General features: G+C 49.2%; 5 protein-coding genes across 6 annotated transcripts in view; 2 read left to right on the forward strand and 3 right to left on the reverse strand.

Annotated features, from left to right (window-relative positions):
* The window catches only part of RPL18 (ribosomal protein L18), a 6819-nt gene extending 4228 nt beyond the window's left edge, over positions 1 to 2591 (forward strand). The window contains exons 4-7 of the mRNA XM_044447946.1: positions 43 to 141; positions 509 to 632; positions 743 to 812; positions 2439 to 2591. Of these exons, the coding sequence (XP_044303881.1) occupies positions 43 to 141; positions 509 to 632; positions 743 to 812; positions 2439 to 2514 (369 nt within the window). The 3' untranslated portion in view covers positions 2515 to 2591. The remainder of the gene's footprint in view (positions 1 to 42; positions 142 to 508; positions 633 to 742; positions 813 to 2438) is intronic.
* On the reverse strand, positions 2591 to 8825 carry LOC123032220. 2 transcript variants are annotated; one of them, XM_044447945.1, is made up of 5 exons: positions 8791 to 8825; positions 8022 to 8151; positions 6416 to 6666; positions 5517 to 6020; positions 2591 to 4325 (listed from the first exon to the last, which is right to left on the reverse strand). In XM_044447945.1, exons 1-5 carry the CDS (start codon positions 8815 to 8817, stop codon positions 3861 to 3863), a joined length of 1377 nt encoding a protein of 458 aa, XP_044303880.1. In that variant the 5' UTR covers positions 8818 to 8825; the 3' UTR covers positions 2591 to 3860. The 2 variants fall into 2 exon arrangements, with proteins under 2 accessions (XP_044303880.1, XP_044303879.1); XM_044447944.1 differs by having other exon boundaries at positions 6416 to 6669.
* Positions 8826 to 27080: 18255 nt separating this feature from the next.
* On the forward strand, positions 27081 to 35066 carry SULT2B1 (sulfotransferase family 2B member 1). The gene is made up of 6 exons (XM_044447959.1): positions 27081 to 27216; positions 28734 to 28942; positions 30089 to 30215; positions 30494 to 30588; positions 31917 to 32097; positions 34951 to 35066. The coding sequence occupies exons 1-6, from the start codon at positions 27081 to 27083 to the stop codon at positions 35064 to 35066; spliced, it is 864 nt and encodes a 287-aa protein (XP_044303894.1).
* A 4551-nt stretch (positions 35067 to 39617) lies between these two features.
* CA11 (carbonic anhydrase 11) lies at positions 39618 to 51070 on the reverse strand. The gene is made up of 9 exons (XM_044447923.1): positions 50964 to 51070; positions 50084 to 50158; positions 46400 to 46542; positions 44580 to 44765; positions 42866 to 42961; positions 42705 to 42777; positions 42089 to 42243; positions 41571 to 41736; positions 39618 to 40636 (listed from the first exon to the last, which is right to left on the reverse strand). Exons 1-9 carry the CDS (start codon positions 51025 to 51027, stop codon positions 40602 to 40604), a joined length of 993 nt encoding a protein of 330 aa, XP_044303858.1. The 5' UTR covers positions 51028 to 51070; the 3' UTR covers positions 39618 to 40601.
* Positions 51071 to 63398: 12328 nt separating this feature from the next.
* The window catches only part of NTN5 (netrin 5), a 9533-nt gene continuing 3851 nt past the window's right edge, over positions 63399 to 69080 (reverse strand). Inside the window, exons 4-6 of the mRNA XM_044447698.1 lie at positions 66667 to 66720; positions 64225 to 64305; positions 63399 to 63727 (exon numbers count right to left, since the gene is read on the reverse strand). Of these exons, the coding sequence (XP_044303633.1) occupies positions 63399 to 63727; positions 64225 to 64305; positions 66667 to 66720 (464 nt within the window). The remainder of the gene's footprint in view (positions 63728 to 64224; positions 64306 to 66666; positions 66721 to 69080) is intronic.

Raw genomic sequence — 69080 nt, forward strand, 5'->3', positions numbered from 1 at the left:
TGTGTGTCAGTGTAAGTACAGTAACTGTTTCTTCCTCCCCAGATCCGGAAGATGAAACTACCAGGCCGGGAGAACAAAACCGCTGTTGTGGTGGGGACAGTGACAGATGACGTCCGCATCCAGGATATCCCCAAGCTGAAGGTAGCCTGGCCAGTGGCTATGCTGCCACTCGCGTGGGAAAGGGCACGGGACTTGGTGTACGGGGGTTAACATTGGACAGTTTGGGCCTTGTGGACTGATTGGATAAATGTAGTAGTATGTCGTTGGCAGTTCACTTCATGACTTGGCCTGTCACCTGATTTCTAGAAAAATCCTGAAGTGTAAAAGTTAAGTCAATGCATGTCGTCTGCATAAATGGAGCAGTGTAAAATGTAAGAAATAAGATAGCTATTCTAAAAGGTCCGTCCCTGGTTATAACTGGGTGAAAATATTGATGAAGCTGTAAGCCTGGGTCTGCAGTCTGATTTGGAGGCTCTCATGTTACAACTGGTTTCCTTTTTCCTCCAAGGTTTGTGCCCTCAGAGTGACCCAGGGTGCCCGTAGCCGCATCCTGAAAGCTGGAGGCCAGATCATGACTTTTGACCAGTTAGCCATGTCTGCCCCCAAGGGCCAAGGAACCGTGTTGCTTTCTGGTGAGTGAGGAGGGCATATTTCACTTTGACGCCTTGAGAAGCTGTTCTCTGGAGCCTGCTTCACCTCACAAGGTGTGATTAAAGCATCTCTTCTGACCTGCCCTGTTTAGGACCCAGGAAAGCCCGTCAGGTTTATCGGCATTTTGGCAAGGCCCCTGGCACCCCGCACAGCCACACTAAGTGAGTACCCTCTTGGGATTACTCTTTCTGCACTTACTTGGATTTGCCTAAAGCAGTGCAATGTTTCAGCATCTTGCAACATTTTAGAAAATATGCCTCGTCTTGAGCTATATTTGCACTCTTGCTTCCTTTTACATCGTAGCTTCAGCATTATCCACTTTGCCTTCCATGAAGCCTCTCCATCTCTCTTTTCTTTCCCCCTTTCCAACTTAGGAGTGCTTCCAAACAAGTCTCCTAGTGCTCTCAGTTGAAAGTAGTATATTTCAAATTACAAACAAATACAGTTGTAATTTGTAAGTGTTTCTGCTATTCTCTCTTTTTTTTCTTAATGGGTTATTTCTGCTAAGGAAAAAAGAGAGAAGCAACAGCTGGTGAACATGGGAGGGCTACAAATGGATGCCCCTCATTCTATGAATGAGGCCATGCAATTGCACAAGAAAAGCCTCATGTGGAAGCATCCTTTTTTGTTGTACTGTGTGAAGAAATTGAATTCAGCAGTGAAATCATTGTAGTCATGAACTATACCTATGTCTTTTTCCCTGTCCTCTAATCAAAGACAGAAGCAGCAGCATAGACCAAATTTGAGTTGGATCAATTCCATTAAGGAAGCCACAGCCTTGAGTTTATAAGAGCCAAGCAGGGCTGTCAGGACAGGCTATTTGGGAGGGCAGTCAGAGAAGTCACCATAGGTCAGAGATGATTTGACGGCTTGTAACAACAACAAACTTCAGCTGGATTTGAGTTCAGTCCATGATGCTTTAGTAGTTTTCAGAATCTATTGGATGCTTGCTGGGAAATTGGAAAGAGGAAGGAGTAAAATCCTGTTAAATTCTTGTCACTCCAGGAGTCAATATTGTATTAGAATTAGAGTTTAAATACAGTGGTACCTTGGTTCACAAGCTTAATTCGTTCCATGATTCTGGTCACAAACCAAATTGGTGGTGAACCGAGTCAAATTTTCCCATAAGATTCAGTGCAAATAAGATTACGCTGTTCTGAACCATATGTAATTTTTTTAACCACAGAAATATGAAACACAGTACAGTATGAAGAGAGAGAACACTAACCTTCCTTGAGGCGACTTCTGGTGTGGGGGACGGGAAGGTGGGTGGGGAGGAGGTTTTTGTTTGGAGGGAGAGTCTGTGACCGTGATCTTGACTAGAGGAAGCTGTGACCATGTGTCAGCGTGGGGAAGATGGCTGCGTTCGTGTTCATGTGAGCGTGAATGTGGCCATCTTCCCCGCATGAACACGATTGCGGCCATCTTCCCTGCTTGAACATGCTCTGACATGTGGTCGCGGTCCGGGGAAGATGGCCTTGATCGTGTTCGTCACCCGATGTGGGTTCATCACCTGCGAACAGAAGCAAAATTTTGCCAAACAGAAGCGTTTGTGAACCGAGGTATTACTATATTAGGGTTAGAGGATAGGGTCCCTAGGTATGCAAGGGAACACTGTTCAGTTGTGGGACAGGATGTGAGAAGGAGAGAGACTAGGAATTCAAGAATCCCTGAACTCTTCCAAATTCTGTGGCCGCTGTGTAGAGTTCTTCTCCCCATAAGTTTCTTTGCTAAATAGTAGGCCCCTGTTTGTGCCACTAACCTTTCTTCCATTTTCTGCTTTCCAGGCCATACGTCCGATCCAAGGGTCGCAAGTTTGAACGGGCCCGAGGTCGCCGTGCCAGTCGAGGCTATAAAAACTAGATTGATTCTTAGTGAAAATCAAGATGTACCATTTACCACACATTAAAGCTGCCATGCTGGATGTCAGCTAACACCCAGATACTGTATTGTTTGCTAAACAGGAGGCACGAGTACACACACTCAGTCTGATTTGTGTCTTTGCACAGTCTTTACTGAACATACCTTGGCAAGATTCCTCAGTGAATAAAGGGGTGGGATGGAATAGTGAAATTATTGCTGCGACTAGTCTGGTGATAGAAATATTTTGGAAATGGAGTACATTTCACAGCTCAGAGAGAGTGCCTGCGAAGAGGGCCATCTTAATGGGAAGCAGTTGCGGGGGCTTCGTAGGTGTCCTTGGGCGCTTATGCCAGTAACAAAGTGGACAAACATGGAATAGTGTCTTAAACCTGAAGGAACCATGAGTGAAAACAAAGGGAAGGCTGTTGCTCTCAGTTGGAAAAGAGGAACTAGCAAAGCTGATAAAGCTGACAGATGCTTGCCAATTTTCCTTTTTTTGCCTATAGGAATCTTCCCATCATTTGAAAAGGTTAAATCACAGCCATTCCATTTGTAGTTTGAGAGCTCCATGGAGCACACAGCTAGGAATAGATAAGGTGGGCATGTCGTGAGCAGAGCCAGCTGGAGCTAGACGGAGCCCGGGAGGCCCCTTCTGACTCGCTCCGTTTCTATGTTTCTCTGCTACCCTGGTTGCTGGCTGCCAGGAATTGCACACAAGCAAGTGCATTAGATGTTGTGTAGGTGAGTGCAGTGAAGAGGCAGGTGGAGGAAAGATGGCGCTCTCTTTCCTTCATGGCACCCAGTAGAGGAACAGGTGGCTGTCAGAAGAGGGAACCCCTCTCCATGCACTCTGCAGGCTAGTAATGGGGTGGTGGGGGGGGCTGTGTTATTTAGAAGACTGTTCATGTCCAACAGATGCTGTATGGTTGCCTGGTTGGAGTGGCTTGCTTAAGAAAGGAGGGACTGGTGAGAAGAACCAGGCCTTCTAAGATCCCCGGGAGACAAGTGAGAACACAGGCTTGCTAGTACTTCTAGATTTGCCCTCATTTAGGCAAGCAATTTAGGGAAACCCTTTAAGATCAAAGTAGTACTAAATCCTGGAATTGAATGGCAGTGTCTGCCAGAAAACCCACATCCTCAGGAATGGCTGTCAGCTTGTTATGTGTGGTAGACAAGAAGCAGATGCAGAAACATTCTGAATATGTATTGATTTCAAATTGGGAACTCCAAAGCACCAAATAGGTCTTGGGGGTAGAGTCGCACGGGGGCAGCAGTAGCTGCATTTGGCAGCACTCATGTAAGAGGTAAACGAAGCGAAGCCCACTGGGGATGCAGGAGGCCAAGCGCTACACTAGCCCCATGGGTTCATGCAGCAGACAAGCCAGGTAGCAGGCAATGGTCCATGCCCTGGCCACTTGGCCTTCCATGTTCTGTGGATGGATGATGCGCAGGAAGCGGAAGCTGAAAGCCTTGTCCGTCAGGCTGCGGAAGCTCAGCACCTGCCTCTTGGATGCCTCCTGCCTCGCCATCAGCTGCACGGGTCCGGCCTGCAGGAACGGGGGCAGGGTGGGCAGCTCCTCGCCAGTTCCCGCACCAAAGGTTAAGAAGCCGCTGGGAGCCGCCAGCGCGTAGCCGGGAATGGAATAGCGGGCTCTGGTGCCCCAGGGAGTTTCTCCTTTGCCCCGTGTCCGTCCCTGGGCTTCGAGGAAAAGCTCTGCACAGTCCAAAGCTAATAGTGGCACATCATGAAGTATGAGGGACCGCTGTGGCTTGAAGCTGTCTACGTAGCGCCGGCTGCAGGCGACTGGAATCTGCAGTGGGGGGGAAGCATTACTTTGCTTACTTGCTTTCCATAGGTATTAGGTTACAGTTTCAGAGATGTGATCTAGGTTTAGGTGGTTGCTGACTTCAACCTGCCAGCAGAATGGCAGCCTGCCACCACAGCTGGGGCTTATGGGAGCTGTAGTGGAATACATCTGAAGGGTACCAGGTTGGGGAAGACTGCTGTAAGGGGGGAAGTGGTACAGCCCCTTCACTTTGCTTCTGTTTTGGTTGAATTCAACCTGGTACAGAATGGTTTGGAAAACCTTATGTGGACACAGTGGTCCATTTTCAGACAGGGCTGTGTTAAAGGCCTACTGGAAATCAGTAGCTGAGTTTGTTGTAGTTAATTTATCATAAATGTTTTGGACTTCAGCTCACAAAAACTCTTGCCATTGTGTCCAGGAATGCCGGGCATCTTGGACATCTGCTTTCTGCCCACCTCTTTAGCATAAAGAACATTCTTTGCATTTGTGTTATTGTGTAGAATAGCATTTTCCTCACAAATGCAAGAAAATCCATGTTGGGAGGGACTGCAGCTCAAACTTCAGTCCTGCAAGAAATTTGTGCAGTGGATCTGTATATCTGCTTCCACCAAGGATAATCAAATCCCCTTTCTGACCACAAGAAGTTGAGTGAGTTCTGGGCAGTGCTGGGGTTGTGCAGGAAGCAGTCCCAAACCATTCACTGCTCTTGTCAGCTGTCTTTGCCAATGAGTTGCATTAAAGAAATTGAATGAATGGAGTCTGATCTCTCCCCCTTGTGTTTTAAACGGTTCCATTATTGATCCTTCCTCCCACTCATTTTCTGACCCCAGCTTTTTTGGACAGGGGATGTGCAAGCAGTCTACTTTGGCATCCTTCAAGAACCACAGAAGAAAAGGTGGTATGGTACCAAATGCAAGAAAAAAGATACTTCTTTTTTCTTGTGTTTGCTGACCTCCCATCTTCAGGGTAAAACTTAGTGGCCCATTAAAGCCTTACAGCTTCCTCAGGGGTGGCTGTTTAAGCAGTCATTCAAAGCATAACCAAAACTTGCCTTCCACACTCTCATTACTTTTGAAGTGGTGTTGAAGGTAATCTTGTTTACTGTTGCTTCTTCCATGCTCATTTAACGTCTAGCATAAAATGAAGCTAGACTCTTGTCTTGACGGAGAGAAAATGGGGACCCCAGTTACTCACCTGCCTCATCCTTTGTTCCATGATCTCCATCCAGCTGAGCCAGTAGCGGGATGCCGTGGATTCGGAGATGTGGAACCGGAAGGCCACATCTTGTAGAAGCAGCCCCAGGCGCAAGCGGACAAGCACCAAGAACAGCTGGTTCTCGGGGCTGAGAGCGCTGTGAGGGCTGTTCTCGGGGCTCCCCTTGCCATCGAGAAGGAAGTCCAGAAAGGCCGCAAGGCGGGAGTATTCATCGAAGCCCGTGTAGAACCGCAGCCACTTGCTGTGTCCCTTGATGCTCTCGAGAGAGAAGGCCCTGTGCTGGGCTTGAGCGTCTTGCTGTCCCTGCAGCTGCCTGCTCAGAGAGAGGACAGCAGCACCGCTGGCGTCCCGCTCCCTGCATAAGCGTTGCCTGGTGTGCTCCAGCTGGTCCCGCTCACAGCGCAGGTTCCGATTCTCCGCCTCAAGCTGTGAAATGCGTTCTCCGAGGTCCGAGAGGAGAGTCCAGCTCTCACCCGTGCTCTCCTGTGGCAGTGAGGGAGAAAGCTGCAGTTGTGTGGTCATTCCGATCACAATTCCCCCCGATCACAGCCAGTGCCAGCTCCAGGCTTCTGAGGGCCACTGAGCCCTCACAGCTTGCCTTCCTGTGGCCGGTGGCATCAGCCGCTGTCACTCCTCATCCTCTTCTGCAGTGCTGCTGCTTGCTTGCTTGCTTGCACCACAGGCAGAAAGCCAGGGCCAGGGAGGTGGTGGCATCCACCACAGGCCCCCGTCTCCCCACGGCCATTACCTGGCCAAAGCAAGAAGCAGGTGAACCAGCAGGTCGCAATGGTGAAGAGGAGGACTTTCTCAGTGAGCCCCCTGCTGTCATGTGCCCAGCCCTGCCGACCCTGATGCCACTCCGGATGTTCAACCCTTACCCGCAGTTCCTGACATTCTTTCTGGCTGGCTTCCACCACTCCCCGCAGGCTGAAAAGGAGCTCGCTTTGGTGGTGCACTGTGCCCCTTAACTCCCTGACAAGCCTCTTCAGTGCTTCTGCCTCCTCGGGGATGCAATAATCACTGTGGTCGTGCAGTGCCAGCTCGGAGCCGTGCAGGTGACGGGGTGATTGCCTGGTCTCCTCCATCTGCTCAGCTGCACGGACCAGGTTGCCAAGACTGGAGGCCATTTCTGCTGTGGAGAGATGGAGTTTGGGGTATTTCACCCTGCCTCTCAGTGGCCTGCCTCTCAAATGCCAGTTCTACAGTGCTTAACATGGCTCCTTTCAGTGCATTCTGGGAAATGTAGCGCAATGAAATAGCCATGGAAGCTGCAGTTCCCAGGGTTCTTCGTCAGTAGCTGCAACAGGCTTACACCCGTGCGAAACCATGTTAAAAGACCCACTTCCCCCAGCCTGGTGTTGCCAGGCTTTTATAAACCATTCAGTCAGCAGATAGCTCTCATATTAGTTTTATGTTGTTGTCACACATTTTATTGTGTGATGGGGGTTTTTTGTGGAGGGGTGGTGGTGAACCTGTGTAAATTTAACCCTGTTTAAACTGCTCTGGGAACCTGCTGGTTAAAGACCAGGATAAGATTAATTGGTTGGATAGCCTCTTCTGGAGCTAGTAATTCTGAAATAGGAGTGACTGACATAATTTTGTCCTATTTGTCAGGCAACCCACCCCCACCAACCTCCATTCCCTGCTTCACCAGTCGCAACCTCCCATAGCAGGTTGGTGACAACTACTGCACCTAACCCAAATGAAAACGGAGATGGGGGCACTGCTCTGCAGCTGCTTTGAATGGAGACCCCTGTTAGCCCCAGCTAATTTGGCTAATTATCAGGAATACTGAGAGCTCTAGTCCAAAACATCTGGAGGACACTAAGCTTGGGAAGGCTGCTTTGGAGCATACCATCTTAAAAAAACTCACCAAGAAGCTCAAGAGGCTTGAGTAAAACAGTCGAGATCAGGGCTTGAGCAACAAGCATCCAATCCAGTTAAAAGGCAGAGCTTCCCTCTTTGGTGTCCTTGCTTGGACAGAAGGGGGGCAACTGGCTGAAGGCCTTCAGTCCTCCAGTTCAGTCTTTCCCAAACTAGTGCACTCCAGATGCTTTAGACTGCAACTCCCAAGACAGCTGTTTGCTAGGACTGATGGTATCTTTGTTCAAAGATAGGCTGGACGTGCACATGGTGGGCATGTCGTGAGCGGAGCCGGCTGGTGCCGGAGGTCAGACTGGATGGCCCGGGAGGCCCCTTCTGACTCGCTCTGTTTCTATGTCTCTATGACTGACGGTAGTTGCGGTCCAAAAGATCTGGTGGGTGACAGGGTGGGGGAGGCTGCTTTAGCTGGTGTCATCCCTTCCCCTTCTGGTGCATCTGTTCACACCTGGTGATAGGTTATGCCACAATTACTATGTGCTGCCTTGGGGGAAGACGGATGGATGCAAAAAATGAAGGACGAGTTTCCCAGAGTTTCACCCTCTCTGGTGGATCAGTACTGGTGACATGCTAGGGAACCCAGTCCTTATGGATGCAGGATACCATGGTGCTCCTGTGCTGGTTGCTGGCAGCGCCGCTTTCCCTTCCTCTTTCTAGCCCGACAGGATCTTGTGGCCACTTCCATCTCTGGTCCGTAGTGGGCAGCAAAGACACACGCTGACTTCTGGGATTCCTGTTTTGCGAGGAGTCAGGGTTAGGAGACACCACTATCAGGTTAAAACATAAAATACACATCACAATAATTCCTGTTCTGGTTCGGGGGCTCAGTCCAAATATGAGGATTCACAGTGAGCTCAGCTTAAACGGAGATGTCTCCAAAAAATTAAAAACTTTTTAAAGTGTGTAGATAGGTGGCTAGATAGATTTCAGGTAATTGATTGTAATTATTCCTATCATCATGTTCCATTTTTTTCCTACAAGGAACCCAAGATGGCGTCTTCTTCCCCATTTTATTCTCACAACAACCTTGTGAGGTAGGTCAGGCTGAGAGTCAAGACTGGCCCAAAGTCATCCAGTGAGCTTCATGTCCAGGTAGAACTCAGATCTCTTGAGTCCTTGTCTAATGCTGCAAGCACTACATCTTATTAGTTATGCTAGCTGGGGGATTATGGGGATTGCAGTCCCACGCATCTGGAGAGAATAGGTTGGGGAAGCACGGTACATGGGTTCCTTGCAAGGCAAGCAAAACATGCGGCAAAAATACTTCGAGCTTGTTGCAAGGGCAGTAGCCAAAAAGGAAGGTGAAGATGCCCTACGCGAGGCCTGCCCCAATCCGAAAGCACCGCAGTGGGGACTGGGGCAGTCCCAGTACCTGGCGGGAATCACGGTCGTTCTCCATCGCTCTCCATGCAGCCTCGTTTCCCATCCAAAATGGCGGCCGCAGTGAATCTGCCCTATCTGCTCCTCCAATACGGCTACAGGAGGACGAACGGCAACCGTGGCTCCCTCAACCAAGATGGCGGCGCCAGGCTCAGACGCAATGAAGTACAAGGGCGCTCAGCCAGCACTTGGGTCCTGGCTGCTGAGTAGAACGGGCATTGTTCAATAACAATTTAGTATGGGGAAGGGAAAACACAAAGGCTAAAGTAGGCATTTCCACAATCCCCCGAAGAATGCAGTTTTGATTCTTCACCCACTGTGCTTTGCGGGTGCTTTTCAGGGCATCGTCATCCTCCAGGGGTTCTTCAGTGTTTTACAATCTGTTCTACAGGGATTTTTTTGGCGGGGGGGAGGGGAAGGTTAGATCCAAGGGGCTTTTCTACATAATGCCTTTAACCACTTTGCACAGGTTTCTGCTTCCAAATTCTTTGCGATATTACGATCAGCTACTTTACACCTGTTACTTTGGGAGGAGGTAAGGGGGTGCTCTACCTTTATGTTCCATTGTACAAGCACAAGGTGTTGTGTAGAAGAGCAAAAACACTTGTGCCTCTCATTCCAGTTTATTCTGACATTTTCAGATAATGCTATGCTTTAGGCTTTTCTGCGTACACTAGTGATTTCTTGTGGACATTATTGTGATTTTCCAGCTTCATTTCTGTAGTTTTCAGAGCATTTGCCTGGTTTTATTTTATTTAGAACAGGGAAAACGGTGCTCCTGCCTATCTGTACTATAGCAGAGCTCCACCTAGAGGCTGAATAGAGGAAAAGCAAGAAAGGAAAAGCATTTTGTGTAGAGCCGGGCTCTCAATGCTGCAACAAAACCAAAGTGAGATACAGTGATCAAGGCCCTCATGTAGAAAAGCTCTTTTCTTAATCTAAGCAGAAACCGAAGAAGAAGCGTCAAAAATATTTGAAAAGTGAGGGAGAAATCTGGAGACGATGGTGACATTATGTTAAACACCCATAAGCTACTATGTGTGAAGAATTACAGGTGTGCTGTAAACCCCACCTATAGAGAAGCTAAGGAAAGTGGCATATTTGGAAATGGTGGAAATGAAATGCTCCTGTGCCACAGCACCACCTAGTGGTTGTTTCATAGAACATACTGAAAGGCAAAGAAGCTAAAATCCTTGGGGGAAAAATCATACAAAGTTGCTGATCTGATCCCGCAAAGAATCCAGTGGTGGGTTAAAAGCCTCATCCATGGACAGTTTATGCCAAATGGCTTTTAGGTTGGACCCCTGCGAATTGCCAAAAAAGAGGAAATGCATGACCAAAAAGAGAACAAGGGAGGGTGCTATTTGCATAATCTTTGCATATGCTTATATGTATGTGTGCATGTCTAGGCAGGGCTCCTCAGACAGGCACCCCGCCTACCTCCACCACCCTTCCCTCAACCACCAGTTGTTTGTGGCTTCCAAGTTAAGCTAAAACATGCTAATATTTTCGGTCTGTCCCTTTTGCCTCAGCCCACACACCACTCAAGTGCAGCCTCTGAAAACTTCTCTGAAACGAAGTTTGGCCCTCAGACTGAAGGAGGTTCTGCACTACCTAAATGGAGGATAACATTAAAAAAGATGGCGGTTCAGCGGTGAAAGCTCTTTGAACAGAGGACTGCCCTTTGTAAAAGAGGCCCCATAGCCATCCTAGGAGGGCTTCCCACACATCACCAAAGGAGAGAACAGAGGAGGACCCACATTTTCATATAAAAGTGCATATGCTAATCTCCTTGTGTGTAGCTGCACATTTAGATGCGGTGACTGTAATTTACACAGAAACGCAACACTCCTCACCATAAGCTGGGAGCCTGACCAGGCGGGCAGAGGCTGCTGTCCAGGAGCAAACCGCAGGGCAGAGAAACCAAGCCCGTGCTGCTATCTAGCCTTCTTATGGTTCTTTAAATGGGTCACGGCCTGGGCAGAGCCGGGCAGAGCCCTGGAGAGCATCAAGGGCAGGCAGAGCTGGGCGCCTGCCAAGGCCCACGGCAGCTGCCCAGCACTGACAGGTGCCCCATCGGCGGCTGCCCCTCTTCCCCACTGCGCCCTGGTGGTTCTTCTGCCTTGTGCTGGCCTGGGCAACCATGCAGGTGAGATGGAGGAGCAGTGGATGCCCCGGCTGCTTGCGCCCCAGCTCCCTGCCTGTCTTGCGAGGAAGCAAGCGGAGCAACGAGAAAGAAGAAGAGAAGCCATTGCAAGGGGTGACCACAGGGGCGGGCGGGCAGGCAGGCCCCCTGAGGGTGACGCCCCGCTGAGGGAGTCTTGTCCTCCAAAGCCTGGAGCCAGTGCTGTTAATAGCCTTTCAGATAGAGAGCGCACTCTGTAAAGTAGGGCATGCAAGCCCCCGGGAGACCCACCTGCTGGCTGGTCTCATCCACCTCCACGCTGGAGCTCCTCAGGCCTCCAAACGTACAGGCACTTCCACAGAGAGAGCCAGGAAAGAGCTGCTTGCTGGCAAAGTACGTTGAATACAGGGAATTACTAGGAAGGATTTCTATCTTTCCACCTTGGGCCTCTGTTCTATGCATTATCTTTTTCTAAGGGAATCTTTTCACATCCTCTCTGCTCTCCATGAGAGGTAAGTTTGGTTTGCTACATTTCTACATGGTGTTAAAGGTACTAGAGCAAGGCTAGGAAAAGGTGGGCTATCCCATATATGTAGAAAAGGAATAGGCAAACCCTCCAGATGTTTTGGACTACAGCTCCCATAGTACCTATCCATTGACCATCCTGGCTGGAGCTGATGGAAGCTGTAATCCAAAACCCCTGGAGGACACTGGTTTGTGACCACTGGTATAGGACACTCAACCTGCCCACCCCGCTATGAGCATTTAGTGAATGTCACATGCGTTCTTTGCAGAAAAATGTGAAAAGCTACATCCATTTGCCAGAGATTTACCAGAAATCTTCCTTCCAGAAAGAATACTTTGCTCCAGAGAAAACACCTGGAAAGGGAAAACATACACGGGATTTTACTATTGGGTAGGAGAACCAGAGCCGTTGCAAGGCTGTGCCATGTAGCCTTCGAGGGAGAACATGGTGGTAAGGAGGAAAGAAGTGTGGTCTGAAGAGACAAAGGCACCCACCATGTTGAAGCTAAGCAGGTCTGGGGCTGGCCTGAGCTTGGAGGGGAGACCACTGGCAATGACATGGAGCTACCTTGAGTTCCATAATGGAAGAAAGACGGGATATAAATATAATAAACAAACCTCAAGGGCATTGGCATTGAAAAAACCAAGCGGCTGCATTTCTATGCAAAGCTCCAATGTATCTATTGTGAGAACAGTGATGATTCACACCACCAGTTGCACTGATGTCAACACCTGGAGAGAGAAAATAAAACCTTGGTCTCAGTTGAGTCCGAAGTGAATAGAATTAAACTCCGCTTCTGCATTCTTATTCAGCAGTTTCATCCTGGTAGCTCCTTTTAAACATTCTTTGTTGAAGAATGGCAACTTTCAACTCTGCAGCAGGGTGTCCTTGGAGGCTCTCCCACTGCTTTCGGAATGTTGCCATTTCAGAGGCTGGATATGTGTCCATTTCTTATTCTTTTGCCGAAAGACTGGCCTGTTTGTCCTGTGCAGAGGCGGGTAAAGGTGAGACCTCTTGTTCTATGAGAGGACCAGGAATTCGGCGGCACTCTCTGGCACATGCGCACGACATACCCTGATGTTCTGGCTTCTTTGTCTGCCGCTGGCTTTCTCTCTCTGGGGACGGGGTCTGAGCATGAAATCCTAGATGCATCTTTCAAAAACGGAGGAGCTGCAGAAGAATGATGCCAAAAGCGTGTGTGCATTATGATCTGAATTAAAGGTGAGCATTTTAGAGTAAACCCTTTTTTAAAAGCCCTGTTCTTACGATACTAATTTTAGGAATATTCCAAGTATAGCCATTCAAATGTGCTAGAATGAATATTATGGATAATGGGGTAATCCAGAGTGATGCAGGACAGAAAGCAGAGCTCTGTCAGCACTGCAGCCAGCAGTGCAAAAAGTCACATTTCAGATCAGAATCTGACACTGACTCCTCCAAGTTAGTGTTTTTGCCAGCCTCACACCAACCCACACCACTGAGCACCCTTGCCCCTCATTCTCAGACCGCTAGGCCTCCCGTGATTCTTTTTGTTATTCCTGTTTTGCCTGCATTTATGTAAATCCAGCCTTCTCCAACCTGGTGGCTTTCAGCTGTTGCAGACTACAACTTCCACCATCCCAACCCTCGGTGACTTTGATGACGGACGGGATTTGTCATCTGAAATGCCTGGAAGCTACCATATAGTGGAAGAGCAGGCTGAAAGCCATGCCACACTGCAAAATAAGAACGGCTTTATCTCGATCTATATCTGCGCCTTTACTCTGCATTTGCTTTTCGTTCCCCCGCTGCCTCCGTGCAGACGTTGCCTTCCAGAAGGATGGCTTGCTCAGGTCACTCTCCGTCTTTGTCTGACTTTGTTGCTGGTGTTAATGTTATTTGCACTGCACGGCATTCTTCTCCAAGAGGTGCCTCTCCCAGTGGCTGGTTTGGGGGATCACAGGGAAGAGAAGACCGAAGGCTGCATGGAGGAAAATGGCACTGGCTCTGCACCAGTGCGTTGTGCAGTTTCCCTATTCGTATGTGGGTTGCCATGTCATCTGAGCCAGAGGGGGTGCACCGTGGCGGGTAGCTTCCAAGCCACCTGGGACCCAACGACAAGACATGGGCCCCGGGGTGGTTTTGAAGCCACTTCTGCCACGCACCTCACCAGGTTTGGATGACACGGCAGGGCACACGATCCACGTGTGAGCAGGGGAATCACACAACATGCATCCCTCGGCTCCTTTTCCCCACAATCATCTAAAGTCAGCTGTCGCCTTCGGCCACATTAGACATGTTGTGACAACATTGCACTTTAGATTTTGCTTTTCGTTTTTACAAAACATAGCCGGCTCAGAGGACCTGATTTTCAGGCGGACTCCAGTAGAGCTGGAAAGGATTAAAAAGTGCTTTCCCCACGCAGCACCACGCTCACAATGGAAAACGGGCTTCCATGCCTCCCGTTGTTGCAAAAAGCTTTATTTTGCATCGTGTCTCTTTTGTCCTGTAGGCTGCGACCCAAAACACTCTTCCTGGGACAGTATTCAGCACACGGATGCCTTTAAGATATGATGGATGACAACCCCCACATCCCCAGTGTGACTATGTTGAGTGGGGATGATGGAGGTTGCAGTCTAACCAATCCCCATGGGGACACCAGGATTGGGGAATGCTGTACTAAGGAATCAATTACTTCTGACTGCATTCAGGATGCATGTAACTGCTCTGTCAGTCTAGCAGTTACTCTAGGAGGTTTCTGTAATTTTAGGCTTTTTCAGACTGTGGGCTTCCTAAAAACAGATACATAAAGAGATGTGGTGGGTAGTACTGCCAGTCGGCACTCTAGTCAAAGGTAGATCTCCAGATATTGTGGATTTCAGGTCTCAGGACTCCTGACCACTGGCCATGCTAGAAAACGCTTCTGGGAACTGAAGTCCAAAACATCTGGGGATCTATGTTCTGCTCGCCCATGATCCAGGCAACTCTCTCTACTCCGAAAGAGACGAAGCTGTTGCTCCAGATCCTTCAGCCTGCATTTGCCACTGCTTTTGGAGTGGTCCTTCCAGTGTGTTCAGAGCTACCGGTGAAAGGCGTGGCAACTCAGTTTTAAGATTGGATGCTAACATGGTCCAGGGTGAAATGCGGCTGTAATGTTGGCTGGGAGGCATTTCCAGTGGTTGCTTAGCGGTAAAATACAGCTGCAGAACTTGTGTAAACACAGCATTTTATAAGAGAGCAGCAAATGGGCCTTCAATAAAATGCTGAGTGTTTTTGCTTGGTGCTCCGCCAGCCGCAGTTGTCAACAGGGCTCCTAAGCAGAGGGATTCTTCTAGAGTCTGGATGTTGTAACCATCATGGCTAAACAGCATTAGATGTGCAATTTAGATTTGGACTAGAAGCATCACAGACTGAAAGCAGTAAACTGTCATGGTTTGCACCAATGGGGTCTTGGGAAATCTAATGCCAAAGGCATGGCTCTCTCAGCCTTTTGCAACACAAGCAGCAAAGCATTTTGTCATAGCTTCTTAAGTCTGGGGTTGGAAGCCTCACACAGTCCAGATGTTTTGCTCTGCAACCCTCATAATCCCTGGTCATTGGGCATCCCGGCTGGGGCTTGTGGGAGTTAGGGACAGAAGAAGAGTCCTGCTGGATCTCACCATCGTTTCCAGTGGCCAATCGGCTGCCCATAGGAAACCAAAAAGCAGGATATGAGTGAAACAGCACCCTCGTGCCCATGCTCCCCAGCAATTGGTGCACACAGGCATGCTGCCTCTGATATTGGAGACAGCGTATGGCCATCAGAACAAGTCACCAGTGATAGCCTTCTCCTCCTCTGGGTTTAGCCTGAAACATCTGAGGGGAACCAGCTGACTTGCCAAATCCACCTCAGAAGAGTAAATTTCCATGTGCTCTTCTCCATATCTGACCTCCACCAGCATAACCAGTACAGCTGGACCTAAGGACCTTCCCTTGGCGCTTGCGAGGATGTGAGACGGGGCCTTCCGGAGGCTGCTTCCAGGCTTTGGAGCCCCCTGCTAAGGGAGACCAACTTGCCTGCCTCTGACCCTCAAAATCTGCAGCTACCCCAAAAATGTGGGGGACGAAATAAATGCTCTCAGAACAGGCACTTCAGTCCCTGCCCTTGAAGTCTCCTTCCTAGAGCATCCAGGAGTGCAGTCCTCTATGGTTCCTCCCCACTTCCCCGGGTGATCCGGGGACTCTCTAGGAACAAAGCTTCTAGGACAGGAAACATGGAGCTTGTTCTCATGGTGTGGATGGGGGGAAGCTAAATGTGCATCAGCACAGAAGTGAGTGGATGTGAGGAGGGGTAGTTTGTGTGAGTGTTAGGTGGGCTTGGGGGAATCTAAGTCCCTAAGAGATTACCCCCGAGGAAGCACAGCACAGGTGTCCCAGTCTTAGAAGTGTGTAAATATTAGAAGGAAAACAAGTGACAAGCGTGGTGGAAATGAATGCTATATGTGGGCTGGCTGTAGATCAGCACCATGACGGATGCCTCACAGGGCCAAAAAGTACGTCTCCAGACATTTGGACTTTCCGCTGCCAGGATTCCTTGCCATTGGCCATGCTAGAAAGGAATCCCAAGAGCTGAAGACCAGAATGTTTGGAGATCTACACCATGTCCACCTGTGCCTTATGGAGTTGAATAGGAAGCATCTTCCCAGAATTCCCTACAGGTCAGCTGGAGTGATTCATATGTTAGGACCATAAATTGGGGACAAGCAAAACCCTGGACTGGGAAAGAGCAGGGCTAGGCTCACTGCTTGAGACTGGCGGGGACAGAGGGGAGAACCACGTGGCAAACATCTTTGTTACAAAAAACCCTTGGAGACTGAACTGTTCTACTGGTTTCCCGAATGTTGCTGCCTCTAATATTGGCTTCATGTCTACTGATTGCTCTTTTGCCCAGAGACTGGACCGTGTGTTCCACTTACAGAGCAGAAAGGGTTGGAGATCTCAGTGTATGTAGGGAACTATATTTTGGGACACCTTCAAGCGCATGTGGACGTTCTTCAGTGCTCTGGTTTTCTTTGTCCGCTGGCCTGTTTCCTTGCCACGTGCATTCCTTCGAGGCCTGAAGTCCCACACAAGCATTTCAAAAACTCAGGGACCATGGAAGTATAATGCCAAAAGGGTCTGTGCCCCATGTATGTATATATGTATGTATGTGGTATGAACAAAGTGAGAGTCTTTTAAAATAAGTCACTTATTTATTTATTTTTTTAAAGTTCATATTAACCTTTTGACAATTCTGATTTCAACCCTCCCATAGCAGAGCTGGGTCCTGAAATAAATTTAAGGGCAGCACAGCGCAGGGACACATGAACACTGGAATGGATATTGTCTTGGTCCAGGTGAAATCCAGAGGAACTCTAGATTCATCTCAGGACCAAAAGCGAGGCTTGAATCAACAGGAATTAGAAGCAATTAGATTTAGATAAAAAAGGATTTGAGATCAGAGTGTGCACTGATGCCATTAGAAATTAGTGCAAGTTTTTTTTTTCTTTCTCTTTTGCTTCTGCTTCCCAAAGAAGAAACAAAGATTGCAACACATTGCTGTGACGAGAGGCTCTGGAGTCATCCCAGTGGCAGTGGCTGGGAACCAGTGTCCATCCCAGTCCCTGCAGGAATGCTTTTATCTAAAGAAGGAACAGGCACAGTCTAATGCGGGGGAGGGGGTGTCACAGGGAATTTGTCCCAGAGTCAAATAGTGCCATATTTTTCGCTCTATAAGACGCACCTGACCATAAGACGCACCTAGTTTTTAGAGGAGGAAAACAAGAAAAAAATATTCTGAATCAAATGGTTTACTAAACTATTTAATAAACTATAACAGAATACAGTAATACCGTATTTCAACCTTGTAAAGTGAACAGCAGTCAACAGTGGCATTAAGAACCATCATCACTGTCATTAACAAAAGAGAGACTTTAAAGTTTGAGTACTCTTCTAGTTTTCGTTGAACCCATAGAACTCATCATCACTAGAGTCAGAGTTTATGAAGCTCTGTCGCTCACAATCACTGACATCACTTTCTTAGTCAGTAGTGGAATTACTGAAGGAATCCACAGTCTACACCAGTTATACAAGAGCTGCTGCAGACAATTCAATAACAAATCTAAAAAAGCCAGTAATGTCCACGCTGCCCTACTAGTAAATAATAGAAAAAAACTTCTGACAAAAAATGAGATATTGTACGGTAAATCAAACACACAGCGGACTAAGTAGCCTTTGAAGAATAAACTTCATACACGAAGGTAATGCTGTTCAAATATCCACTGATCCTAAAAAAAAACATGTCTGACCAACTAACAGATAACTGATCCATGGAAAGCTTCCTGATAATCGCAGGCACATTCCCCATCACTTCCCCATGGGCTTCATTAAAAGACAGGTTGCCATTTGAGAACACACACCGACCTGTGATTAACAGTTCTCACCTGCGCCGGGGGGGGGGGGGGGGGGCAGGGCGCGCCGGGGGCGTGCCCGCCAGGGGGTGCCACGGGGTGCAGGCGGCCGGCAGCGTGCCAGCGATGGTCTTCCGGGTGGCGCAACGGTGGCGGCAGCAGGTCTTCCTGGGCGGTGGGGGTGAGCGGTCCATCTCTCCGTGCTCTCCATGTGGCCGACGGGTTAAAGGCCGCGGCTCCTCCTCCTCCACACACCTCTCCCTGAGCAGCACAGATCTCACCTGCGCTGGAGGGGGGCGGGTGGAGCAGGGCATGCCGAATGCGTGCCGGCCAGGTGGTGTCACATGGTGCAGGCGGCCGGCAGTGTCCCAGGCGTCAGGCACACAGACATTCGCTCTATAAGACGCACAGACATTTCCCCTTACTTTTGAGGGGGAAAAAAGTGCGTCTTATAGCGTGAAAAATACGGTAGGTCCCATTCATGTAGTTCCCAAACATTATTTTTATTTCACATTGCATTATATTATATCTATTATTTTGCATTTCTATACCACCCAAAGCCAAGCTTTCCAGGAGATTCACAAATCACCCATCCAGGTTTCAACCAGGCCCAATCCTGCTTAGCTTCCAAGAATAGGGAGGCTCAGGCACTTCAGGCTACACAGAAACACACGCTCCCGTCCCACTTCTGCACAGTGGGATTCAGAAGAGCGGTGGCACAGTGAGGGCTCTGCTGCGCCTTTTCTGCCTCTCTATCAATCTGGCGTAGGAAGCTTTCTGATCTTGCTCCAAGATGCCAACGTGCCCAGCCCTGCATCACTCTCGCAGCACAACACCCTTTAGATGAGTCAACCAAGCTCCATAACCTTAGGGGAAATCCTTGAACTGTGACAACGCTGGGGACAACTGGGACAACAGTTCTGTGCAATCCAGGTAAGTGGGGGAACAGTGCACAGTGTGTGTGTGTGTGTGTGTGTGCGCGCGTGATGGAGGAGAGCAACCTTGCCAGAGCCTCAGACAAGAAGGATAAAAAGAGAACGGCTGCCTTTGGTCCTGCTGCTTAGCTCCGTGGCTCTTCTGAAGAAGCAGCGGAACGAGAAATCAGTCAGGTGCGTGCCTCTGGGAAGCGGGAGAGGACTGACGGTGCAAAAGGAGCTTCAGGGCTGATGGGAACATCACTGGCATAGAGATGGGTCAGCCCTTTGCACCTGCTGCCAAAATCAGGGTACGTGAGCGGAAAGGACATGTGTGAACTGGCTCAGGAGAACTAGCGACTGCTGCCAGCACTGGTGCTAATTCTACCCCGTCCTTCTGCTCCTTCTTTGAGGAGGCAGCCAGAGGAGTGTTTTGGGCTGGAGGAGGGACAAGGAAAGGGGGAGAGGGCAAGAAAGGGGTAGTGTGTGGGTGGAAGATGAGGGAGAAAGGGAAATTAAATAGGAAATTGTGAAGGAGAAGAAAAGGCTGTGGGTGGGGGAGTGAGGCTTGGGGAGGAGAGCAGAGAGAACAGAATGGAAAGAAAAGGAAAGATGAAATGAGAAAGTAAGACAGGAGAAACCATGGGAAAAGTTAGGGAGAGAGGAAAAAAGAGTGGGTTGAATAGAGGGATCACAGAGCCACTTAGTGCATTAATACCCTGTGACTAGACTGAACAGAGGAGGTGGAAAAAGCTGGAAGGATATTTGGACGATTGTGTTGCCATCTTAAATGAACCACCAGGGCCTGCTTTGCACCCAGCCACCCATTCCTGCTGTTCCCAGAAGAGCAGAAGTTGGGGGGGGGGACCCTATTATCATATTTGATGGCGCTTGAGCACACCTTATTCCAGAGCATCCATTGTTCTAGTGCTTGGTGCGCTGTCCCGGAGACCTTGGTTTCCTGCTCCAGGCAACAGAGAGGAAGAGCTACTTTGGTGAAAGCCCTGTGTTTCACTTGCGCACACACCTCTTTTAACTGTCTGGCTCTTAAGGCTACGAGGATTGAGGAGAGCCATCGATCCAGGTGACTGCCTGGCTCTCCCAGTTAAACAATCTTCTTTCTCAAGCAAGTCCATTTGGGGAATGTTACTGAGTGCTATGCTTGGGATTTGCAAAGACAAAACAGAGCTCTGTGTTTATTTTGATTACTGTAAGTTAGCTCCTAATTTCTCCGGGGAGTTGGCATCATGTAGGGGACCAGGTTGCCTGGTTGCTTGAGATGCGCGACTGTTTATAATTGGAAGAAGTCATTGGCTTTGTGTTGAGAAACTGGCCCTCTTCCCAAGAGAAACTTTCTGTAAATCCCCAAATCCATAAGGAGAGAAAAAGACCTTCTGATAAGGGTATATACACGGATCAGTTGTTCTGTAACAGTCATAATTTAATTCCTGATTTGCTTATACCAAGATTTACCCATAATATTTAAGGGTGAGTTATACTTAGACCTTTTTCAGTTGCTGAAATCAAGATACATTAAGTCAGAGGGTCCTATGGTCCCTAGACATGTCTGATTCCCATCTCCAAGGCTAGAGATGGTACTCCAAGCTCGAAGCTGAGAACTGGGGCTCCAACCCCACCTGCAACAACTGGCAAGGAAGGAACTGCAACCTTGGAGAGGAGGAAAGAGGAAGGTTTTACTGGGCATAGAGGGGATGGGACTGAATAAGCAGGACATAAAATATCCTGACACATCTTCTGTTTTCCTCCCCCTCCGATGGCAACTCCCTTATCTAGCAAACATGCACCATGGGAGAACAAGGTGAATCTCACCTCCACTGTTTCTCACACAACTTGCAAAGAATACATATTAGCTTCTGAGTTCAGGGGCTTAGGCTAATCACCATAGGACTAGGTTAATAGTCTAGATTCAACCCATTCTATTAGGGTTTCTGAGCCTTTTGGGGGTCACTGGGGACATTTAAAATATTGAAATAATGTGGGAGCACTCACAAAACGGCTGCAACAATGACTGGCTTGGTTGGTGATACTACTTGCTTGCCTAAGTGAACCAAATAAATATGATGCCAGAAGGTAGGCCTTCCTTTGCCGAACTTCCAGTTGAAAAATAAATGAGTTATTTTAAAAGGTTAAAGCAATCAGAGAGGCTGGCTGGCACCCAGAAAGATGACTACAGGCATGACCATTTTGGAAATGCTGGGCACTTGGTGTTCTACTTCTGGGTAGCTCAGAGCGCTCATTCCCTTGGGCTTCTTCCTATAGGTCTCCGTTTCCATGGTGGATTATTCCCTAAAGAACGTCAATATTCTATTTCAGTAATATCCTTATTCACTGGCTTGGGGAATGACTTCCAGGCAGTCCATTTTAAGTCTAGTTCAAGTAATAAGGAGTTGCACATCCTTATCAAATGTATCAAATTAAAACAGGACCATCCCTCTTCCTTCCATCCAAAGAAGTAAAACTATACAAATGACTTGCCTTTGAGGGTCTCCCCCTCTCTCCTTCTGGGCGAGGGACTGCCTGGAATGGAAGACGGCACCTTCACAGCCACGGATTCTTACCAGACCAGTACCCAGGCCGGCCTGTGCCAGAACGGTCCTGAATATTCAGGCCATGCCTTGTCCTGTCATCCAAACCCAGGGACGGTGAGGTTTGTGAGGGCTGAACAATCCTCGCAAGACCACGCTTAAGGCACAACGCATGGGCACCGGGTCCAAGCAGCACAACTAGACACGGCCTGAAAATTCAGAATGGCTGCCTGCCCACCTCAGAACCCATAAGCCACAGCGGACTGTTAAATGGTGTGAACTGGCAGGTGCACTGTGGCCTCCCTTCACGAGCAGTCTCTCTGCAGCATCGCTGAATGATCTACTCACACTAGATGAGGTGACCCAGAAAAATTGCTAATAGGATGCAGGCTGGAAGAATGCAAGGCCAGGGCGGTGAGTCATGTAAAGCTGGCTGCCTGTTGAACTCCGGCATTTGAGCTCTAGTGGTGTTGCTGGTGGACAGCCCTCCCCAGCTCGCTGCCCTCCAGCTGTTCTGACTCAAACTCTCCTAAGTGTAGCCAGCATGGCCAGGTCAGAGATGCAAGGAGTCATAGTCTAAAAGCTCAGGAGGGCACCTGGGGAAACCTGGGTTAGGGTGTTAGGCAAGGGCCAGGGAGATCCAGGTTCAAAGCTGTTCTCAGCCATGACGCCAACCTACCTCACAGGGTTGTTGTGTGGATGCAAGCATGTGACCACACAGGTGTTCTCCCCCGAATGGGACAAAAACTCAACAGAAGTTTATTTATGTCAAGTATGTTCATCCCACATTTCAACTTTCCAAAATGGCTCACAACAATTGAAATGGGAGAGAGAAAGAGGGGCCATGCCATGCCATCAGTCCCAGAAACTGAAAAACCAAGGCAGGCAAGGAAAGGCGAGTGAAGGGGAGAAAATGGGAGCGGAATCAAGATCAGAACAAGATGGTGAGGTATAAGCAGGAGTTCAAGTGTCCCTTGGGTCAGGCTGACCTTCCCCTGCTGGTGTTCTTGCCATGAATAGTGGTGAGGGTTTCCTTTCCTTGAGGGACACGCTTCTATGGTCCAGGGCAGTTGGCACTGAGTGCTCTTTTGGACCAGGAAGGGGGACACGAGCTCCCTGCATGCAGCTTTGCCAGCGGAGGGATGGATCCAGCTTGATCTCAGACTAGATGGCCCGGGAGGCCCCTTCTGACTCGCTCTGTTTCTGTTTCTCTCCTTCACCTTCTTGTTATTCCTGCGGGCAAAGTCCCCCATGACCCTAGGTTGCAGGCTGACCACAACAGCCGGAATCTGCTTCCCTTCCACCCTTCAGTCCCTGGGACAGCATAAAATCCCCTTTCTCTGCAGATGATTTGTTTATTTGGATTAGCAGCATTTCCTTTTCATGTAATACATAAAACAAATTCCTTCTTGCTTATGCAGCTAGGATTGCTTTCCTGGGATAATGCTTGCACAATAACTGACCGGCATGGGAAAAAAACCCACTCTCCCTGTTGGGGCTTCTGCCGCAAGGCTGCTGGATTAGTAAGGCTCAAAGCTTTCAGCTGAGCTTGGAGCTGCGCCTGTAACAGCAGCCAAGTACAGGAGATGTTAGCGGGTGAAGGATGGGGATTAATCTTCCTCCGGATCAGCTTGCCATGGATGTTTCCACACTGAGTCGCTGCTGAAACAGCAAAGGTGCAGGAATGCAGCCTTCTGGTCACTGGGCGATGCTTGATGTGATCTGGCTGAGCACTGAAGTCAAGGTGGTGCTCTTTGAAGTAGCAACCTCCCACACATTACCAGTGAAGGAAGATCCCTGCTCACCAAGAGGTGCCCTCATTTCCCATTTTTATTTATTTATTTATGGATTTATATCCTGCCTTTTTCCTTCAAGGGGCTCAAGGCAGCTTACATCATTCTCCTCCTCCATCTTATCCCCACAACAACAACCCTTTGAGGTAGGTTGGGCTGAGAGTCTGTGACTGGCCCAAAGTCACCCAGTTGGCACCATGGCTGAGCGGGGACTCGAACCCAGATCCTCTGAGTCCCAGTCCCACACTCTTAAACACTACGCCACACTGGCTCTCCCATGTCAGGAAGGGTTGGTTAGACTAAGGGCTCTCCTACTCAAGGTATTTGTGATCCCTCACAAGTGAAGTTTGTGGGTCCTTTACACAGCATCTTCATCCTCCCAGGGGCTTGGCTGTGTTTTTCAGCCATTTTTGTACATTTTTTTTAGAGAAGATAATACAGTATTTCCCCAGATAACCCTATGGCTTGCTGCAGAAGCCTTGTGCGAAGTCTAAACTCACCCTATCCCATGGTGCCCCCTTGTCCTGTGTAATGGAACAGACAGAAACTTAGAAAGAGACAGGGAAAAAAAAATCTGTGAAAAATGAGCCTTCTTCCTGCTGCAAAGAAAATGGAAAAGCAGCAGCCTCGGCAAACTATTGGGTTATAGTCCTCATGTAAAAAAGCCCCAAATGAATGCTGACTTCTATAATCCTCTATATTGGGTGAGTACAGACATCTCCAGCCTTGAAGATGCTCCACCCTCAAAGGCAGCATCTGAGAGTCATTTTGAATAAATGAAATCCACCCTAATTACCATGTTAACGACTCTGGTTGTGGGTGCAGGTTGGGTGCTCCCGAGCAGGTGCCCATAAGCAGGTGCTGGGTCACCCCTGAGGCTAAAGGGGAGGGTGGGGTGAGCAGGGGAAGGGGAGCTGGTAGGACCTCCGAACTAAGTCAGATCAGACGCTGCTGTGCTGGGCTGCCTCTCCAAGCGATGGCTCCTTTGGACTCACAGACCCATGAATTTACATCCACCACCTCCAAGCTGGTACCCTCCAGATGCGTTGGAGTGCAGCTCCCGGCACCCGCCCGTCAGACCTGTAGCTTGGGGAGGCTGATTTAATTCATCACGGCGTCCAGGCACGGCATCCCAGCTGCCTTGCTGCTCAGGCCGTGGTACACGGTGAAGCTGAGCGCTATGGCAGCGTGTTGCTTATGATGCCAGTGGGAGGAGAGGCCCGGTCAGGTCCAACTGGCGTGGCTGGTTTCTTGGTGGTATTTATTCCTTGCGTTTCCAGTACCGCCCCAGTGTGCCAGTTCTGGCTGCGAGGGATGAGGAGGACTTCCCTCCAGCAGAATCAGGCTTTTATTACAGGGTGGAAAGGGAAAAGAGCCACACCGCGCGTGACTTTGGAAGACGTACCACGCCTTGCACCTCGCCAACGCTCAACAACTCCTAGACTTGCCAGATGATTTTCTATCCACCTTTCAGCCAATGAAGTTGGTCAGCGCCAGGGTTGGGAAGAGGCACAGAGTGAGTACTTTTCCATGTGACACATAATGAATGTGTAGAATCCTGTGCAGGATCCTAGCTTAAGGTGTAATCTTGCACATGTTTACACAGAAGTGGCCGGGCGTGATGGGAACAGAATAAACCTGCATAGAGTTGTGCCTTCAGGTGTTTCTTGTTCAAAGAAGTGGACAATTTCTTGGAGATCATTCAAGTGGTTGTCAGCTACAATGGAGCCTCCATGTTTAGCAGCAGTGTATCTTGAAATACTATAGGCTGAGGCGAATGACAGGAGCGTGCTGCTGTCTTTTTGCTTCTGCACTGGCATGCTGAACCTCTTTTAGAGTGAGAACCACATTCAGTCTCTCAGAGGTTTCCCCAGGGCTGCAGAGGAGGGGCCGGTCAAACGCAGTGGGGCCGAAGCACCAACATTCTGCTTGCTTAAAGTGATCCGTGGCAGTGACTGTGCCTCTGTTGGAGGTCAAACATGGGAAAGACCTCAACAGAGGCCCTCAAGTTGGTGGGGTGTAGCATTCTGTTGGACAGGGGTTTTGTAGTGTTCCCAAGCACAGGGCTGAAAGGCAAAAGGGTTGAAGCCAAAATTCCTGCATTCTTAGCTGAAAGCTTTCACTCTCAGTAACTAAGCCTGAGGGAGAAGCTTTTCAACCTTTTGATAGGGGTGGTGGTGGGGAACACAACAGCTGAGAAGCCACAAAACCGGGGGGGGGGGGGGGGAACCAGCTGCAACAAGAGAAGACGCTGTCTTGAGATTTTTTGAAAAATAACATGATGGTATAGAAAAGAATTAGATAAACAAATAACCAACAAATAAGAGGACAGGGTCTTTGGAGGGACCACAGAGGAGGCTGGATTTACCCTCTGGCCCTGAGATTCTTTGGAACATCACCATGCAGAACTTAATGGGAATTTGCTCCAACCCTCCTCTGTTGTTTTTGTGAAGACTGAAAAAGACATGCAGTGCCTCAGCTGAAAAGCTGAACAAGGTTCCCGCTGGTTGTGGCTGTGAGTGGGTGGAACCTAAACAAGCCTCGTAATTTTTGTGTTCCCTTGTCCAGAAGCATCAGATGGTCTGAAACAGGGCAGTGAGATCATTAACAGGTAGGTTAGGTTGAGGGATGCAATAACCCATTTAAGGCCACCTAGAGAATGTAGGGCTTCATTCCCCTTTGACATGGTATTTGGGAGGTGTGAGCACTTGCTTTTGTGATCATAGGACTTCATCACCTGCACTGGCTTCCAGTCCGTTTCCATGTCCGATTGAAAGTGCCCGTAATCCCTTTAACACCCTCAGCAGCTTAAGGCAAGGATCATAAGGTTAGAATGTGAAGGACTGTTGCCTCACATATATACTTGCGTAAACCCTGCCATAATCTTCAGTCAGGTACCGCTGCCAAATGATGTGAAGCAGGTCACTCCTAGAGGGAGGGACTTTGGCACCCCAGTGGCACCCCAGTGGTGCCTTTCCCATAGAGGTCCACCGGGTGTTGTGGCGCGATCGAATGAGACCACTGGACAAGAAGTATGGAGAGTTGAAGGGTCCTTTATTATACCTGCGCAGGGACCAACACTCGGGGGGAGTGCGGTCCCTGGTATTGGGATGGTACAGTTTTCATACATTTTCTACCCGGATGTTCTTGGCGCTAACCGTTACTTTGTGCGCCTGTGGGAAAAGTACCACGTTTCATATTAAGCGAGCGTGAAGTACAGAAGCTCAAGTTTGCGGTTAACACTGCTTTTGCAAGCCCATTGTTGCCTAGCAAGCGTAAGCGTTCCTTGCTGCGTGTGGCGCGTTCAGCCGTTCAGCGTTGCATATCAGGGCGCCCCCTGCTACCCGTGGCCACTCCCTGTCATTGTGCCAGCCCCTCCCGTTATTGTGTTCAACGAACCGAACCGGGCCCACCTTTCATGTTCAGGTCACAGCACCGGGCATCTCCATTGTGGTCCTTTTTATTGCTCCAGGTCTCTTTAGTCATCCAGTTCCGAAAACTGTGTTGGTATTCTTTTGATCTCTTGCATAGCCTGCCAGCTTTTTAGCTTTTACTTTAGCTTTAATTTGGTTTTCTTTGACCATCTTAGCCTCTTTTAGTTTTGATGCTCTGCTTTATATGCAATGGCTTTAAGCATTATTTTATGAATCACTCAGATGGCTTCAGCAATTAAGTGGTATCGAAATGAAACGGAATGCATTAAAAATGCAGGAAGTGAGCCAGTATGTTAAGAAAGATAAGGGTGAAAACCAGACAGATCTGGGTCCAAATGCCCACTTACCTGTTCTAAGAGTCCATTTCTATAGCACATTCGTCTTCTACCACCAGCATGCCTGATATTTCATAAATCTTTTCTCCCTTTTAGAAGAGCCGTCTGCGTCCCCCTGCTGCAGAAGACATTTATTTGGGTTCAGCCATTCAACAACTTTTGCCACCAATTCACAGCCTTCCTATTATCTGCCGGTTCCAGAATGTTTAAGGAATATTTCCAGTACAAAGGAATCAGCTTTCCTCAAATCATCTACTCAGAAAAAGTGCTGCAGATGGTAGAAAACAATTTCCAAGTTCGAGATGATGACATTTTCAACGTCACCTACCAGAAATCAGGTACTCTCAGAGATGACTGGGGTAGGAGAGTCACCTGCGTCTGTGCTGGCAGCACAATCCTATCCATGTCTACTCAGAAGTAAGGTCCACCAAGTTCAGTGAGCTTTACTCCTAGGTAAACAATCTCTTGATTTAAAACAAGAGCCACCAAACATTCTTAAAACCTGAAAATGGTATTACAAGATCAAGTGACAAAAGCAGTCAGAATATTTAAAATCTATTAAAACCAAAAGAATTCCATTTCAGACAAGCTTTCAGGGCCTGCATTCCAGCAATGGGTGGAGCTCCAGTCTAAATTGGTAGGGTCAGCATTCCCAAACTATCAGTGTGTATTTGCATAACACATTTCCTACCAGCAGTTAAGCCTTAAGAAAGGCATTTCAACCTCTGAAGAAGAGAAAAATGCACAGAGGCCAAGAAGCCAGCAGTGATGGGGAGAAATGTGGTGGAGTCAGGAAAACATTTCTTTTTGGGAACATCAGAGAACAAGACTGGGACCCCAAGAGTTTAGATCTGGCTGTTTGGCCCAAGTTCTGGCCCTTCTGTTTTAAAATGCTGGCATTGTTTCATACCATAGAAGGGACGGGAACGAGAGTGAGACGGGTAGTTAGAAAAGCAAAGAGCATATAAAAGGCTCTGTGGGGAGTGTGGAGAGAGGGAACATTGTCTCTCTGGCTCCCGTATTACTGAAAGCACTCAAATGAATGGACCACATTGAGACATTAGAAGACAGATGTGTCACAGCTGATTCCCTAAGATGTGATACTGCTCACCAGTTTATTTAGACAAATCCAGAGGGGCCAGATGTGTCCATGTCCTTCCTGGATCAACAGAACCTCCATATTCAGCAGCTGATCTCCAACCACCCCATTTTGGTTGACCAGAGAAGTAAGGCTGTTGCCCACATGGTGGCCCCTGCGAAGCTTCCATGGGATGCAGGGATGGCCCTGGGCAGGAGGGGCCATTAGTCAGAGGGCTGTTTTTACATTCCTGTGGGGATAGAAGCTGCACATCTGGAACCTCTGTCCCTTTGGACCTGATGATTAAAAGTGCCCTGAGCTGAACTGGGCAATCGCGGCTACGCTGCAGCTGCTGTTGTGCGACTAAAGGAGGATGTTGAAAAATGATCCTAGTGGCTGTATTGTGACAGATCTCCTGAACTGGCCAGCTGGAACATCTGATCTGACTTCCCTAAATTTTAATAGGGTTAAAATAGTTATGGTGCAATAGATATTTGTAGTTTGAAGATTTGTGGTGCAGCCCCCTTGCTGAAGCTAAGCAGGTTGAGATCTAGTCAGTGTTTCGATGGGAGCCTATCTCTGAGCTTAGAAGGTTGGGATGACTAAGAGAATCATCATGTGTGCGCAAATTGAAGCCCAGGTTTAACAAATTAAACCCTGCTTTCTGGAGTTGGCTTGGGGGCTCCTTCTTGGGGTGAGTGTGGATGTTGGAGGTCTTAAGTCTCATCTTCTTAGGGACCGTGTGGATGTTGGAGGTCTTAAGTCTCATCTTCTTAGGGACCGTGTGGATGTTGGAGATCTTAAGTCTCATCTGTAGCAACGGTGACCCTGGCTGGTGCAGAACAGTGCCCAACTGGGACCGGGCCCCGTGGTTTGAGACGGTGGTAGGATACAGAACGGCTCTAACCAACAAGTCACCGCGCATTATTAGCTCCCACCTGCCAGCACAGCTTTTTGCAAAGTCCTTCTTCAAATCCAAAGCCAAGGTAAGGGAAGACTCTCTGTCAAGATACCCACCTCCCACCGTTTTGGTATCCCTTTCATCGCTGTTCCTGCTAACGGCAAACTCAAGCAGTGGAGTGCTGTTGGCACTGGAATCTCAACAAGCAAACTGAATAATAGCTGCCTGCTCTGGTGAATCCCAAGGGATGCAGAAATACAGTTTTTAAAAATACAAACAAGGAAGGAAATAAAAACAGAGCCTAGCGTGGACTGAGAATGCTCAGTAACTTCTGGGAGCCGGGAAATGATAAGTGTCAGTTGCAAAAGAATGAAGGAAAAGGGAGCGTGAGTTGGTTGGATCAAGCCCTTACAGCTCGGTGTGTCCCATGGCTGGCTGGCTGGAGCAAGGGACCAGCACCAAGGGTAGGCATGGTTGGGCAAATGTCAAGGGCCTGTGCCTCAGCAGGGGCCCAAGGGCAAGAGCCTCTTGGAGCGGCTTCTCCTCGTCAGGGCAACCTGCTGGCCCACCCACCTCTCACTTTGGCCCAGGCTATTGCAGTAGCGAGAACGAGCAGCGTGTGCAGTACGTGCCATGACGCTTTGCCTGTAAAGAGAGTGAACAGGACCTGGTGAGCAAGACGGCAGACAGAACGAGCACCTGCTGACAAGGGTGTGAGGAGGGAGATCTCCTGAGGAAGGGCCCACCGCCTTGCCCTCCAAAATGCAGGGCCAGCACTTGCTGGAACACTGGGCAGAAGCACTTTTGTTAGAGCATGAGGACCCACTGCAACACTTCGTTGCAGCTACCTCTGGTCCAAGGCCCGCTTTCAGCCCGTAGTTCTGTTCTTTGCTGCAGCCCTTCGCTCTAATTTCAGCGAGGATTCAAGCCATGGTGAGATCCGTTTCAAATGGCTTGGCTCCATCCTGTAAACCAAGGAAAGGGCTGCATGGTCAGATTCTGACACTGGACAGCAAATATTGTAGAACTGTGGGATTAAAAGGTATTTTTCCCTGCCCGCGGTCAGTGACAGCCATGGAGGAGGAGGCAGAGATGTTAGCCATTTTCACTGATGCCTGTTCATCTGTGTCATCCACCTACCGTTTTCATACAACTGGGCCGTGTTTCTATTTTCTGATATTGCACTTTATTTCCCACGCCTGACAATGCCTCCTCCACCTTCTGTCAACAGATCATCTACACAGTTAGAAACCCCAAGGATGTTTTAGTCTCCCTCTATCACTTTGCCTCAATGTTTCGCCCCTATAAAGACCCTGGCACCTTGGATCAATTTCTCGAGGGCTTCCTAAAAGGAGATGGTGAGTGAACGGGTGTGAACTGGTAATGCTTTTCTCCCTTCCTGAGGTTTAGAGCAGGGCTTGGGAATATGTGACCCTCCAGAAGCTTAAGGACTGCAGCTCCCATTAGCCAAACCCAGCACAGACAAAGCTGGGGGGCAAGGGGGATGGGTTGCACCCTACTAATATTTGGAAAGCCACACATTTCCCACTCCTGGTGTATAGGGTCACCCTTTCTCCTTCCCTTTCTGTGCCCCTGGACATATTCCAGGTATTAATGTCCTTGCTTGTGGTTGCAGTGCCTTTTGGATCTTGGTTTGACCATGTTAAAGGCTGGATGAACTTGAAGGACAAGGAAAACTTCTTCTTCATCACATACGAGGAGCTGCAACAGGTCGTTACTATGTTATTTTGCTCATAAATACAGCTTTGCATTTTGCAAGCAGACGTTCCTCCATTGGGAGCGGAATGTGCCTTCCCTTCGCTCAGATAGCCACAGCCTGAAGGTCACTGACAGCGGGGGAAAACTATTCCCACACCGTTCTCTCTATGGCACGCAGGACGGGTGGCTGTCTTGGCCAGGTACTCTTGGCTGGGACAAACCTCTTGCTCCAAAGGTTCAAAAGTGCAAAAGGAAACATCCCCGTCTTGTATTTCTGGTGAACGGAAGTTGGCTTCCTCCAAGTTAGACTGCTGGCTGAGGTCAAGAGGCAGTTATCCCTTCTGAAAACTCATGACATTTTAAAAAGTCCAGTTTTAAGATTTTACTAGGCTTGACTACATGTAAACATGGATCATCTTTCTCTTTGTATTTCTGTGACTGAGAGAGAATTCGTGCCTGAAGTCCAGAAGTCTTTCTTTACACAATTTCCAAGGGGGTAGAGTTGCTAGTCTGTTGTAGCAAAATCAACAAAGGAGCTTTTGGGGCCTTAAAGACTTATCTGGCATAAGCTTCCTGGACACAATCTGTTCCCTTTGATGTATCTCTCCTCAACCCATTGCATTTTGAGGCTACCGGGTTCACAGAAGTCTAGACTAGAGAAAAATGTGCTAGTCTAAATGTGCCAAACGAACCTTTGTTGTTTTGATATGTGGAGCAATGACTAACAATGGCCATTATCCTTTTCAGTGGAGCCTTCACAATTCTTGTAAGGGTAATTAAGCTGAAAGAAATGGGGCAGAGAGGGAGGAGTACTCAGACCATTCCAGTTGGGAATGGATAGCCATCAAGTGGATGAGCGGACGCTTTAAGCTCAGGATGGCTTATAAGCTATTCCAGGTTTAAACTGAGTCTGTCTCTCCATGTATCCAAAAACAGTCAGCACAGAATGTCCTGCGTTCTCTCCTCTCCCTCGTCCTCCTTTGAGTATGCCAGAATTACTTGGAAATGGGAGGAAGCTGATGTTTATTGTAAGCTGTCCTGAGATGCTATGCATAAGGGAAGGCATATAAAAGTTTTAAATAAATGAATTTAGAACAATACATATTGAACTCTGTTTCAGACCAAATGAGGTGCCAGGGCCAAGTTGTTGAAAATTATAAGGAAAGATTCAGGAAATAGTGTTTGCACCCCTCTTCAAACAACAATCCCCAAAGCTTCAGATGGGCATCTTTTGTTTTGGAAGGGCCAAGAGAGCTTAATGTGATGTGAAACATTTCCAGTTGCCTGTGGAACGGTTTGTCTTTCAAGCTGCCCTGCCTTTTTGCGCTCCCTTTCCCTAGGACTTACGGGGAAGTGTTGTCCGCATTAGCCAGTTCCTGGGCAAGGACTTGGACGACGCAGCCATAGACGCCGTGGTGGCCAATGCCTCCTTCGAGGCCATGAAGAGCAATAAGATGTCTAACTTCTCCCTCTCGCCGCGCTTCCTCATGAACCAGAAGAAGAGCGCTTTCCTCCGCAAAGGTGACCGGAGGGCCGGGGTGCGGGGCAAGCAGCCTGCTCTCAGGGTGTGCCTAAGTTGGGGACAACAGCCACTTCGTGCCACCCACAGCCGAGCACCTCAAGGCCGCAACATCCCCCAGAAAGCTCCCTTGCCGGAAAGCCCAGGGGCCGCGTCTTGGCCTGGCAGGCAGGCTCCATGGGGATTTCTTCCCTCTTCCGGGTTCCCATGGCAGCTTACTGGGATCGCTCCAATATGCATCACCATCTCTTGGTTGTTGGAAATCAGCAGAGTCCCCCTCTGCTGTTTCTGGGTGACTGCCTTCCTGAACCCAGTGCCCTCCAGCTGTGCTGGACTGCAGCTTCCATCATCCCCAGCCAAAGGTCTGAATTGCTGGGGGATGTTGGGAGCTGGCATTGTAACACATCTAGAAGATGCCCTGTTGAGGGAACCCATTCTGTTCTTTACACATTTCAGGGGCACATGTCTTGCCTTCGATCGAGTGAGTCGGGGGGCTTACAATGGATTGTAATAACCACGCAACCCAGCCTCCCTTCAGGCTGGGCCAATGGAGCGGGGCAAAGGGTGCGTCCCTTCAGCTCTGCCATTTGTCTGGATGAATAGCCCATGGGTGTGCTCTGCTCCGTACGAAGCCGGCTCTTCCTGCGCTCTGGTTTTCCATAGAAGCACGCACACAATTCTGGCCCAGGAGCACGTGTGGCTTGCCGCACAGGTCTCCTCTTTCCTTTGCGCCACCCCCTTCCCCCAGCTTCCTGGTGTGTGTAGATAAAACGCTGCCCAGAGCGAACAGGATTCCACCCTACAGAGGCCAGCAGTAAGAGGCGTGCCCCACACATCAAAACCTTCTGTACAAAACGAGGTGGGGCTGGCAATGGTTCCCCAGATGCATTTGCTCCACTCGGAAAGATGAAAGAGCAGTCGAGAAGCCTGAAATCAGCTCTGGAAGCAAGCCTGCTTGTCGCTCATCAACTTGCCTCTGTGTCGTGTGAGCGAACTTTTCAAGAGTGCTTTGTATGAGAAGCAGTACAAAGGCTCTGTTTCCTCCTGCACTCCTCACACACATGCAGGCCTCGTGCTTGTGTGAATGCATGCGCTCTCTGCAAGGTGGTGGGGGCCAACCCTCGCGTGGGATGAGAGTGAGGCGTCTCTCGAGGCAGCAGATCCCGGGGGGTGGCCGCAAGATGCTGGAGCAGGGACCTGTGGGCTTCCGTGCTGCCTCCCTTCCCCCCAGCCCTAGCCCTGGGCCCTTCATGTGTGAGGGAGGAAGCTGTCCCTTCTTCTGGAGAAAAAGTCAAGTGCCGGTCCGGGGTCTGTTTTGTGTATGAGGGGAGCACCATTTTGTCCCTTGCTTCAGGCAGCAAAAGGCTTACAGGAATCCGAGGACTGTTTCCCCATTGTATTAAGGGGCTGATTGGACAGACTGAAAAGGGGATTAGGCACATCGGTCTAAGCAGGCTAGCTGTGGTTCCGGGTCATGATGGCTCTGTATTACCTCCAGGATCAGAGGCACGAAGCCCATTTATCCCAGTTGCTGGGGCACCTGGGCAGGAGGGTGCCATCGCAGCCACATTTTGCTCGTGGTGTGCCACGGTCATACGTGGGCACAGAATGGGTCTTGGCCTCATCCAGCACAGCCCTTCTTCTGTTCTTAAGTGGCTGCCAGAGGCCATACATTTGGCCTAGGCCTCTCTGTGTACCAGATCTCCTGTTTGAGGGCGGCAGAAGCACATCCAGAAAGGTGATGTTGCCACAGAGATGCCCTCCATTTCTTGCTGGACCTGTTCTGCCATTCGCAAATTTCTGCTCTAGCCAGTCTCACCTGCCTCTGCCTGATGGGACCTCCAGTCCCATAACATTTGCTGCTTCCTTGGCCATCCTAAGAATCTAAGGACTGCTTTGCAGTATCAGACCAAGAATCCAGCTAATTGGGCCAGTTGATTGGACATTCTTAGGTAGCGGTATCGGCAAAGCCGAGACAGAGGCCCACTTTTTAGCTAATGTGGCTCATATGATTGCTGGATTAATTCAAAATGAATGTGTCTACCCCTTTAGCAATGGCCTGGAAACTTCAGCTGGTGCTGAATGTAGCTGCCAGGGCTGGGTGGTCAAAGCATATGATACTGATTTGGTACCAGCCACCTTGTGTGGTTCTGGGTCCAGCTGCAAAGTGCCAGCATATCCCTTTAAAGCCCTAAGTGACAGGACCAGTTGACTGCCAGGACTGCCTGCATCCATGGGCATCCCTTTAGGCTCTGTTAGTAAGCCCAATTAGGGTGGAAAGCACAAAAGACCAAGGCTTTTCCTCTGGTGCCCCACCTCCTTCCCTGAATGTTTTCCACAGGCCTTAAAGTGCTGAATGTTCCAACACACTTTTAAACGAATAGATGTTCATTTTTATTTCATTTTAACCTTGTTCTTTCAAATCTTTATGCTGACTTTTAGATTGCTGCATTTATATTTTATTGTTTAAAGTGTTACCTTTCAGTCAGAAAGGCTCCTGGAGCGGCTTACATATAAATAGTAATACAAGACAGTCTGTGCCTACAGGCTCACTATCAAAAAAGACGTGACATACAAGGAGCAAGAAATAAGGAAAAGGGAAGGGGGGAATTAGATCTCAAAGCAGGGCTGTTCAATGGCCCTTCTTCCTTCCCACTCAGCTTTCTCAGCATCGTCTGCTGGAATGGCTGCCGGCAGTGACACTCTAATAATATTTGAGGTAAATAAAAAATAGAAGGTGGGCACTGTCGCAGCGCTGGATTCCACATGTTGTTCACAAACTGCTTCAGGAAAAACTTCCTCCATCTCATCTGCCCCATTTCTAATTGGATTTTGTCTTTGTCTTTACTTTCCAGGGATCTCCGGTGACTGGAAGAACCACCTCACCCCTGCGCAGAGTGAACACTTTGACCAGATCTACCAGGAGTGCACACGAGACCTGAGCGTCACATTTCCATGGGACAAAGAATGAAGCCTGCTTTCCCTGCCCATTCCCTCCCTCACTGGACTGATTAATGACTTGGCAGGATACTAATTGTCTAGCACCACACGTCGTAGATTAGTGGGAACATCTGGGGTGGGGCAGGCAGAAGTAGAGTGCACAGATGGGGAGCCGGGGCTCTCGGAAGCAAGTGCGGATGATTCCGGAAGTGACCACACTACGGCTGGAAAGTCGCAGGGTCTCAGGGCATGGTATGAAGGTGTGCGATGGAGCGCCTCGCCGTAGCCATGGCAGGCCAATGCCTGGAGGAGAGGGCGTCGGGTGACCCTGCGTGCGCCGTCTAGGTGGAAGAACAGCGGGATGTTATGGTAAACAAAGCAAACAAATAAATAAATAACCAGTGGTTGAAGAAAGAAAGACACATTGGCAAGGGAGTTGCCAATAGCCTCTCGTGGGGAACGAAGGCCTTGATCCGAGTGCAGGCAGTCCCTAGATTCTGAACGAGTTCCATTCCTGAGAAAACAGAAATTCATCCTTAAGTCAAATTTGTATGTAAGTCAGATCACATATAGCCACCCCTCCACATTAGGTGTCGGGGCACAGGACCCCCATGACAGTGGAAAAAACACAAATACCTCTAAGCCGCCACCTCTTTCCAAATGCCTAAATTCATCAGTGCCTCCTCTTTGCAGCAAGGAAATGCCAGAAGGATTTCCTCCTCTGGAAGGGCAGGGCAGGAAGACTTGCTTTGCAAGCTTCCCTCTCTACCCTTTTGCTTCCTCTCTCTCCATGGTGATGATGATTTCCTGCAATATTTTTTTTTAAATTAACAGGCTTTAAGGCAGTTTGTTCGTAAGTAAGGATTGCTTGTAACTCCGACTTTCGCAGCTCTGGGACTGCCTGTATGCATAACAGCTGCTCACTTGAGATGCTGGGCTAATGCTGATGGGAAAATGTGGGCAAAATCACAGGGGGTGGGACAGGAAGAGTGAGGGGCAAGGTTTGGCTGTCAATATTAAAAGGCAGGCAAGCCAAGGTTGAAGAAAAGTCTCATGTGGCCTCAGAAGAGATGGGAGCTCAGAAGAAGAACAAAAGGGTGAATAAGCCTGGAAGCCTAGGGAAGCAGGGATGGAGGCCAGACCGTTGTCAATAGGAAGCCCACAAACCTCACTAGTCCTCTGTGAGTTTTGCCTCTTCCCCTTCTTTCTCTCCCAGCATGGTGCATCTTTCTGTGCTGACACTTTCTCTCAACCCTTGATAATAATACAACATTCCCTCACCTTCACAATGAAGACCTAATTCAAGAAAGGCTTCCACCAGGGGGCAGTGGAACTTCAATTTCCGCAACATCCCAGCTACTAAATTCAAGCTTCATTCACACTGAAATCTTCCCTTCCTCAGCTAGTTGCCGCTACATGGTAACTTTGCACCTTGTAATTCCTCCTGATGCTCCAGTTTCTCTGGTTCCTGGCTTTTTGCGCTGAAAACGGCTGTTCTCCCAAGGGAGCTGTATTTAGCAAGATCACTCTAAGCATCTATTTTTGTCCTGGAGAACTGAAATCTTGAAGCTGTCCACGCTTCCCTCGCTTTTGCCCTGTTGGTTTGCAGCTACTGCTAGATAGTCTTGTGAAAATTATGTCTGCCTGAATACCGTAATGCCACCAAGCATTATGTGCTGGACTTTAAGGAGCGGGGGGTTCATAGGAAGCTGCTGAATCACCACTTTTTGATCAAACCATCAACATGGAGCTCAACAGAGCCATGTTGCAGTTAAGCCGAGGAAAGCTCAGAAGCCTTTCTTGCCCCATGGAGGCTCATGATGTGGGCAAGTGAAAAACAACGGTTTTCTGAGACTTTCAGAAAATCTTTCCTGCAAATTATTTTCACCCTGAGTTAGGCCCTGACCCATCTAGCCCACACATCTATTACAGGGTTGGGTTATCTTGTTGGTCTTCTTCCGAAAGCAGATCCCCCGACCTTTCCATTTTCCCTCATGGATTCTCCCCCAAGCCATGTCCCCTACAGGTCAGGGTCTGGATTGCTGGTATGACTTATTTAATTAATGATATTTATAGCCCACTTTCCTCCAATGAAATCAAAGCGGCTTGCATCATTCTCCTCCTGTTCTCATTTCTAACCCTGCAAGCCTACTGCACAAAATTAAGAGTCACTTCTGTAACTCTGGCCACCTTCTGCTGTGGCCGTGCCCAGGGCTGGACTGGAGACACCTCCCCCCCCGCCACCTTGTTTTGCAAAAGCTGGTGGCTTCCAACATAGACTGATGCTTTCCCAGATCTGTGACCCAAGATCCTTATAATTCAGAGCAGGCAGACTTTAGGCTCATGGGATCCAGTTTGTCTTCTCGCTGCTCGGCTTCCAGAACTAAGCTCCAATCAGAACTCATTACAAAAGACTGGTGCTTCTGATTAATGAACTGTGCCCCCAGGAACCTGTTTTGGTTGTAAAGTCAATGGAGCCCGAAGTCCTTTCACATAAAAACTAAGTTTTCTTCCATTTCAGCGGTATGATGCAGGGGAAGGCAGATGGAGTGGTTTGTTGTAGTTCTTGATACATGAGGGAGAGTCAGAAGTCTTGCCCCTGCAGGGCATTTTGCCCGAGATCCGAGCTACCTTCTACCCGCGGGTTTTAAACGGAGATGCTGGTGCCTGACGTCATGGACCTTCATTCTGGCAAAGCACGTGCTGCACCTCTGAGCTTTGGCTCAATCCGTCCATCAAACGCCTTCCAAAAAAGCCCCATTTTAATTGGCAGTGCTAGGCTGTATGGGCATCGCTGTGGCTTAGGAGGGGTGTGGTATGGGGCGAGCAGAGTGGACCCCACACGATGCTTGCTCAGCACCCCCATGGCACGTCCGTCCACGAGACCTTTGCTGACTTGTGGGCCAGCCCTCCCTGGGGCAAAGGGGGCAGCGGTGGCAAGGCCCGGCAGGCTTCTGTGCCAAGCTTCCTGCTTGGAGGTCCCCAGTCTAGGGGCAGGTGCAGGACCCCTGGGAAGAAGCGGCCACCTTTGCCTTTCTGGCACCACAGTCTCTCTGCTCAGGCCTGTCGCCACTGCTGCCCTTTAGGTGCCAGGACAAGATGTTTGCATCCTCCCAGTCCTTCTAAAGTTGTTGTTTTTAAGTCTTGTACGGTATTATTATTCATTTGGCCCTTTTTGTGTTTTTGTAAACTGCCTTGGAAGCATGGCTGAAAGGATACATGCACTTTTTAACCCCTGGGCACCTGTATCATTTCTGTGTGCAGAGGCTGCTGGTTTTATGCTATTTATTCTTACAGTCATGCGCCACCTTTCCTCCTCCAGCCCAGAGCGGTGGGCATGCAGGTCGCCCCATTCAGTGGTACAGAATGTGGGAAGGGGCTGCACTGGCACCGGGCCTGATCCCATACCTGCGCTTAGACTACACCAGGGATAATGAACAAGTGGCTGCCAGATGTTCTGGACTACAACTCCCATACTCCCCCAAGTGCCATACTGCTAGAACTGAGAGACACACGCTTCCCACCCTCATCTACATCTGTCCAGCAGTTAATTGGGGGGGGGGGGTCAAGGTTGGGGGCCGGGACATGGGCAGCCAGAGACAAGGCAAGAGAGCAGCAGAGGCACCGGGACCCGGACAACAAAACCTCAGCAAGACAGAGCCCAGAAGTAGGGTTTCACAGAAAATCCAAATAATAGTCTGGGTACAGGCTGAGGTCAGGCACTAGAAGGATGCGTGAGGGCAGAACAAGGACGTGGTCAGAAGCCAGCCAAGGTGAGAAGCAGGAGGACAAAGGGGGTGCAGGTACCTTGGATGGATAACAGGGCAGGCGGCCCAGCGTGGTGGGAAACAGCAAAAGGCAAGATACCCAAGACAACAGGAACCAGATGCGGTAAGAGTCAGGCAAGATGCAGGAGCTGAACCACAACCCACAGGAAGTCCTGTGTTAATGCACAAGACAGCGAGGCAAGATGCAAGTCAGACAAGAGGCAGGCACAACAGCAAGGCAGCAATGGAAAGGCAGGAGCTAGGAGCAGGAACTCTCAGGCAAGATGCAGGCCCTGCAGCAGGCAGGAGGACCTGTGCTGCTGAGGCAGCATGGCGAGGGGAGGCAGGAAACAGGCGCAGGCGCAGCAGGAAGCAGGAGGGCCTCCCTGGCTGAGGCCAGTTCTGGAGGGAAGAGCTTGCCCTTCTTATGTAACACTTCCTCCGGGACTCCCAGCTGGTGCTTGTCCATAGAATGAGAGTTCCAGCAGTTTCTGGGACCAATCCTGCCAACCTGGGGGTGCTTGCTCTGGTTCTAGCAAGGAGGGGAATGGCCAGGTATGATCCTTTCCCTGGTGAGTTTTACTGCCTTTAAAATGTTCACTCACGAAAGAAAAACTGTGGGAAAGGTTTTGTTTCAGAGAGGAAAGTATCTCTGCATATGTGAACTCACCCCCCTCCTCCTTTGTGCTTTAAATCCCCCCCCCACCCTGCATGCACACCATTTATATGACAAATTCCTATTGACCCGAGTCAGGATATCATGAAGTCCAGATTTGGTTTCATTGAAAGAAATTTCACTCAAAGGAAATCAAAGCTTGTTTTGAAAATTGACTTTTAATTAATAATAATAATAATAATCATTCGTATTCAAAAGGTGGCTTCATTTGGCAACAAAATCCTTCCCTCTCCTGCTTCCCAGCCAAGGGTCTTAAAAGCTGTTCAGAAATCGTCATGATGTCCCTGCGCATTTTCTGTTCTCCCAACCCACACAGGATGAACTGAGCATTAGGGAAGGGGACTCTTGTTGGTATTGTCCACCCCAGATTCTCCCGTTTACACAGAAAGTGGGGTGAAGTTCCATGTGTATGACTCTCCCCCAAATGAATGAAAGGAACTCGGGGTCTGTGAGATAGCCCTGCATGTTCACCCTGCCCCCGAAGCACCTTGAGGTTTGGGGAATTAACACTTGGAGGAAACAGTCCTGCTTTCATTTACTGTGTCCCATGGCTCCAGGGAACACCCAGATGACCCGCCTGCATTTCTATGTCCGCCAAATATTCTGAGGGCGGTGTGTCACACTTGGGACACACATATCTGTCCAGCATAGACTGCTTGGACTGCCCAAACTTTGGGGCACATTCTCTCTCCCTAGCCTTTGGGATTCACAGATACGTTGCATCTGTTGATGTCTGCAACAAAAGATATTTTGTTTGGGAAAGCAGGGAGGTAATGTCAGAAGGCAGCATTCTAGTCCTCAAGCTTCAGGGGCTCCCTACTCCCTTTTACAATACGGCTGATCAGTGAGCAGCAAGCCACGTTCTGCTGATAGATCGCCTCGGGCACATTGTACCACCGCTCCAGGAGCCATAATGGGGCGAATGCATTCCGAGGCACCCTGGAGGGAAGCTGTCCTGCGCCTGCACGCTGGCACCCTTTTTAATTCCCTTTTGCATGGTGGGGGACAAGCGAGTCACCCAGAGGCAGGAGGTTGTAGCTTCCTCAGTTAGACATCAAATTTTGAGGGAGCGACAGCCACCCCCAAACATTCAACAGGAAAAACGTGCTCCGACAGGCTTCAGCTACATGACAGTTTTAGGAGGCCGTGTACCATCAACTGCAAAAGAGAAGAAAAACATCATATAGTGTAAGGATCTTGTCTCTGGTTTCCTTTTGCCAGGTTCAGGGAATCTTCCTCTTCTGACCTCTTTCTTGGGAAAACCACTCTCCCACTTTTGTTTTGGTCAAATTGCAAGTTACATTAAATGAGTCTTTACATTTAAGGTTGTTTGTTTAAATTTAAGGTTCAGTGAATCTCTCTCCCTCTCTCTCTCTCTCACACACACACACTTTAATAGGAAAGATGTCCCTTAATGGGAAAGATGCCCCTTTGCGTGTGGGGGGTATTCAGTGTCTTTCAGGGGATGAGTGAATTTTGAGAATGGGGAAGGCAGCATAACCTTTAAATGTCAGGGGACTGAAGGTTCGCATTTCTTTTATTTTGCAACAACAAAAAGACAGCCGCCCAGCCGCCTTCCCGCTCCTGGGAACAGCCATATTTTTTTCCAACCCAATCCTGAAAATAATGCCACTCCATGACTCAGGAAGATCATTTGAAGCAGTAGCAAGGCTGGAGGAAAGAAAAATCTGCAAGCAGCTTTTATTTATGCGTAAAGGTAAAGCCACTCCCCTGAATTTTCTTAAAATTTACCCACAACCTTAAACATGAGCTTTTTGGCTCGGCTGAATACTTCAGTCTAGCACCTTTTAATTTCAGCTACTGCTGCTTCCAGATTACACTTTCACACTGCGAAAACTAGCTTTCCTCTGGGGCTAATTTCATTAGGTCTGTGACACAGGAGGACATTTATTTTATTTTTATCTTTGTGGATTTTTTCCCTCTGATTTCACACAGCCTTGACTAGTACTTAGAAAGGCAGGACAGCATTCTGAAAAGAAGGAACAATTGTGGAGCTCAGTAAGTGGACCAGGACTGATGCCTAGTGGATCAGGCCACGGAAGAGCCACGTGTGGGCTTCTAACTTGCATACCGTGTAGCCTGTAGTTGGCCCCTTTGCAACGCCGAGTGGGGCGCCGTGGATCTCGGTTGCCCCGAAGGCTTCGGTGTAAAAGAGGCTGCAGGGGTCTGGAGTTGTCACTCATGCTCCGGAAAATCTGGGAAGGGAGGTTCTGGCTGAGAAGACGGAGGGAGTGTATCTGAGGAAAAGAGAGGTGGGAGAAGGAGGCAGGAACAATAGGCCATATCAGGACTCCTAGACTCTTAGGATGGAGCGGGGGGCAGGGGGGCTATAAAAGTCTAATCGGTCGAGAGAGAATGAGCAGGGAACAAGGGAACAACTAGTTCCTCTCAAGGCTGACTGAAGACATTTTGCTGCCCAAGGTGAGGAACAAGCACAAAGACGGCCTTCAACATGGATGATGAGCCAGCGTGCTCCCCTGCATCTCCCCTGCGGGTTCAGAGCAGGCTTCCAGGCACACCTGGGAAAGGCAGAGGGCAGATGAGAAGATTTGTCCTGAGCTCAGAGATGCCCTTCCTCAGGGGTCCTACCTGTACAGAGGTAATGTTGATGGGTCGGTCAACAAGGATCCAAGTGGCTGTTTCATAACATGGAGGGGTTGACATGGATCCTTGGTAAGTGATGAAACCAAAGGTCTCGGGGTAAAGATCTTCAAGGCTCAGATCGTGCAGGAGGTAAGCATCGTCTGCAGGAAAAGAGATCCCCACACCCACACGTACTTTAAGAGCACAAGAAGAACTCGGCAGGATTGGGTCAAAGGTCCTTCTAACGGTTCAGCTTTCTGTTGCCAACAATAGCCCTCACCAACACTTCCAAGGTACGGGCAAGCAAGGCTAACTTTCTTTGTGCAAAGCAGCTAGTATTCAAAGCTAGGCTGGTGGAAGATCAGTTTAGAAACCATAGCCAAAAGACTTAACGTCCATTTTCCGTTTCCTATCTTTTGTTCTGATGGTGATCTCTAATTCAGAACATAAAAGACAAATGTGCCCTTTTTATCTACTTCCTCTACATTTTTCACACTTTTACAAAATCCTACCATATCTCATCTGTCCATCCCCACAGCACTGTCATTCTCCTTCCTGGTCTTAACCATCTTGTCCTCTGATACGTCCCCACCCCAATTTCCCTCAAAAGAGTCCAACTCACTCTTATATGAGATCCGGGTAATGGTTTCCCTGTTCAACAGCCTGGTTAGGAATGGATTGGGACTTGTCCCGATCTGCAGACAGAAATCAAATCAAGGCTTTGGTTCTTGTTCTCCACCAGGGTGGAGTCTGATGCCCCCTAGAGGTGAAGGATGAACTCACATTGGCAAAGATGGAAATGACAGCCAAGCCGTTGGGATTGCGCGAGGCTTCTGAGATATTGGGGTACAGCTCTTGGTTGTAGTGGATCAGCTGCACCTAGAGGGGAGGAATGAAGGAGAAAACAAAGTATAGCACTTGGAAAGAAGACTAGCTTTTAGCAGGCATAGAGCAGTTTATTCAGTCCTTGCATTAATCATCTGCCCTTTTTCCAAGGAGCTCAAGGCAGGACAAAGGCTTCTCTGCTTTCCCCAGTAAAACCTCATAACAACCCTGTGAGGGAGGCAAGGTTTAGAGAGAAGGTATTGCTTCATGATCACTCACACAGTCGCACGGCTAAGTGAGGACTTCAACCTGGATATTCCTGATCTTAATCCACTCCTCTAACCACTAGGATTCATGGATAACGAGGCTTTGGCTGCAGCTGGATGAACTGGGTCGGGGCCAGCATCACAGGCAGGCATGGTGCTGAGGTTCTGCACCCCACAGACAACCCTCTTGACTAGCCCCTTTTCGACCTCCTGCCTCTCGCTCTGGTCTAGGCCACTGAGGGGATGAGAAGTGCAGCAGCCAACCTGCGATGCTGAAGAAGAGGCGGAGGTGCAAGAGCAGTTTGTGACCATGGCGCCGAGAAGGCCGATGCTCTGAGGAAGGGGGCTCATGGAGGGTGCCTTGCCTGGGGACCCTTCAAGGCACAGGGCCCCCAAGGCTAGGTCTGAAGGGGCAGCCGGGCCACCAGCACCCCGCATGCCATAAGATCATTTAATCACCCCTTCTGGGGGGGGGGGGGGGGGTGAAAGGATTCCAGAAGAAACGTGTAGGTGGCCAGGAAAAAGAAAGGATGAAGAACTGAAGACTGACCATGGGGTTCTGTTGCTCCTACATTTGGTAACTCTGAGCGAATGTGGAAAGGGTGAACGGGTTGAACTGCACTGCACTTTATCATTTTATCCAAACAGAGATGTTCTAGAAATTGTATTTGGATTTTAAGTCCCCAGATCTAACTCATCCTGCAACCCCAGCAATATACTGTGAAATTCATTCAAACAGAAGCTTTGCTTACTCTGTGCTGGGTGTGACCTTTTATAATGGATTTTGGTGTTGTGTGTCTCAATTTCAGCTTTTGCGGTGGTCTGGAAATACCTTAACCATGTGTGGGTAGAATGCCACAGATGACTTTGATGACCCATGTACCAAATTTCAGGGCTCACACAGGTGTGTACAACCTGAGGGCCACCTGAGATGCTGGGCCAGCAGTGGGCCAAGCACACTAATGTACACATATGTGTACACCCAAAGCAATTTAGCTTGCATAGACAACACAGCAGGGATGCAGAATCTCAGGCCACTGAGTTTCCCAGGTGGCCATTCCCCGTCTCCCGGGCCACATCCCCTTTCAACTAGCCACGTGGAATCATCTGGTGATTTGCTGTTCTTTGCACAGCTTGATTCCCATTCTGAAATGTTAAAGTGCCATTCCCAAGGCTTAGTTACTGGCAGCAAGCGTTTTGAATTAAAACATGCGGTGGTTTTGGCCCCATTGCTTTGCCTTTGGCCTCCGAAATGGCATTCGGCCCCTGGGCTGAAAGAGAGCCTGCTCTCCTGCAAGAGACTTCCATTCCATTCATCCCCCGGATCCTTTGCTAAAGTCATCCAAAAAGCACATCTCGTGCAGCAAGTCTAACATCATTGATACAAGATATGCCTCTTTGGTCACCTCGGCGGAGTAGCCCTCGCCATCGATCCAGTGCTCAGAGCCAAACCCGTCCTCGCTGCCAAAGTGCAGGCGCAGCTCCTGGAGCCGGTGGCTGTAGAGAAGGGGCCCCCCGGAAACATTCACCAGCTGCAGCGGGTCCGGGCGGAAAGAGACGTGCCGTCCGGTGTTGTACATGGTGCCACTGATCTGCCAGAGGGAGACAGCAAGACAGGGAAAGGCGGTCAGCTCAGAGTGAGGAAGAGGCAGATCCAAAGGCACGTGCTTTGTGCAATCCAGCCTTAAACACAACTGGCAGCATTAGCCAAGCTATCATCGCCACGGCTTCTGCCCCAGTCCCACATACTGGCCTCGCCTAAAGGGCTGTTATCACATGTGCAGAGATACTCTGTACAAATGCTCTGTTGACCGAAAATGTGCTATTTAAATGCTACTACTATTGCTGATTTCCTTTAAAGGTATGTGTCCTCCTAAATCAGGGTCGCTGGCCAAGTCTAGCACTCTGGGGTTTCCCAGATGGCCTCCCTGCTTTCCTTTTCCCAAACTTGCAATTATTTGCTGGTGTCCCACCTTTTGTGTGCTCTCCCCCAACCTAGAAGGCTGAAATGTGGCTTCTAAGACTCAGTGACTGGGAATTAGAATGTCAAGCTAAACTAGGTTGGCATTTCGGCCCCACTTATTCAGCTTTGGCCCTGCCCACCACTGGAATGCAATATGGAATTTTGTCCTTGGGTTGAACGAGGTTTTCCATTCCTGGCCTATGTTATCCTATCTCCACTTGATACCTCAGTAGGGCCGCTGCTTCATGTTTCATCCAGCAGAGGCATGGTGGGTAGGAAGGACAGGGCCTTCTCCGTTGTGGCCCCCATGCTGCGGAACTTCTTATTCCTGGACATGCCTTTGGCGCATTCCCCACTGGCATTCAGATACCAGGTTAAAGTGTATTTGTGACATGGTTGGCCATTGAACGCCTCTCCCTTTGGTCAATTTTTCCGATAACGTTTTATCATTCCTGTTTTAGCCTTCATTCATGATCCTATTAATGGGGTCCTGTTAACGAAGCAGAAGGGCTGCTTCCAAATACAGTCATACCCAAAGTGGTCTTATTAAATTGGAAAGCCTCCCAAAATATTTAATGTGTTGAGAGTGCTTCCAGACAGACTAATAATACCAATCAAAAGGCATTATGCCACTACTCTGCCCTTCCCTTCTAGATGGGTTTTATGAGGTAAGAAAAAAGATGGAAGAAGCACTTGGGGAAAAAAGACGGCAGGGTTATAAACGGAAGATTATGACATCCAGACCCACCCCCGCCCCAAAGGCCTTGCACAAGGCGAGCCGATTAGACAATGAAAGCTTTGTCGGTAAGCTCCCTGGGTAGGATCCAGCCCAAATCTGGAATCAGTTCAAAATATCTTAATCGTTGTTGTCCATACAGGCATGCTTGGTTGCACCGAAGTCCCACCAAAATCAGCATGAGAAGCTGAGCAGGACTAAGGCTGTTTCCAGATGAGGGTTTGTATCTGACCATTGCCTTACATCAAACATGGAGTTTTACAGCTGGTAGTCATGTCATCATCTTCCATTTGAAACCCTTTCATGTTTTCCATTCCTTCTTGCATCCTTTTTTTTTCAACCACAAAAGATCCGTTAAGGAAGAGAAGCCAGAATAGCTGTACAACACCTGACAGGTGTTCAAGGTGCACCTGCAAGCACCCAACACACCACTGAAGGAAGCCTGAATCCTTTCAGGCTGCAAACCTTGGTGTGGTCATTCCCCGGACAGAGCAAGTTCTGGAGAACTAGTGGACTCATTCACGCACCTTCTTCCCGCCTGTGCTTAGTCGAAGTGGAGGAAGAAAGGGGTCAAACACCATTTGGCTCGTGTTGACATCCACGGGGGACTGGCGTTTGCCAATGGCACAGAGGCTCCAAGCCGAATTCACGAGACCCCAGAACGGGGGACCTGCAAAAGAACGATATAAAACAGATCCTGGGACTGAGTCCTGCTGGGATGGAGCCTTGAGAAACAGACAAGGAAAACATACACTTTTATCCCCCGGTCCCTGGGGTGCAATTACAGAGAGTTGAGAGCAGGAGCGTGTCTGGGGAGGGCTTTAGCCAGACAGTGTGTGTTTGTGTGTGCTTGTCATTGTTTGACAACAACCTCCAGGGTGACTTTTTAAATATGTAGGGTCTGTGAAGCACCCTTGCGGCTCTCTCTGCCACAGCTGGTTGCATGTGCAAACAAACGCTCTTGATGAGGAAGAGAACAATAAGGAAGAAAAACCAAATGTATTTACATGCCAGCCCAGTGTTAATTTTACTGCAAACCACTTTGGGCCAGAGAGTAGGTGATGGAGACCCCAGACTCAGCTTGACATGCAAAAGTTTTCTGTATCTCAAGATGCAGGCAGACATAAGAAGATCAAAATGCGTGTCTCCGAATCCCAGCACTTCTAGAATGTTCTTGAATGCTCATTGGTGTGTGTGCACCTACCCAGTTTCATATGGATGGCAGGGAATTTTGCTCGAGGAGTGTATTTGCTTAAAGTGACCAAGCCAGCACCAAGGGAAGGCCTGAATGGGCACCTACCAAGGCTCACACGCCAGCAGGGGTGCACTGACAGTAGACCCCTGCAGCTGCTGCTCCTCTTCCTCACTGCAACCTGCCTGTTGTTCTGCCCCCGCACTGGTGCCAGAGAGATGGAAGAGCAATGCACGCCTCTGCTGGCTCCCTTGCCAGCTCCCTGCCTCTCAAGCAAGCAATGATGAGGATGAGAGAAAGGCTGAGGGGCAAGAGCGGGGCAGGTGACGTGGTGGCGGGACCCACTGAGGCAGGGAGGCCCCGAAGGCACCTTTGCACAGGCCCGCTGAAGCTGGGGCTGGCCTCTGTGCATACATGCACCACCTGCGGGTGCATCAGTCTCTCTGTGACCGTTCGCATGCCCGCGCCTGGTCACATGCTCTGGGGTTTGCCCCCTCTCTCCGTGTGTGCTTAAAAAGGAAGAGAGCGACTTATTTTTCTTCCAGCCCAGGGGATGTGTGCCGGCGCAAGGCAGCGAAGCCCGCTTCCGTGCGCACGCAGACGGCTTCCAGCCCTCACTCCCGCTGCGCTTCACCGTGCGCTTCTGTCTCCTCGCCCAGACGTGTGCACCCAACGGTTTTTCTCTCCCTCCGAAAGGGAGCGCGTCCTGCCCTTTCCCCCGTTGCCCTCCCAGGCAGGGGCAGGGAGGGGAGCCTGCTGGCCCGCGCCCCCCGGCAGCGAGCGGTCCCCCCTCACCCCACCCCAGCCCACCCCGCCACCCACCTTCCCCGGCGCAGTGGCCCTGCTCCTCCCGCCTTCTGCTCGCTGCATCGCCGGAGCGGGTGAGGGAGATATTAAATATTAATGCAGCCTTTTGCAGCTGCCGAGCGGAGCCGGCCCGGCCCCCCCCCCCCGAGGCTCGGCACTGCGCACTGGCAGGCGCAGCCCGCTCCCACGGCGGCCCTCCCTCCCTCCCTCCCCCCGCACCCCCACCCCCACCCCACCCCACCCCCGGGCTCCCGCGAGTCCTCCCGGCGGCCAGCGCAGGGGGGACCGGCGGCGGGTGGGGGTCCCCGGCCAGGCATCTGCTCCTCTCCGGCGTCCAGATCTAATTGGCCGTCTGGCGTCGGTGCCAGCATTCCGCGCCGAGGAATCCCACATCCTGAGCTCAGAATAAATTATGCAAATTTACTCCATTTGCATGCATCTGCTTAACCGGCCTAGCTTATTCAGATGGCAAAGCTGGGAGTTAGTTTTCCCTGCCGCCAGCCACCGCCGCCACATTTGGAAGTTTTGCAGGAGCCAAGGCCTGGGAAGGGGAGGCGGGAGGAGGAAGAGCATATGGGAGGAAAAGGAATGCAGAGCGGCAAGAGAAGTGAGGGAGAAGTGGACGTTTTAAAGCAGGAGGGCAAGGCCCCAAGCGGGTGATCTTTCCACCAGGTGCCCCATCATTTGACAAGGGAAATCCTCACTCTGTTTTCTTAGCTTTATCTGCCACTTCTTGCACCGTTCAAGTTTCCTGCCATGACGAGGAAGACCAGTTGCATATCTTATAAATGATATGTAAATGACGACAACAACAACAAGGCGTAGCCGCCAGCTTGTCCCCGTCAACATTTGGCAAGCAAAACAAACTTAAACATTGCAGCGTGTTATCTTTCATGACAAAGTTTGCAAGCTTTCTTTTTAAGCAGACTAAAATTAAGTCATCTCGGGGCCAGAAAGTGCTCTGGGTCACCAACCCTCCTGACTCAAAGAGGACCCCTCCCCCACCCACTCACTTTTCTCCCTTCTTCCCACCATGCATCCCTTCTTTTCCCGTTCCTTTTCTTTCCTGGAAGTCCAGGCTGGCCTGCCAAGCCAGCTTTCCATTGGTCCTTTTTTCCGTCCTATAAATTCCTTTCCCATCCATCATATTTTCAGAGCTACGTCTGAAAGATCTCCACTTAATTTGGTATTCAATTTCTTATCATGGGAAGATTGCAGGCAAGTCTTTTCTCATGTTTATCTTTTAAAAAAATCTAAATAAGCATTATGGGATTCACCTTTCTGATACTGTCTCCCGTTATGATTTTAAATTAGGAACCAGACTGGGCTTTTTGTCTTTTCCGACTGGCAAGCAGAGTTCTTTCCCATCACTCATTACATGATCCTTTGAACTGGACAAGCCAGGAACGAGTCATCCTGAATCTACCTGCATGCTAAGCATGGGTGTTCTTCCATCAAGCTACGGGTCTCACCCAGTTTCTTCTGTCCTGAATGAAAAGGCCACTCTGGACCTGGCTATTCTGCTGACCCATATAAGATCCTGTGTCTGTGAGTTCCACAGGGCATCAGACAATAGGGCATCATGCAGGAAAGGAAAAGTCAGCTTCCTTCAATGGGCCTTGATATACATTCCACTTGCAAGAAATGCTGATGCAAGAGGAATTCTCTGCACACAGTCAGAATTCACAGACAGCTACCTGGGTTGGGATACAGCAGGACTCCCGTATTCACTGTCTCAGTTACCATGGTTTCACTTAATGGAGGTTGACCATCAGCCCTCCACATTCACACGACCCTCACAAAAGTGGAAAAACTGCAGATATCTCTAGGGAACTGCATGCTGGCTGGGAATGCCACACTCTTTGTCTCGATACTAGCCAGCCTCACTCATGTGTCTCAGTGGGTGCAAAAACTCTAGAGATATTTGCGTTTTTCTCCGGAGATACTTGTGGTTTTTCCCATTTTACACTGATCCTGCTCTTCTAACCCTGCAACTGTAGTATTTGCTACTACCTGTGGTTTCAGGTATCTGCTGGGGGGCTTGGAAGCTATCCGCATGGATACAGGGGTCCTGCTGTATTTAAAAAGCGAATGAGAAAAGCAGTGGTAAGCCACTATTCATTCTCTGATGCTTCGCCCATCATCATCATCATCATCATCATCATCTTCATCAGTACAAGCACCAACACTCGCAGCCACAGGAATTTCGTACCTGGCACAAAGCTACCGTGGAGCGTCTCCTTGTAAGCCCACCAGTCCTCGTAGGTCTTTGCAGGAACAAACTGTACTGGAGGAGGGGGGGGGAAAGGAGGACAGAAGAGAAAGGATTAATTAATGAGGGCAGTTAGTGCAGGAAGCAGATGCATGGAAAGGGCAACCTATTTCTGCTTGGAACCCTCTGCCTCTGCATCTTTCTTGCTGTCTTTCTTTCCTGAATGGCTAACACACAGGTTGTACAGAAGAGCCATTGAGGGTCATGCTGGAGTTCTCCGGGGGCAGGTACTGAGACTCCAGGCAAGTCTGTTGCCGCTCCTGCCATAAATAGCCACCCAGAAGAGCAGACCACCTGGGATGACCCAGTAGAGAGGGAAGGCACACTGTACATGTTCAGAGACACTCTGTCCCTGCTCTTACTACTTCAGCTAATGCTTGCAGGACCAGGGTCCTGGCACAGACAAGAACAGAAGGGACTTGAACCCAAGAGGAAAAATTAAGCCTTGCATAGCCAGGTACAGAAAGAGGCACAGGCACAGGTGGATAGGTAGACCAAGGGGAGAAAGAGTAGAAAGAGGGGTTTCTACGAGTAAAAAGCTTACAAAGGGTGGGTGGATTTTATGGGTAGATTAGTATGAATAAATTAGGATGATCTGAAATTAATAAATTGCTCCTATATGTCTATGCCTATAGAAAGAGATGGATGAACAGACAGATCACTAAACATTTGACTGGTTGCTACCCTGATTACCTTTAGCTTAGCCTAGCATTTTTCTTCCAGGGAATTTCCTTTGCTTTGCAACGGGCAGCTCTTCCCCGCTCCCCCCACCCCTCCTCGCACCCCCCACCTGCCCCATTCACCTCCTTCCGTCTCTTACCAGCCATACAAGTTGCTGTCAGGAACCCCAACAGGAAAAGCCCCCCCAGTCTGGTCGTCATCATGCTGTAGCGGGGGGGGGGGCTGCCTCAGATCGGGAGATGCCCCCTCCTCAGCATCCCGCGTGGCGCCTCCGTCCGCAGTCTCGGAAGATGGCTTTCGCGACCCCCGCGACCCACGCGTGTCCGGCGAGCCCTTGTGCCTCCCACAGACAATCTGTATCACTCCCGAAAGCCCCCTGCCCTCTCCATGCCCCGTCTGTCCGCCCGCCCGCCCGTCTGCCGAACTAATCTATCTAATCGCGCTCCTCTCCCCCCACCCGCTCTTTCCTAGCTCTCTTTCCTCCATCTCTCCATCTTTCTCCCGCCCCCTCTCCAGGGGATACCCCCGTCCCCCTCCCTTCGCTTATAAGATGGAATGGCGAGCCGGGCAAGGGGAAGGGTTCGGGGGCCCCACGAGAGGGGGGTCGCCCCACGGGGCTGCGCACAGAACACCCGCGCCCCCTCCCGCCCCTCCCCTCCCCTCCCCTCCCTTTCTTCTTTGCTGATTGTTTAAAAGATGAGGTCGGGGGACTTGAGCTGTGCGACTCCCAGCTGCGGGGGCTTTCGGGGCATCGGGGGGTGGTCACTGGGGAATAAGGCGATTGGGGGTAGAGGGGAGCAGTCGGTATAATGATGGGATGAAATCTTGTGGATCCCCAACTTAACTTCTTTCTTTCCCCCCGTCCCCTCTTCTCTGGCTCGCCTCTTCTTTCTGACAGCCTCACACACTGCACCTCTCCCGAGTCTTCCTCTCCGCCTCGCTTTGCTCCCTCCTCCTTCTCCTTTCTCCTCCACCTTTCTTGTTCACCTTTCTCTCCTCGGCTTCTCTTCTTCCTTCTCTCCCGTGGCCCCTCCCTCCCTCCCTTTTTATCTCCTTCTGCCCCGAACTTCTTCACCTTTCCCCTCTCCTGCTCCCCCCGTCATTCTCCCCCCCACTTTCCTCCCAGGCCCCCTCTCCCTTCTCTTATACCTCCTTTGCCTGCCTTTCTGCTTTCCCTTCTTCTCTGCATCTCACAGCCTCAGCTTCCCTTTCCTTTCTTTCCTCCTCCTCCCCTCCCCCCTTCTAAAATGCACAGATCTTCTCTCTCACTTTCCCTTCCCGGCTCCCAAGGGACGCAAAGAGATGCAACTGAGAGAGAGAGAGGAGATGGGTTTTAAGGTGGATCCAGAAGAAACAGTGGATTCCACAAATCTGGCACTCTGCACGTACACAGATGCAAGGAGAGGACATTTACCCAGTGCAGGATCTCGTGCAGGGCTGCCCCTGTGGGCAGTGGGCAGTGGGCAGAGTTTTGGACCCACCATGAACACACAGTGTGACTTTGGACCAGTCACTGGACCTCGGCCTAAGCTCCTTTGCAGGGTTGTTATGAAGACAACACGCAGAGGAGGAGCAGTAAGCAGGGTCATGGAGGGGAAGGTGTCATCAAAACGTAAGATGGAGAAGTCGTGTGTTGCTTGAGAAGACATTTCATGTGAATGTGGCCAAGTGATCCTTGCCACAGAAAGGGAAAATGGAAGCACGAAACAGGTTATGTACAGGGCCGATACAAGGCTGTCTCCAGATATCATCGAATTGACGCTAGCACAGGGGTTCAACAACTAGAAGATCTCTGGGTCCAATTCAGCCCCTGAAGAGTGCTGTTGGTTTGTTGAAGACCTAGACAAGCAAGCGAGCAGGGGAACAAAATGTTCCAGAGAAAGTGCAATCTGTATTAGCAGAAAGTTGCAGGCAGGGAGAAGAAACTGAAAAAATGGGGCACTGCCCTTCCCAGAATGGGAAACCTGGTCGCTGAGCGGAATATTAATAGTTGTACACCCTGATTTCACAGTCATGTTGTGCAGAAGCAGAGTTTGTGTGTGAACTGGCCCCAAGGAACCCCTGTTCCAGCAGAACTTCACAGTCTTGGAGGGACACGGTGCCAGAAGAAGAAAATTAAAAGAATGGGCCCAGCGACTGGATCCAACATGGACTTAGCCTCCAAATTATCTTACTAACATTTAGAATGATCTCTGCTTCACTAGAAAAAAATAGTGGTGAGGGTAAAATAGAACAGAAGGGTGTAAAATGCATATCCGAGGTCATTTTATGCACTTAGCGGATAAATCCAGAAAGAACGTTTGACAATTCCCAGCCTGCCCCAGTGAGATGCTGTGAGTTGAAGCCATTTTTCTGTTAAAACATGCATAGGGTTGCCCTCATGTATTGCTATCCAGTCTTTCCCCCACACTCACACTTTATCCATATAATGACCCTATGAGGTTGTTAGGTCAAGGGGGTAGTGACTCCCCAAGTGAGCTCCATGGATGTGTGGGTCTCCCCAGATCTAATTCAGCACTCTAAACCCAAGAGTGGGCAGCCTGTGGCCTGTGAGATGTTATTGTGATTGCTACTGGTAGTTGCAAAGTCATGCTCAACCTATCATGACCCCATGGATAACATTCCTCCAGGCTCTCCTGTCCTCCACCACCCCTCAGAGTCCACCCCAGCTCACACCCACTGCCCCAGTGACCCCATCCAGCCACCTCATCCTCTGCCCTCTCCTTCTTTTGCCATCCATCGTTCCCAGCATCAGGGTCTTCTCCAATGAGTTGTTCCTTCTCATTAGGTGGCCAAGGTATTTGAGTTTCATCTTCAGGATCTGGCCTTCTAAAGAGCAGTCAGGGTTCATCTCCTCTAGGACTGACCGGTTTGATCACCTTGCGGTCCATGGGATACTCAGGAGTCTTCTTCAGCACCACAATTCAAAGGCCTCAATTCTTATTATGATTACACTTCATTTATATCGCATCTTTATTTGCCCTCCAAGGAACTAAAGTAGCTTCAAGGTTCACCTCCTCTCCATTTTACTTTACAGTAACACTGTGAGGCAGGTTAGGCTGAGAGTCTGTGTCTGGCACAAAGTCACCCAGTGGGTTTCATGGCTAAGCAGGGACTAGAACCTGGATCTCTTGAATCCCAGCATCCTCGATGGCCAGGTTGGCTGGATTTGAAGAGAATGGGAGTCTAACAACGTCCCCTCATCTGCTTCCACTCTGCATGACACGAACTTTTCCACAGAACCCAGTGGCACTCATAACTCATGTTATAGGCCATGCTTCCTGCTTCTTCAACACATTTCTAATCTGTGGTGCTTATTCTCTGAGCATGGAATCAAAGGAGCGATTCAGGAGGAAGACTGGACGTTAAATATGGTGTTGATGTCGAGAGCCCATGGGAAATTAGTGGAAGCATGGGGTGGTTGCTAGGAAACTGCTGAGGTGCTTCCTTACTACTTCAGGTTATCTGAAAATGTTGGCCAAGGGGGAAATGACACTTCATAGCAACCAGGTCATACCTATTTTTCCAGCTCTTCTCTCCTCCACAATAAGATTGTAGCAGTAGCAGGAGAGGCATACATGATGCTCGAACCAAGCTTACCAATGGGTGAGCTGTGGAGTTTTATCCTTTGAGTTCCTCCAATTCTGAGCCTGCAAGAGAGAATTTGTGCACATTCCTTAGCAATTGTTTGCATTTCCTGAGGAAGACCAGCTTTGCACACCAACCACCAGGAGTGCAAACTATATTGCTTTGATCTTAGGGCAGTGAATTCTCAACACCAATTGGCTGAGCTGCCGTGATGTCACTAACTTTCCAACAGTTTGAGAGAATCAGGATTTCAGTGACAGAATGTGTGCAGTTTAGTTCTGATGACGGAAAGTTGTTGGTCTGGCGGTGATCAAACTCCACACTGAACAGATGTTGAAAGCCTGGGCAAAGCAGCTGAAGAAAGGCTATTGAGCAGGGTTGTGAATCAGCAACTGGAGGGAATGGCAGATGGAGGAAACCGATTAAGCCATGGGAGCTTTTCCTGCAGACTTATTTGTAGTTAAGGTGCAATGCTAAGTAAGAATAAGATAGGATAGAATAGAAAGCAACTTTTTCTTCCTGTCTAAACATGCAGAGGATTGCTCCCTTAGTCATCTGCAGAGGAGACCCCATGAAATCAGTGCCAGTTAAGTTGACCATGGGTGACGTAAGTCCTAATTTATCTATGTATCTATGACTTTGTCTGAATCCAGCCCTGTGTCAAGAAAAGCTTTGTCTGTCGGGGTGTTGGGAAAGTGGCAACCCTCAGACCCAGATGCAAGAGAATGGGGGCGCACAGGGCCTGGGGTTTCATAGAATAAATGAACCAGTTAACGTTTTGCTGCCAGTACCTGTAATTCTTTGGCTGGACCTCTCATATCCCCATTCACATGGCTCAGCTGGACCGCACTACCTTCTTTGGCATCCTCTGATTGCAGCAACTGGCCCCAGAGCTGCAGATGCTTGGTAAACTGACCCGCAAAGCAAGGGGCCCCTGCCTTGGTTCCTTTGTGTACTGCTGGCCTGGGTGCATCTAGGTCCTGCCACCAGCCCCAGAAGCCCTCAGGGTGACATTGAAAAACCAGGAGGGTGGAATTCTGGGTAATCTGGGGACTGACCACTTGGCCACCCAGGTGGAAAGCAGGAAGATCCAAGGGTGATCTCCGCAACGCCACCTTAACAAGGAAGGTTCCCGTTAGGAGGCAAAGCTTGGAAGCCTTTTCAAAGGGAAGTCCCGCCCAGTGCTGGCCTCATTGGATTGGTTATTGCAAAATCAGGACTCCTGGGTCCAGTGGGAATGAAGTGAAATTTAGTAGGTTATGAAAAGGGAAGGGCTGAGAGCCGCAGATTTCATGATGCTCTGGCAAAAGAGCCGGGGTTTATTAATTAGAGGAAAGGAATAGGGGCAAAGGAAAAGCAATGCCTACCCAGAGATCTTTAAAATATTTACACCAGCAGCCATTTCCTCATATTATACTGTGTCTGAGGGGTTTAAATGGGGGTGAGTGGAGTAGAGAGACACCCCCTTCCCCCCACAGGCAAGATTCAGAGAACAGTAGTGTACAGATGAAAGCCAGGACTTCTGGGTTTTGCAGAAAGCCAGGAAGAAAGCTTTCATAACCTAAACTAAAAGTATGCAGGGCTGCAAATTGCTCTGTTTTTGTTTTCCTGGCAGGGCTACTGTGACATTGGCTGCTGCATAACAAGCAAAAAAGCAGCCAGTTTGGGTTTTCCTCTCCCTGCAGCTCCACAAAGTGAGGGTGGTGGAGGGAAGCAGCTGCGGCAGCACTTGTTGAATAGCTGTATACCATGCCTTTATTAAAGCACAAGAGTCCCGTTAGGGGGTCGGGATGCACGGAAGGGGCGCCTCAGCACCCCTGGACCTCTGGCTGCCGAGAGATAAACTAGCTAGATTGGCTTGACTTTGCTGGTGCTGCCACATCTTCTTCACACATGCATAGCTGCCACCTGCTCCCTTGCGGCTTGGTTGCTGGACCTTGATGTCTCTAAGCCAAATGTGCGCATGCAGTTTTGGGCCTGGCATCAACATGGAATATCTCTGCAAGACTCTTGAAGTGGGAGATCAAGCTTTATGACTTCGGGCTGCCCTGCGGGGTGATGGCCCCCATTTTTGTGCACCCCCATGCGACACGTTCCCTGCAAAAGCTCACACTTCACGAGGAAAGTTTGAATCCCGTTTCCTTGTTTTCTAGCTCCAGGGAGTGTGTTTAATGTTAGACAGCATTTAAACAGTTGTTCCCTCCCTGCTGTGGAAGAATCTGTTTCAGCATCTCCCCGACTCTACCAAGCGTTTTCCTGCCCAATTCTGTAGACCAGACATTAAGAGCAAAACACCAGAGGCAGAAAGTACAAGCTGGGAAAGAACTGGTTTGGCTGCATGTGGCACCAACGAAAAGGCATCTGAGCGCCTTTCGACACAGTCCTGCGTGTGTTCCTGCGAGGAGCCCAGTGACAAAGCCTCTCAGTCCCAGGACTAAGTGTCAGACCTCAAGCCAGTGGAGCACCTGGGCAAGGAGAAGGTAAATGCGATTAACTCATCTTCTTCCATACCAGTATCTGTATTAACTCTCCTGGTGTTTATCCCAAACTGATAGGTTCTTAGCAGAAGCCAGGCAAGGGCACAGCCAGAGGGCAAAATTTGCAGGAGGAGGGAGGGGACCATTCTGGGAAAGAGCAAAATGCTCCCTTCGAAAGGACCCATTCCTTGGAAGCGAGCATTATCCTCCTCAGGGAGGTTGTGCCTCCGGGGGATTGCAAGGGGCGGGGGGGGGGGGGGGGCCTGGTGGAGGAAGGTTCAGTCATCAGACAGGGAGATAGCTGGGTGTGTGATGGGCATGCAGCCGCAGGGCAAATCCCCTCCCTTGTGTCAAGGCTGCAAATACCATGCAGCATCTTGCAGCCTTGTAGAATCGGTGGAATCGGTGGCTTTGGTACATGTTGGTACCAGCAATGTGGAGAATGTAGTTGTGAGGCTGTGGAAGCCAAATTTGGGTTGCTAGTAGAAGGCTGGAATCCAGGACTGCCAAGGTGGGTTTCTCTGAAAAGCACAGGGCCCATTAGACAGGCCCAGCCGAGGAGTCTCACTGCATGGACAAGACAGCAGTGTAGAGCGGAAGGGTGCAGACTGGTTAGGCACTCGGGAACTTTTTGGGAGAAGCCAGGCCTGTAGAGTTGGGCAGGCTCCACCTGAACCAAAATGGAGCCAGACTGCTGCAGCATAGCTTGAAAAAGGAGGCAGAGTAGCTTCTAAACTGCACCCTGGGGTAAAGCAGACAAGGGCTAGGAAGCATCTGGGGATGAAGAGGAGACAGTTTCTGATTGCTCAAGTGTAGGAAAGGGAGGAAATATGCCACAAGCTTGTGGTGAGACAGAATAACCATTCTGGAAGAAGAGCAGCTGCATAAGAGTCTGGTGAAGATGTTCCACTTCTTGTTTCTCTGCAAATGCCACAAGCCTCTGGGCCAAAGGGGGAGAGCGAGAGTGCCTGATTTTAAAGGAGAAGCCAGATACAGTGGGCTTTAGGGTTGGAATGAAACTCAGCAGAATCTGTCCCTCTGGCATTTGTGGACCTCCTCTCATGCTCGGCCCAGTTTTGGAAAGCGAGCTGAGCCAAGAAGAAGTCCGTGGATGCTCCAGAGCGCCCAGCACAACTGGCTGTTGTGGGCAGTCTGGGTGAGGAACATTGCCTGGGAGCGGCTTGGTGCCCGGTTCCTGCTGAGGACCCAGTGAACGCTGGGTCAGCTCACAGGAACTTGCAAGCTGGACCAGCGTCCAGGAGGCCCCAAACAGCTTCCCCACACATCCTTAGCGGGCATTATAGAAACCTGGTGGAATGGAGAAAGCCAGGCATCTCTGGATATAAAGTGTACAGTGCACAGGAAGGACAGACAGGGATGGGCAAACCGAGGATGTTGCTCTTGATGTTAAAGAGGGTATTGAGTGTAGCGGACTGGATGATCTTAAGGTGTGCAGGCTCCTCCACAGGAGCACTATGGGTGACCACTCCTGGCCCCAGAACTAATTCAGTCATAGGAATATGCTGTCGACCGCCAGACCAGAATACTCAGGGTGATCCCAAGATGGGAAAATTAATCAGGGAGGCTTCCAAGAAATGCAATGCTGTGATAATAGCCATGAGCTCACGGGGTGACTTTGGGCCAGTCACAGACTCTCAGCCCTGCCTTCCTTCACAGGATTGTTGTGAGGATATGACTGAAAGAAGAATTATGCAAATATATAAATATAATAAAGGAGAAGGAAGGAAGGAAGGAAGGAAGGAAGGAAGGAAGGAAGGAAGGAAGGAAGGGTGACTGTGGATCCCTGTGGATCTAGGTAATATTATGCACCTAGTATTGTGCTTCCACGTGGCAGTATGAAAAGAACCCAAAATCATTAATTTGGGAAGGTGGAAAATAAAGGTTAAGGATGGATTGGTGGTGCTGTCCCAGGGTTTGCTCAAACTTCTGGATCATGGTGGGGTGTAGGAAGTCATCCATATAGAGATGTGACCTTGATTTAGCCATGCTGGTTCCCCCACACCCCAAAGAACCAAGTCTTCTTTTGCATCACAGCAGTGAGTTGCTTGGATTTCCCTTCCACACAAATTATGCTACCCAGAGCCAAGACAGAGGTACCGGAAGAAGAGGCAGTAGAGGACTCAAAGGTGGGAAAAGGCAGGTTTGTCAGAAATCTGGGTGAGCAGTTCTGCTTGCTGCTGGAAAAGCAAAGGGATGAGGAAACATGAAAATGTTTGCAACTGTGAATAAAATCGCTCCCTCTTCTGCCTGGACAAGTTCCCCAGCTCTGGGGAGTCTAATCCAGACTAAAATGTGCTTGCATAACTTTCCCAGCCTGCTTCCACCTGCTGCAGACGGCCATGGCCAAAAGGGCCCCACCTCATATAGAGCATGGCAGAATAACCCCTCCCTTCCTCCTGCACAGTGACGTGAGCGTCCTGTGTGCCCCTTGGAGCTTCCAGGTGTGAGAGAGTGGTGCCTTCAAGCTCACGTTCCCCAAATCTGATGAGACACTCAGGACGCAGCTCTCCCCTCCCTGGACCATCTGAACGGACAGGCATTTGTTAGCTTCACTTTCTCAAAAGCCTCTACTCCTATCTAGATTAGCTTTCCCCTACCCAACACCCTTCAGATTCGTCGTACTACAACCCCATCATGATGGCTCAGGATGATGGTGGCTGAAGAGGGTGCCAGGTTGCGGAAGGCTGGCCTGTTGTTGCAATGTGCCATCACATCATCCCCGACTTATGGCAACCCTATGAATGAGAGCCTCCGATTGTCCTGCCCTTGCTCGGCTCCTGTAAATTCAAGGCTGTGGCTTCTTTTACGGAGTCAATCCATCTCAAATTTGGTCTTCCTTTCTTCTTTTGCCATGCAATTTCCCTAGCGATGATTGTCTTCTCCAGGGAGTCTTGCCTGCTCATGATGTGCCCAAAGTATCACAGCTTTAATTTTGTCATTTTTGCTTGTAGAGAAAGTTCTGAATTTATTTGACCTAGGACCCACTTTTCTTTCTGTTGAGCCAGAATATTCAGAATGTTTTCCTCCAGCACCATGTTTCAAATGCATCGATTTTCTTCCTTTCAGCTTTCCTCATGGTTCAGCTTTCACACCCATGCATAGTGATCAGGAACACAATCACGGTGATAATCTTGGCCTTGGTCTCCAGCAAAATGTCCTTACACTTGACCATCTTTTCTAGGCATGGACTAAAGTGCCATCTTTTTGCTTTTAACAGTCACTTGCCAGACAAACATTAAGTAGGTGCAACCAGCATCCAGTGAAGTAGCAAAAAAGCAGCATCTGTTGAACAGAGATGTGTGCCAAGCAGTCACGTCCCCGAGCAAGTGTGCTGGGGTTCAAGTCTCCAGGTTTTTGAGGGGCCCTGGGCAAGACACACTCCATAGGCCCCTCCCTCAGTGACACCACCTTCTCACCTGGGCTTCCTCTTCCACCTTTCTTACCATTCCTGCTCGCTTGAAGACAGACAGACAAGAACCAGGGAGCAAATAGGCTGCATCAGCTCCACTGCTATGCAGGTGGCAAGACTCCAAGGGACCCTGGCCTGTCCTTGGCATACCTGCCCTGCTCAGCCTCAATGCATGTTGCCCCTTACCTACTGTTCCTTCCTTTCGGGTGGACACGTGCCTGACCACACCTGGCCCTGGCAGCCTTGACATATTTATCTTGGATACTGCACACTCCTAAAAAACACCAATTTTCCTTCTTTGTATGTGTTTATCCCAGTTTAGGATCTTGGCTTCAAGACTTGGTTGACTTACAAGAACTGCAAAATTTTTTCTTCTTCTGACCTATGGTGAATTTCTAACGGTGAATAGCTTAAGAAAAATCTTTAGCCTTCATTCCTCTCTACTCCATCCTAGAGCCATAAGACATGTTAACCTGGTTAATAAATCTGATCCATGCTGTCCCATCTTCCTGGGACCTACAAGACTGTGTTCTTTGTATCTGCCAGTTCCTGCACAAGGAGTAAGATGCACTGCTCTTGACTCTGCTACCGAAAACGCCTCCTTTGAAATGATGAAGGGCAGCAAGATGGTGAATTACAGCCTCGTTTCTGATGAAATTCTGAACTGTAAGATCAGCCTCTTCCCCAGGAAAGGTAAAATTAAAGCTGAAGTGCTTTGGAGAATATCTGCAGTCCTGTGACCTTCTAGAAGGTGGTGTTGTAGAGTGCTGCGCTTCTCCGTTTCCCTCCCCCTCGCATCTCCCCCTTCCTACCTTGTGTGGATTGGAAAACAATTTCACCTAGGAGTAAAGTGTTGCATTCCATCAACTGTACCAGGAAAAGATGAGGATATCGAATTTCCCTGGGATGAACTCCAAAGTGGAAACCACCAGGAACCGTAAGATTTTGGAAAGGAAAATGACAGCACTGCATCTGCTGTTCTTTAACTCACTCATTCATCAGGTTTTGCTGTGAGAACCAGTCTGTGCTCTTTGCCCCCATAAGCCCTGCTTTCTTCCCACTCAGTGCAGGAATCTCAGCTACCAGCGCTATTTTGGATTCTGGGTTTGAGCAGTTACCAAGAAGAGCTCTTAACTCACTTGGACACCAGCTGAGGACCAGCACAGGAAGCCTGCCGAGTGAAGCACTAAAGATTTTCCTGGACTGAGTCATGTCAGGCAGTGGTTGTTGGTAGGGATGTACCTCGCTCCCTCTCTCTCTCACATACACACACTTTCCTGCATACCAGGAAGAAAGCAGAATAGTGGAGAAGGTTTAATCTACCCATCACAGCCTAGCCCTTTTTTCCTATCCAGGGCATTTTGCTATGGAATATACAGAACATAAACATTCTGTGTCTCCTGTTACTGCCACATATAATTCTGTGTTGCTTTCCTTAGTACTTATAACATTTATTTTTACCCATTTTGTCTGTTTGCCTTATTGTAGAAGGATAGATTTTTGTTTTGCTGTTGCAAGATCTTGCCTCCCCAAACTATCAAATAAAACAGCAATCGCTTTCCTGGCTGTCCACCAGAGGGCACTCTTGCTTCAGACATAACAAGGGCAATAGGGACTGTTAAGATTTTGAGCCTGTTAATACCACCACAGCAATGGACAATTATTTTAAACTGGTTTAACTGACATGGCTTCCTCCAAGGAACTCTGGAAATTGGATCTTCTCTCTGTTAACCTAAAATTGCAAGCTATTTTATGTGTGAAAGGAAGCTATGATGCTTAAATCATTTTGCCATTTACATATATTCTAACAAGGCAATCTTATGAATGTCTGTCTGTTCATAAATAACTTCAATAGGACTTACTCTCTTGTAAGCTTGAAAGGGCTGCAGCTTCAGTGACTCAGGTGAAACTGCACTTAGCCTTAATTTAAGGCCAATTATTTGAATTCTCTGTGGTAAGGCCTCAAAGCCTAACTGGTCCAAAATCAGATAAAAATGGCCTCTAACTAGAGCAGGGATGGGCATCTTGTGGCTCTCCAAATGTTTTGGCTTACAACTCCCATCAGCGGTAGCCAACATAGCCAATGATGAGCGATCATGAGAGTTGTAGGCCAAACAACAACAACAACAACATCCAGGAACAGCCCAGTTTGCCCATCCCAAGGGCATTTCTGTGACTGTGGTCTCGAAGAGACTCATGTGCCCAGGGCTTTGTGAGGTCACCTGAGGCAACCAATATTGGAGCAGAGACCTCCAAAGCGACCCCCACTTCTGATCCATCAGTGCCAGTGTCAAGCTTACACTACTCAAACCCTAACCGTTCATCCATCTTTCCTCCTTTACATGTAACATATTTATCAGAAAGAAGGGGGTGATTTGAAAATGTATTTCATGTCACTCTGTATATTTCAACAAGTCCATTCCAGGTCCAAATGATCACCTGGAGGTTTGCCAGAACTTTGGGATTCTAACAAAGACAATTTCACATCATGGTCTCTTGTGACGGCAGTGGGGAATTCTGAAGGAAATAACCTTTCTTTTGGTTGACAACATGGATGGAAAACACAAGCGCATCCTGCCCACAGGGTGGCAATCCAGATTTCCGTGAGAAGCCCAGAAGGAAGTGCAGCAACACAAGGCTTAGTTCTCATGGCTGGTAGCCATTCATGTGTCTCATTCCTTCCGTGTATCTGTTTCTCCTGATCCACAAGCGTCTTTTGTTCCATTTAAGCCTGTTTAGTCCAGCCCTTGTCCCATCCCCCAAGGCCTTCATTACCTACCTCAGCCGGAACTCATTCATTCCTGTAAGGGGGATGACAGTACTTTTGCCATTGAGGAGGATAAAAGGGGTTAGAAGGGTCGTGTGCACTCGAAAATAACATTTAAAAATCCAGGTGGTTACCCATTTCGTTTTGGGACGGCTGTTTGCATGGGAAAGCGCTTCCCTTGTATTCTTCAACAGCAGTCCGAGCTTGTAGAGCTGGTGCTACCTCAAAACCTAACAAGATGGTCGCACCTTTGGCCCCTTCCTGGCTCCGTTCTTCAGCCCTCTTCCCCACCACCGCTTGCACCCTCACGGCTCAGACGCCATGGCATTTCCCGCGTTTGCTTTGTTGCTGGAAGCTGCGCAGCTTGTGTGCCCACGCATCTCTCCAGGGCAGCGCCAGGCTGTTTTTGTCAAGGATCAACCGGGCAGGGTCAGGCGACTCTTCATCGTTGCCAATAACCAGGTAAGATTTGCCAACTTGGAGGTGGAGGCATCGGCAGGCCAGATCTTGCTCGGGAACCCACAGTGGCTGCTCACCCCGTCGAATGGGCACACGGCGCTGGCGGAAGACCGTGAGGACGGAGGCGGTAAATTGCCACCATGTGCCGGACTTCTCCATGGCCAGCAGCTGTGCACGGAGAACTGCCGTTGCACGCAGAGGTGACAGAAGAAGAGACAAAGAGCTGTCAGGAAGCGAACCCAGCTGGTACTGCTCCAGCTCTGGAGCTATGACAGCACTTCCTAGTCGATGGCCAGTTACTCCCTCCCACTATGCAGGACTGCTATTGCCCCCGTTTCTAACAGTTTGACAGCATTGCCAGGTGTGTCCACCCAGCACTTCCCAGAAAGCTTGTGCTTCCAGCTATGATGAATGTATAGAAAGGGGACAATCCTATTTACCCTTAAAGGCGTCATTTCCAGTATTTGCCATTTTAAAGCCATACTGTTTCTTGAAGGCCTACTCATGGGGCACAGGAACTGACTGGGTGGTTTTTTCCCCCCGAGGTGGGGGGTGGGGGTGAGGACTATGACTTCCCTTCCTAGTTTAGGATTTCCCCATTACTCTTTCAGCAGCAGGACTTCACACCCGTACGTCAGGGAGGCAGGAAACTGTGCCCTTGGAGGAAAGTTGGTATTACCATAATCCTTCTTGCAGTAGTTCCTCAAGTTCATGTGGACACGTCCTCGTGGCGGCTTGCAGTGGGTCTGACATTCCGTGCCTGTTGAACGTACAGGGTTATGCTGGGGTGACCTCCTCCTCCTCAACACTCCCAAATCAACAGTCCTCTGGGGCCTGCGAACCAGACCTCCAGGAAGGGGATTGTTAACCTCTCCCTGCTAGATGCTTCCTATCTACCTCACAGGAATGTGAGAAGCATTGCAGAAGTCAGAGGAGCCACCTGGCACTGTCAGGCTCTTGGGGTCCCTCTGGGGTCTGTCAAAGGGCCAGGTTCCCTTTCCCCAACCACCCCACTGTTCAGTGGTTTCCGGGCTCTTTTACAGAGGTTGAAATGCCTCTTTTGAGCTACTGGCAGTCACAACTTTAGCTCCAAGAGGCTGGTCTTTGGGCCCCACCTCCTCTGCCTTCGGTCCACCCCGTTTGCCTTCATCCCCCTCACACCAGCTTCTCCAAAAGTGCATTCATCCCTCAGGCTGGAAGAGATTCCACCCCTGAGTAGCCCCCAGGGTCCCAGGAGATGCCCAGGCTTGAATCCGGGCCCTCTGGCAGGCAGAGGATGGGCTGGATCCCCACACAATAGCCCTGTGATCCTGCTCACTCGTGCCTCTAAGCAAGTCCTCTACCTTTTAGGCTAATTCAAGGGCCTGGCCTGTACATGCCACAAAATAAGGGGGTGACACGGACTAGCTTGCATCGGCTTGGGTCATGCTCTTGGTTTGCCTCCATATTAAAGCACACGAGCAGCATGTGTGGGAAAAGTTGTCACCCGAGTGCCAGGACCTTGATCCAAGTTGTGCTAGTTTCTATACACAGGCATTCAGAGGGGGGTCCTCTGTCTGCTCTGTGAAGTGGTACAGTCCTCACAGCTGCCTTATTCTCCCATGTTTTCAGCCTGCCCAAGAACCAGTTTGTCACTATGTGAGCAATTGTGGCACGTCCTTCTGTCCTTGGTCACACACGTGTGCCCATGCGCACATGGCAAATCCATGTACCACTCAGGTTTTCAACATCTTGGAAAGCCAGACGTACAAACAGACTGAGAGCAACAATGTCTATGGTCATCCTTTTGTCCCCAGCAGCTGCAACAGCCCACTTCCTGTTTCTCTGTTCATGGGATGATGGGTATGTGCAGAGATGGACCTCTGCTAAGCTGACATCCCGCAGAAGTGTTTGACTGCAGCTCCCATAATTCCCCATGCTGTATGGGAATTATGGGATTTGCAGCCCCACCTATCTGGAAGGTACCCCAGATGAAAAGGCAAAGCAACCCGAGCCTTATGGATCGTGATTAGAAGCAAGCGGTCCTGTGCGGTGGACCCTGAGAGCTCTCCCACCTTGCAGCTTCCATCGTTAGCAATGTGCATCACAATGGCTGCCAAAGGAGGGGGAGGAGCCAAACGGATGCAGCAACTGGGGTGGCGATGATGGTGCGTGGAACACGAGAGAGAACCAAGAGCCATCTCAAGCATGCTTCCGAAAGGCGCTGTTACCTGTCTTTAGGCTTGCCAGCTTAAGAAATAACAAAATTCTGAACTGGGATCTGGGAGTAGAGCCATATATAGACATTGGGTAAGGAGGGGGCAGGTAGAGCCCAGCATGTACATAAATTACGAGATATCCTTCTCCAGGAACAGCTAAGATGGGAGATGACTTTTCCTTTGACAACGGTTCTTCTTCTTTACTTCGTCTTTTACCGCTTCGGGTGTCAGTAATTACCTTTTATCTGTTCCGTTTTTCTCTCTACTAGAGAAATTAAATTATCTACAGAGGTTTGCTACATTCTTGTGGGTAGGGACTTACAAAAAAATTCGTTTCATTTAGTTAAAGATCAGTATCTATTGCATTCCCACCCTTAAATAATTGTTAATGGATTTTCCCGGCATATTCCTCAGCCTGTGATCTTGTTTGTAAAATGGGTTCCTTAAGAAAAAAATGCTCTTTTAAAATACATATTTTGGGGGGAAATATACATGTTCATGCATTAGTCAATGGAGTTGGGTGCTTACTTAAAAATTGTGCGCCCAAATCTGCCCTTTGGATAAGAACAATGCCAAAAAAAGCTCATATTTGGAATAGGATCAAGGCAGGCCAAGCTCTGAGATGGAGCTCAGTGAGTTCAGGCCGCATCGATTCTCCCATCAGCACTGCATGGCTTAATTAAAGCCAAGGTTTGTTTTCAAAGCTTTGGAAGATGCCCAGTAATGATACCATGCTTCTGAGCAAGTACAGAGTACCTATGCCCCGATGCGACTGAGTAACCACAGCCCCAAAATTCAATACTGGAGTGGGAGTGTGGCTTTCAGGAAGGTTGGAGCTTTAGCACCGTTTTCTAAAACCAAGCATCCTTCTTTTATTCAGAGGGGAAAATAAGATTTGAATCCCTTTCTTTTCTTCTTCTCACCTGCATTCCATTCCTGTGGGGGAGGCACAGTTGTCGTCATCGCTTCCTGGATCCCTAAAAGACGGAAGATCCAAAGTAAGCCATTTGCTTTTTAAGTATGTTCATAGAGACGAAAATTCTTCACCGAGAAGAGATAAATTCTTAAGCCTCGGTAAATTGTTTCATATTAAGCTGGCTTGCATGTACTTGTTTTTGCACCAGTGCTTCTGCTAAAAGAACGTTGTTAATATTAGTCGTAAGACTTGTCTCCCACTCCAGAGATTTTTGTCACAAATCCTCACACCCAAACTGCAGCTTTTAAAAATTTAGCAGAAGTCTGTCTTGTGCCCTTCACATCAGTCCCTGCAACAGATGGGATGCTTACACCGTGCTCCATGAAGTTATTTTCTCAAACAGCCATTCCATGCAGAAAGGTTGAGGGTTGCTAGAGAACGTGTCCTTTCCCAGCTATGATGTGTTTGCCCGCTTTAGTGATGATTTGGGAGGCAAAACTTGCCAAAATGCCCTCTCGTTCTAGGACCGTGATGGAAAATTTAGTGGGAGGGGCTTGCAGATTACCAGAATTAGTAGGATGGGATCCCCAAACATATTAGGAATGTTCCCCTAGCAGAGGGAAATGGCTTCTGGCTTAGGAAGATCTGTCATATAAAAGAGGGTAACTAACATTGTTTCGGTAGCATACTAGAGAGAATAAGGTAGCAAGACACTGGCGGCTAAGTGTTAAATACTTTAAAAAAGAGAAAGAAAACAAGATGACCTTTCTTGATATTAGCTTGAAATGCATACCAGGTAAATGCATACCAGGTAAATGCATACCAGGGATGACTTCAGGTGAGTCCAGTCTACCCGGTTCTTTTAAAGGGTACATAGTTATCATTATCTTGGCATCTCAGTGCTGCATCTGTTCCTTGTGTTAACATTAACAGAGATCAAAAGAAAAAATTTGGAAAATGAAGGATTTTTATGGTATTTTATTTCACACGTGTGTGTGCTTTCACACCTGTTCTTGTTGTTGTTAGTTGTGAAGTCGTGTTCGACCCATCGCGACCCCATGGACAACATTCCTCCAGGCCTTCCTGTCCTCCACCATCCCCCGGAGTCCACCTAAGCTCACGCCAACTGCTTCATGACACCATCTAGCCACCTCATCCTCTGCCGCCCCCTTCTTCTTTTGCCATCTATTGTTCCCAGCATTAGGCTCTTCTCCAGGGAGTCCTTCCTTCTCATTAGGTGGCCAAAGTATTTGAGTTTCATCTTCAGGATCTGGCCTTCTAAAGAGCAGTCAGGGTTGATCTCCTCTAGGACTGACCAGTTTGATCGCCTTGAGGTCCAAGGGACTCGTAGAGTCTCCTTCAGCACCACAATTCAAAGGCCTCAATCCTTTTGCGCTCAGCCTTCCTTATGGTCCAGCTTTCACAGCCATACATTGCAACTGGGAAAACCATAGCCTTGACTATACGCACTTTTGTTGGCAGGGTGATGTCTCTGCTTTTTATTATGCTATCTAGATTTGCCATAGCTTCCTCCCCAGGAGCAAGCATCTTTTAATTTCTTGGCTGCAGTCCCCATCTGCGGTGAACTTGGAGCCCAGGAAAATAAAATCTGTCACTACCTCCATTTCTTCCCCATCTATTTGCCAGGAAGTGAGAGGACCGGATGCCATGATCTTAGTTTTCTTAATGTTGAGTTTCAAGCCAACTTTTGCGCTCTCCTCCTTCACCCGCATCAAGAGGCTCTTTAGTTCCTCTTCACTTTCTGCCATGAGAGTGGTATCATCTGCATATCTGAGGTTGTTGATATTTCTCCCAGCAATCTTAATTCCAACTGTTGATTCATCTAGGCCTGTATCTACACACCTGTATCTACACACAGAAATATAAACATTAATCAGGATATTATTACTCCAGCTATAATTCGGAATAGCTCAGATGTTTTGTTTGTTTGTCTTTCCTCTTGGCCCAGGAGATCAACACGGAATGATGGCCCATGAGGAGCAGGAGGTGAAGTGAAGTGATGTGTTGGGTTAACTCTCTGAACTAGCAGTCCACTCACTTTGATGACGAGGCAGAGGCAGGTGAGGCATGTAATGGTGTGGGAAGAATTTTATATCATACTCATCTGTGCAGGCCAACTTTCCCTCGAGTTAGAATTCCATCTCTAATGCAGGCATCCCTGCCCTGACTCAGTGCAGAAAAAAAATAAAGTGCCCTAGGCTGTAGTGGACATCAACTACAATAAAATGTTGCAGCATGAAGCCACTCTGTTAATGCTGAGTCAGCCAGCCTATGCCCTCCTTCAGGATACTCCATTCCCTTTTCCTACCCATGCTATGCCATGTGTCTTGCCTAACTGCCTTAGGAGTCTTTTTCATATATTTTTTTTTCCATTTCTGCAAACCTCAGGACTCTGCCAAG

This window comes from Varanus komodoensis, unplaced genomic scaffold (assembly GCF_004798865.1).
Source record: "Varanus komodoensis strain SLA01 unplaced genomic scaffold, ASM479886v1 scaffold53, whole genome shotgun sequence".
Classification (NCBI taxonomy): domain Eukaryota; kingdom Metazoa; phylum Chordata; class Lepidosauria; order Squamata; family Varanidae; genus Varanus; species Varanus komodoensis.

Coding starts and splice junctions, on each gene's coding strand:
- LOC123032220 (XM_044447944.1), bottom strand. CDS start 8,817: ATGGAGAACGACCGTGATTCCCGCCAG. Junction 8,152..8,790: donor ACGACCGTGATTCCCGCCAG/GTACTGGGACTG, acceptor CTCGCAAAACAG/GAATCCCAGAAGTCAGCGTG. Junction 6,670..8,021: donor ACCAGCACAGGAGCACCATG/GTATCCTGCATC, acceptor ATCTCTCCACAG/CAGAAATGGCCTCCAGTCTT.
- SULT2B1 (XM_044447959.1), top strand. CDS start 27,081: ATGTTTAAGGAATATTTCCAGTACAAAGGAATCAGCTTTCCTCAAATC. Junction 30,216..30,493: donor GGGCTTCCTAAAAGGAGATG/GTGAGTGAACGG, acceptor TTGTGGTTGCAG/TGCCTTTTGGATCTTGGTTT. Junction 32,098..34,950: donor GAGCGCTTTCCTCCGCAAAG/GTGACCGGAGGG, acceptor TTTACTTTCCAG/GGATCTCCGGTGACTGGAAG.
- CA11 (XM_044447923.1), bottom strand. CDS start 51,027: ATGATGACGACCAGACTGGGGGGGCTTTTCCTGTTGGGGTTCCTGACA. Junction 42,962..44,579: donor GCGAGGGCTACTCCGCCGAG/GTGACCAAAGAG, acceptor CCTCCCCTCTAG/GTGCAGCTGATCCACTACAA. Junction 40,637..41,570: donor GGCCAACTACAGGCTACACG/GTATGCAAGTTA, acceptor TCTCTTTTGCAG/TTGATGGTACACGGCCTCCT.